The following is a 72,089-nucleotide window of genomic DNA, read 5'->3' as shown; positions in this document are numbered from 1 at the left end:
TTTCATCACAATGCTCCATGCCATTGTCATCAAAATACTCCACAAGCTTGTCAGCAGAATGCTCCATGACCCTTGTCATCACAATTCTCCATGCACTTGTCAGCACAATGTTCCCTGAACCTTGTCATCACAATGCTCCAAGCCATTGTCATCACAATGCTCCATTACCTTTGTCTTCAGAATCCTCCATGACACTTGGCATCACAATGCTCCATGCCATTGTCATCACAATGGGCCATTATATATGTCAGCACAATGCTCCCTGACAACTGTCTTCACAAATCTGCATCACAAGGTCTTCACAATGCTCCATGCCCTTGTCATCACAATGATCCATGCCCTTGTTATCACAATGCTCCATGACTCCTGTCATCACAATGCTCCGTGACTCAAGTCATCACAATGCTTCATGACCTTTGTCATCACAATGGTCCATGCCCTCATCATCAATAGTCTCTGTGACCTTTTTAACCACAATGCTCCATGAACTTTTCTTCACAATGCTCTTTATCCCCTGTCATCACAATGCTCTATGCCTTTCTCAGCACAATGCTCCATGACGTATATCATCAGAATGCTCCATGGCCTTCTCCTCACAGTGATCCTTGCCCTTGTCATCACAATGCTCCAAGACCCCTATAATCACAATGCTCCATGCCCCTTTTCATCAGAATGCTCCATGAGACTTGTCATCACAAGTCTCCATGGTCATCTCATCACAATGCTCCAGGACCTTGTCATCACAATGCTCTGTGACTCCAGTCATCACAGTGCTTCATAATATTTGTCATCACAATGGTCCATGCCCAAGTCATCACAAGGCTCTGTTACCATTGTATCCACAATGCTCCATGAACTTTTCATCACAATGTTCCGTGACCCTTGTCATCACAATGCTCCATGACTTTGTCATTAAAATGCTCCATGGCCATTGTCATCACAATGTGCCACGCGGTTTTCATCCCAACGGTCCAAAAATTTGTCATCACAATGCTCCATAAAAATTGTAATCACAATGCTGCATGCCCTTCTCATCACAATGCTCCATTACACCTGTCAAAACAATGCTCCATGACCCCTGCCATCACAATGTTCCACGGCCTTGTCATCACAAGGCTCCATGACACTTGTCATCACAATGCTCCAAGACCCCTTTAATCACAATGCTCCATGCCGTTGTCATCACAAAGCTCCATGACACATGTCATCAGAATGTTCCATGGCCGTCTCATCAAAATGCCACATGCCCTTGTCATCACAGTGCTCCAAAACCCCTGTAAACACAGTGCTCCATGCCCCTTTTCATCTCAATGCTCCATGAACCCTGTCATCACAACACTCCATGACACGTGACAACACAATGATCCGGGACTCTTGTCATCACAGTGCTCCAAGACCCCTGTAATCAAAATGCTCCATGACCCCTGTCATCAAAATACTCCATGAACATTTTCACCCCAATGCTCCATGACCCTTGTCATCACAATGATCCATGCACTTGTCATCCCAATGATCCATGACCTCTGTATTCAAAATGCTCCGTGACAATTGTGTCACAGTTCTCCATGACACCTGTCATCACAATGCTCCATGCCATTCTCAGGAAAATTCTACATGCCCTTGTCATTACAATGCTCTATGCGCTTGTCATCACAATGCTCCAAGACCCCTGTAATCACAATGCTACATGCCCCTTTTCATCTCAATGCTCCATGCCCACTCTCATCACAATAATCCATGAAAACATTCGGGCCAATGCTCAATGCACTTTTCATCACAATGCTCCATTACCTCTGTCATAAAAATGCTCCATGACCCCAGCCATCACAATGTTCCACGTCCTTGTCATCACAAGGCTCCCTGACCCTTGACATCACAATGCTCCAAGACCCCTGTAATCACAATGCTCCATGCCACTTTGCATCTCAATGCTCCATGAACGCTGTCATCACAATGCACCATGCCCATCATCATAATGCTTCAGGCTATTGTCATCACAATGAAATCAAAATTCTCCATGACCTCTGTCATCATAATGCTCCAAACCCTTGGATCACAATGTTCCATAACACTTATCATCACGAATCCCCATGACGCTCATCATCACAATTATCCATGGTATTCTCATCACAATGCTCCATGACCTTTGTCATCACAATGCTCAATACACTTGTCATCACAATGCTCCCTGACACTTGTCATCAGTATGCTCCTTGAAACTTGTCATGACAAGGCTCCATGCCTTTTTCATCACAATGATCCATGCCCTTTTCATCACAATGCTCCAAGATCACGGTCATCACAATTCTCCATGTGCTTGTCATCACAGAACTCCATGAAGCATGTCATCAGAATGCCCCATGGCCTTCTCATCACAATGCTCCATGCCCTAGTCATCACAATGCTCCAAGAACCCTGTAATCACAATGCTCCATGCCCCTTTTCATCAGAATGCTCCGTGAGAATTATCATCACAAGTCTCCATGGTCATCTCATCACAAAGATCCAGGACCTTGTCATCACCATTCTCAATTCCCATGTCATCACAATGCTCCATGACCCCTGTCATCACAATGATCCATTAACATATTCAGCCCAATGTTCCAAGACCTACACATCACAATAGTCCATGGCGAATATCATCAAAATACGCCATGACCACTGTCATCACAACACTCCATGACTCCTGACAACACAATGATCCGGGACTCTTGTCATCACAATGCTCCATTCCCTACACATCACTATGCTCCATGACCCCTGTCATCACAACACTCCATGAACATTTTCAGCCCAGTGCTCCATGACACTTGTCTGCACAATGATCCATGCCCTTGTCATCCCAATGCTCCATGACCCTTGTATTCACAATTTTCCATGACACTTGTCATCACAGTGCTCCATGACACATGTCATCACAATGCTCCATGCCTTTATCAGCAAAATGCTACATGACCTTGTCATTACAATGCTCTATGCGCTTGTCATCACAATACTCCATTTCCATTGTCATCACAATCCTCCATGAACCTTGGGATCACATTGCTTCATGCCCTTGTCAACACAATGCTCCATGCTCCTTGAAATCATTATGATCCATGACCTCTGTCATCACAATGCTCCAAACCCTTGTGATCACAATGTTCCATAACACTTGTCATCACAACGCTCCATGATGCCTGTCATCACAATACTCCATGCCCTTTTCATCACAATGCTCCATAACTTTTGTCATCACAATTCTCAATATACATGTAATCAAAATGCTCCCTGACATTGTCATCAGAATGCTCCTTGAAACCTGCCACGAAAAGGCTCCATGCCATTTTCTTCACAATGCCCCATGCCATTTTCATCACAATGCTCCATGCCATTGTCATCAAAATACTCCACAGGCTTGTCATCAGAATGCTCAATGACCCTTGTCATCACAATTCTCCATGCAATTGTCAGCACAATGCTCCCTGTCCCATGTCATCACAATGCTCCAAGCCATTGTCATCACAGTGTTCCATAATCTTTGTCATCAGAATCCTCCATGACACTTAGCATCACAATGCTCCATGCCATTGTCATCACAATGGGCCATTACATATGTCATCACAATGCTCCCTGACACCTCTCTTCACAATACTGCATGACCTGGTCATCACAATGCTCCATGCCCTTGTCATCACAGTGTGCCATTCGAACTGTCATCACAACAATCCATGGAACTTATTAGACTAATGTTCCATGCCCTTGTCATCACAGTGCTCCATGCCTTTGTTATCACAATGCTCCCTGACCCCTGTCATCACAATCCTCCGTGACTCCAGTCATCACAATGCTTCATGACATTTGTCATCACAATGGTCCATGCCCTCGTCATCAACAGTCTCTGTGACCATTTTAACCACAATGCCCCATGAACTTTTCATAACAATGCTCTTTGACCCTTGTCATCACAATGCTCTATGCCTATCTCAGCGCAATGCTGCATGACCCTTGTCATCACAATGATCCTTGCGCTTGTCAGCACAATGCTCCATGACACATGTCATCACAATGCACCATGCGCTTGTCATCACAGTGCTCTACAATCTTGTCATCACAATGCTCCATAAACATTGTCATCATAATCTTCCATGCACTTCTCATCAAAATGCTCTCTCACCACTGATATCACAATGCTACATCACTATTTGTCACAATACTCCCTCCCACCTGTCATCACAATGTTCCATGACTCCTGTCATCACAATGCTACATGCACTTATCATCACAATGTTCGATGACCCCTGACATCACAATGTTCCATAACACCTGTCATCAAAATGTTCCATGAAAATTTTCAACAAATTGCTCCATGAACCTCTCATCACAATTCTCCCTGCCCTTCTCATCACAATGCACAACGCCCTTGCCATCAAAATGCTCCATGGCCTTTGTCATCTCAAAGATCCCTGACCCTTGGCATCACAATGCTCCATGTCATTGTCATCACAATGCTCCATGAACGCTCTCATCACATTGCTCCATGCCCTTGTCTTCACAAATCTCCATGACACATGTCATCAGAATTCTACATGGCATTTTCATCACAATGCTCCATGCCGTTGCCATCACAATGCTCCATAACCCCTCTCATAACAATGCTCCATGACCCTGCCATCACGATATTCCATGGCCTTGTCATCACAAGGCTCCATGACCCTTCTCATCACAACACTCCAAGAACCCTGGAATCACAATGCTCCATGCCCTTTTTCATCTCAATGATCCATGAACCCTGTCATCACAATGCACCATGCCCATCATCATAATGCTTCATGCTATTGTCATCACAATGAAATCAAAATGCACCATGACCTCTGTCATAACAAAGCTCCAATCCCTTGTGATCACAATATTCCATAACACTTGTCATCACAATGCCCCTTGACGCTCGTCATCACAATTATCCTTGGTCTTCTAATCACAATGCTCCATGACCTTTGTCATCACAATGCTCAATACACTTGATATCAAAATGCTCCCTGACACTTGTTGTCTGTATGCTCCTTGAACTCTGTCATGACAAGGCTCCATGCCTTTTTCATCACAATGATCCATGCCCTTTTCATCACAATGCTCCAAGACCAATGTAATCACAATGCTCCATGCCCTTGTCATCACAAATCTCAATGACGCATGCCATCAGAATGCTCCTTGGTCTTCTCCTTACAATGTCCCATGCCCTTGTCTACACAATGTTCCATGTCCCCTGTAATCACAATGCTCCATGCCCCATTTCATCAGTATGCTCCATGAGATTTGTCATAACAAGTCTCTATGCATTTCTCATCACAATGCTCCAGGACATTGTCATCACAATGCTTCACGACCTTGTTCTGAAAATTCTCAATGACCCTTGTCATCATAATGCTCCAAGCCCTGGTCATCACAATGTTCCATTATATTTGTCATCACAATCCTCCATTACATTTGGCATCACAATGCACCATGCCATTGTCATTGCAATGGACCATGACATATGTCATCACAATGCTCCCTGACACCTGTCTTCACAATACTCCGTGACCTTCTCATCACAATGATTCATGCCCTTGTCATCACAATGCACCATGTCCACTCTCATCACAATAATCTATGAAACTTGTCAGACCAAAGCTCCATGCCCCTGTCACCACAGTTCTCCATGCCCTAGTCATCACAATGCTCCATGACCACTGTCATCACAATGCATCATGTCCATCATCATAATGCTTCCGGCTATTGTCAGCACAATGAAATCAAAATTCTCCATGACCTCTGTTATCACAATGCTCCATGACCCCTGTCATCACAATACACCATGAATATTTTCAGCCCAATTCTCCATGACCCTTGTCATCACAATCATCCATGCCCTTGTCATCCCAATGCTCCATGACCGCTGTATTCACAATGCTCCGTGACGCTTGTCATCACAGTGCTCCATGACACCTGTCATCACAATGCTCCATGATTTTGTCAGCAAAATGCTATATGACCTTGTCATTACAATGCTCTATGCGCTTGTCATCACAATACTCCATTTCCAATGTCATCACAATCCTCCATGAATCTTGGGATCACATTGCTTCATGCCCTTGTCATCACAATGCTCCATGTTCCTTGAAATCAAAATGATCCATGACCTCTCTCATCACAATGCTCCAAACCCTTGTGATCACAATGTCCCATAGCACTTGTCATCACAACGCTCCATGATGCCTGTCATCACAATACTCCATGCCCTTTTCTTCACAATGCTCCATGACCTTTTTCATCACAATTCTCAATACACTTGTCATCACAATGCTATCTGACACTGGTCATCAGAATGCTCCTTGAACCCTGTCACGAAAAGGCTCCATGCCTTTTTCATCACAATGCCCCATGCCGTTTTCATCACAATGCTCCAGGCCATTGTCATCAAAATACTCCACAAGCTTGTCATCAGAATGCTCCATAACCTTTTTTATCACAATTCTCCATGCACTTGTCAGCACAGTGCTCCGTGACCTTTGTCATAACAATGCTCCATACCATTGCCATCACAATGCTCCATGACCTTTGTCATCAGAATACTCCATGACACTTGGCATCACAGTGCTCCATGCCATTGTCATCAAAATGGGCCATTACATTTGTCATCAAATTGCTCCCTGACACCTGTGTTCAAAATACTGCATGACCTTGTCATCACAATGCTCCATGCCCTTGTTATCACATTGCTCCATGACCCCTGTCCTCACAATGCTCCGTTACTCCAGTTATCCCAATGCTTCATGACCTTTGTCATCACAATGGTCCATGCCCTCATCATCAACAGTCTCTGTGACCTTTTTAACCACAATGCTACATGAAATTTTCATCAAAATGCTCTTTGACCATTGTCATCATAATACTCCATGCACTTCTCATCAAAATGCTCTCTCACGACAGATATCACAATGGTACTTCACTATTTGTCACAAAACTCCCTCACCCCTGTCATCACAATGTTCCATGACTCCTGTCATCACATTGCTACATGCACTTATCATCACAATGTTCGATGACCCCTGGCATCACAATGTTCCATAACATCTGTCATCAAAATGTTCCATGACACTTTTCATCAAATTGCTCCATGACCCTGTCATCACAAAGATCCCTACCCTTCTCATCACAATGCACAATGCCCTTGTCATCAAAATGCTCCATGACCTTTGTCATCACAAAGATCCATGACCCTTGGCATCACAATGCTCCATGTCATTGTCATCACAATGCACCATGAAGGTTCTCATCACATTGCTCCATGTCCTTGTCATCACAAACCTCCATGACACATGTCATCAGAATGCTCCATGGCCTTCTCATCACAATGGTCCATGCCCTTGCCATCACAATGTTCCATTACCCCTGTCATAACAATGCTCCATGAACCCTGTAATCACGATGTTCCATGGCCTTCTCATCACAAGGCTCCATGACCCTTCTCATCACAATGCTCCAAGAACCCTGTAATCACAATGCTCCATGCCCGTTTTCATGTCAATGATCCATGAACCCTGTCATCACAATGCACCATGCCCATCATCATAATGATTCATGCTATTGTCATCACAATGAAATCAGAAGGCTCCATGACATCTGACATAACAATGCTCCAAACCCTTGTGATCACAATATTCCATAACACTTGTCATCACAATGCCCCATTGAGCTCATCAACACAATTATCCATGGTCTTCTCATCACAATGCTCCATGACATTTGTCATCACAATGATCAATACACTTGTCTTCAATACGCTCCCTGACCCTTGTTGTCTGTATGCTCCTTGAACCCTGTCATGACAAGGCTGCATGCCTTTTTTATCACAATGATCCATGCACTTTTCATCACAATGCTTCAAGACCCCTGTAATCACAAAGCTCCATGCCCTTGACATCACAAAGCTCAATGACGTATGTCTTCAGAATGCTCCTTGTCCTTCTCCTCACAATGCTCCATGCCCTTGTCATCACAATGCTCCATGACCCCTGTCATCACAATGCTCCGTGACTCCAGTCATCACAATGCTTCATGACCTTTGTCATCACAATGGTCCATGCCCTCATCATCAAGAGTCTCTGTGACCTTTTTAACCACAATGCTCCATGAACTTTTCTTCACAATGCTCTTTATCCCCTGTCATCACAATGCTCTATGCCTTTCTCAGCACAATGCTCCATGACGTATATCATCAGAATGCTCCATGGCCTTCTCCTCACAGTGCTCCTTGCCCTTGTCATCACAATGCTCCAAGACCCCTGTAATCACAATGCTCCATGCCCCTTTTCATCAGAATGCTCCATGAGACTTGTCATCACAAGTCTCCATGGTCATCTCATCACAATGCTCCAGGACCTTGTCATCACAATGCTCTGTGACTCCAGTCATCACAGTGCTTCATAATATTTGTCATCACAATGGTCCATGCCCAAGTCATCACAAGGCTCTGTTACCTTTGTATCCACAATGCTCCATGAACATTTCATCACAATGTTCCGTGACCCTTGTCATCACAATGCTCCATGCCTTTGTCATTAAAATGCTCCATGACCATTGTCATCACATATATCCATGACACTTGGCATCACAATGTTCCATGTCATTGTCATCACAATGCTCCATGAACGCTCTCATCACATTGCTCAATGCCCTTGACTTCACATAGCTCCATGACACATGTCATCAGAATGCTCCATGGCCTTCTCATCACAATGCTCCATGCCCTTGCCATCACAATTCTCCATTTCCCCTGTCATAACAATGCTCCATGACACCTGCTATCACGATGTTCCATGGCCTTGTCATCACAAGGCTCCATGACCCTTCTCATCACAATGCTCCAAGAACACTGTAATCACAATGCTCTATGCCCCTTTTCATCTCAATGATCCATGAAACCTGTCATCACAATGCACCATGCCCATCATCATAATGCTTCATGCTATTGTCATCACAATGAAATCAAAATGCTCCATGACCTCTGTCATAACAATGCTCCAAACCCATGTGATCACAATATTCCATAACACTTGACATCACAGTGCCCCATGACGCTTGTCATCACAATTATCCATGGTCTTCTCATCACAATGCTCCATGACCTTCGTCATCACAATGCTCAATACACTTGTTATCATACTGCTCCCTGACACTTGTTGTCTCTATGCTCCTTTTACCCTGTCATGACAAGGCTCCATGCCATTTTCATCACAATGATCCATGCCCTTTTCATCACAATGCTCCAAGACCCATGTAATCACGATGCTCCATGCCCTTGTCATCACAAAGTTCAATGATGCATGCCATCAGAATGCTCGTTGGACTTCTCCTCACAATGCTTCATGCCCTTGTCATCACAAAGTTCCAAGACCCCTGTAATCACAATGCTGCATGCCCTTTTTCATCAGTAAGCTCCATGAGACTTGTAATCACATGGCTCCATGGTTTTGTCATCATAATGCTCCCAGCCCTAGTCATCACAATGCTCCATTATATTTGACATCACAATCCTCCATTACATTTGGCATCACAATGCTCTCTGCCATTGTCATCTTAATGGCCCATGCCATATGTCATCCCAATGCTCCATGACCCCTGTATTCACAATGTTCCGAGACGCTTGTCATCACAGTGCTGCATGACACCTGTCATCACAATCCTCCATGACTTTTTCAGCAAAATGCTACATGACCTTGTCATTACAATGCTCTATGCGCTTTTCATCACAATACTCCATTACCATTGTCATCACTATCCTCCATGAACCTTGGGATCACATTGCTTCATGCCCTTTTCATCACAATGCTACATGCTCCTTGAAAACAAAATGATCCATGACGTCTGTCATCGCAATGCTCCAAACACTTGTGATCACAATGTTCCATAACACTTGTCATCACAATGCTCCATGATGCCTATCATCACAATACTCGATGCTCATTTCATCACAATGCTCCATGACCTTTGTCATCACAATTCTCAATACACTTGTCATCACAATGTTCCCTGACACTTGTCGTCAGAATGCTCCGTGAACCCTGTCACGAAAAGGTTCCATGCCTATTTCATCACAAAGCCCCATGCCGTTTTCATCACAATGCTCCATGCCATTGTCATCAAAATACTCCACAAGCTTGTCGTCAGAATGCTCCATGACACTTGTCATCACAATTCTCCATGCAATTGTCAGCACAATGCTCCCTGACCCTTGTCATCACTATGCTCCAAGCCATTGTCATCACAATGCTGCATTACCTTTGTCATCAGAATCCTCCATGACACTTGGCATCACAATGCTCCATGCCATTTTCATCACAATGGGCCAATACATATGTCATCACAATGCTCCCTGACACCACTTTTCACAATACTCCATTACCTGGTCAACACAATGCTCCTTGCCCTTATAATCACAATGCTCCATTACCTCTGTCATAAAAATGCTCCATGACCCCTGCCATCACAATGTTCCACGGCCTTGTCATGACAAGGCTCCATGACCCTTATCATCACAATGGTCCAAGACCCCTGTAATCACAATGCTTCATGACCTTTTTCATCAGAATGCTCCATGAGACTTGTCAACACAAGTCTCCATGGTCATCTCATCACAATGCTCCAGGACCTTGTCATCACCATGCTTCATTCCCTTGTCATCACAATGCTCCATGACCACTGTCATCACAATACTCCATGAACATTTTCAGCCCAATGCTCCATTACCTTCTCATCACAATACTCCATGACCAATATCATCACAATGCTCCATGACCACTGTCATCACAACACTCCATGACACCTGACAACATAATGATCCGGGACTCTTGTCATCACAATGCTCCATTCCCTAGTCATCACAATGCACCATGACCCCTGTCATCACAATACTCCATGAACATTTTCAGGCCAATGCTCCATGACTCTTGTCATCACAATGATCCATGCCCTTGTCATCCCAATGCTCCATGACCCCTGTATTCACAATGCTCTCTGTCGCTTTTCATCACACTGCTCCATGACACCTGTCATCACAATGCTCCATGCCTTTGTCAGCAAAATGCTACATGACCTTGTCATTACAATGCTCTATGCACTTGTCATCACAGTACTCCATTTCCATTGTCATCACCATGCTCCCTGAAACTTGGGATCACATTGCTTCATGCCCTTGTCATCACAATGCACCATGCTCCTTGAAATCAAAATGATCCATGACCTCTGTCATCGCAATGCTCCAAACACTTGTGATTCCAGTGTTCCATAACACTTGTCATCACAACGCTCCATGATGCCTGCCATCACAATACTCCATGCTCTTTTCATCACAATGCTCCATGACCTTTGTCATCACAATTCTCAATACACTTGTCATCACAATGCTCCATGACCCTTGTCATCACATTGGGCCATGCGCATTTCATCACCATAATACAGAACCTTGTCATTGCTATGCTCCATAAAGCTTGTAATCAAAATTCCCCATGCACTTCTCATCCAAATGCTCTCTCACATGAGATATCACAATGTCCCATCACTAGTCATCACAATCCTCCCTTTACCCTGTTATCACAATGTTCCATGACCCCTGTCATCACAAAGCTACATCCCCTTATCAGCACAATGCTCCATGACTACTGTCATCAAAATACTCCATGAACATTTTCAGCCCAATCCTCCATGACCCTTGTCATCACAATCATCCATGCCCTTGTCATCCCAATGCTCCATGACCCCTGTATTCACAATGTTCCGTGACGCTTGTCATCACACTGCTGCATGACACCTGTCATCACAATCCTCCAAGCCTTTGTCAGCAAAATGCTACATGACCTTGTGATTACAATGCTCTAGGTGCTTGTCATCACAATACTCCATTACCATTGTCATCACAATCCTCCATGAACCTTGGGATCACATTGCTTCATGACCTTGTCATCACATTGCTCCATGCTCTTTGAAATCAAAATGATCCATGACTTCTGTCATCACAATTCTCCAAACACTTGTGATCACAATGTTCCATAGCACTTGTCATCACAACGCTCCATGATGCCTGTCATCACAGTACTCCATGCCCTTTTCATCACAATGCTCCATGACCTTTGTCATCACAATTCTCAATACACTTGTCATCACAATGCTCCCTGACACTTGTCGTCAGCATGCTCCTTGAAACCTGTCACGAAAGGCTGCATGACTTTTTATCACAAAGTCCCATGCCATTTTCATCACAATGCTCCATGCCATTGTCATAAAAATACTCCACAAGCTTGTCATCAGAATGCTTCATGAACCTTGTCATCACAATTCTCCATGCACTTGTCAGCACAGTGTTCCCTGACCCTTCTCATCACAATGCTCCAAGCCATTGTCATCACAATGCTCCATTACATTTGTCATGAGAATTCTCCATGACACTTGGCATCACAATGCTCCATGCCATTGTCATCACAATGGGCCATTACATATGTCATCACAATGCTCCCTGACACCTAACTTCACAATACTTCATGCCCTTGTCATCACAATGCTCCATGCCCTTGTCATCACAATGCGCCATTCCAACTGTCATCGCAATAATCCATGAAATATATTAGACCAATGCTCCATGCCCTTGTCATCACAATGCTCCATGCCCTTGTCATCACAATGCTCAAGACCTCTGTAATCACAATGCTCCATGCCCCTTTTCATCTCAATGCTCCATGAACCCTGTCATCACAATGCATCATGCCAACCATAATAATGCTTCCAGCTATTGTCAGCACAATGAAATCAAAATTCTCAATGACATCTCTCATCCCAATGCTCCATGACCCCTGTATTCACAAACTTTGGTGACGCTTGTCATCACAGTGCTCCATGACACATGTCATCACAATGCTCCATGCCTTTGTCAGCAAAATGCTACATGACCTTGTCATTACAATGCTCTATGCACTTGTCATCACAATACTCCATTACCAGTGTCATCACTCTACTCCATGAACCTTGGGATCACATTGCTTCATGCCCTTGTCATCACAATGCTACATGCTCCTTGAAATCACAATGATCCATGACCTCTGTCATCACAATGCTCCAAAACCTTATGATCACAATGTTCCATTAAACTATTCATCACAATGCTCCATGATGCCTGTCATCACAATATTTCATGAACTTTTCATCACAATGCTCCATGACATTTGTCATCACAATTCTCAATACACTTGTCATCACAATGCTCCCTGACACTTGTCGTCAGAATGCTCCTTGAACCCTGTCATGAAAATTCTCCATGCCTTTTTCATCACAAAGCCCCATGCCGTTTTCATCACAATGCTCCATGCCATTGTCATCAAAATACTCCACAAGCTTGTCATCAGAATGCTCCATGACCCCTGTCATCACAATTCTCCATGCACTTATCAGCACAATGCTCCCTGAACATTGTCATCACTATGCTCCAAGCCATTGTCATCACAATGCTCCATTAACTTTGTCATCAGAATCCTCCATGACACTTGGCATCACAATGCTCCATGCCATTGTCATCACAATGGGCCAATACATATGTCATCACAATGTTCCGTGACACCCCTTTTTACAATACTGCATGACCTGGTCATCACAATGCTCCATGCCCTTCTCATCACAATGCTCCATTACCTCTGTCATAACAATGCTCCATGACCCCTGACATCACAGTGTTCCACGGCCTTGTCATCACAAGGCTCGACCCCTGTCATCACAATACTTCATGCCCTTTTCATCACAATGCTCCATGACGCATGTCATCAGAATGCTCCCTGGCCTTCTCCTCACAATGCTCCATGCCCTTGTCATCACAATGCTCCAAGACCCATGGAATCACAGTGCTCCATGCCCCTTTTCATCAGAATGCTCCATGAGATTTCTCATCACAAGTTTCCATGGTCTTATCATCACAATGCTACAGGACCTTCTCATCACCATGCTCCATTCCCTTGTCATCACAATGCTCCATGACCCCTGTCATCACAATATTCCATGAACATTTTCAGCCCAATGCTCCATGAATTTCTCATCACAATGCTCCATGACAAATATCATCAAAATGCTCCATGACCACTGTCATCACAACACTCCATCACACCTGACAACACAATGATCCGGGACTCTTTTCATCACAATGCTCCATTCCCTACTCATCACAATTTTCCATGACCCCTGTCATCACAATACTCCATGAATATTTTCAGCCCAATGCTCCATGACTCTTGTCATCACAATCATCCATGACTTTGTCATCCCAATGGTCCATGACCCCTGTATTCACAGTGCTCCATGACACCTGTCATAACAATGCTCCATGCCTTTGTCAGCAAAATACTACCTGACCTTGTCATTGCAATGCTCTATGCGCTTGTCATCACAATACTCCATTCCCATTGTCATCACAGTCCTCCATGAACTTTGGGATCACATTGCTTCATGCCCTTGTCATCACAATGCTCCATGCTCCTTGAAATCAAAATGATCCATGACCTCTGTCATCACAATGCTCCAAACCCTTGTGATCACAATGTTCCATAACACTTGTCATCACAACGCTCCATGATGCCTGCCATCACAATAATCCAGGCTCTTTTCATCACAATGCTCCATGACCTTTGTCATCACAATTCTCAATACACTTGTCATCACAAAGCTCCCTGACACTTGTCATCAGAATGCTCCTTGAACCCTGTTATGAAAAGGCTCCATGCATTTTTCATCACAAAGCCCAATGCCATTTTCATCACAATGCTCCATGCCATTGTCATCAAAATACTCCACAAGCTTGTCATCAGAATGCTCCATGACCCTTGTCATCACAATTCTCCATGCACTTGTCAGCACAATGCACCCTGACGTTTGTCATCACAATGCTCCATGCCCTTGTCATCACAATGCTCCATTACCTTTGTCATCAGAATCCTCTATGACACTTGGCATCACAATGCTCCATGCCATTGTCATCTCAATGGGCCATTACATATTTCATCACAATGCTCCCTGACAGCTCTCTTCACAATACTGCATGACCTGGTCACTACAATGCTCCATGCCCTTATCATCACAATGCGCCATTCCAACTTTCATCACAATAATCCATGAAACTTATTAGACCAATGCTGCATGCCCTTTTCATCACAATGCTCCATGCCCTAGTTATCACAATGTTCCAAAACCCCTGTAATCAGAATGTTCCATGCCCCTTTTCATCAGTATGCTCCATGAGATTTGTCATCACAAGGCTCCATGGTTTTCTCATCACAATGCTCCAGGACATTGTCATCACAATGCTTCACGACATTTTCGTGAAAATCTCAATGGCCCTTGTCATCATAATGCTCCTAGCCCTAGTCATCACAATGCTCCATTATATTTGACATCACAATCCTCCATTACATTTGGCATCACAATGCTCCATGCCAATGTCATCACAATGGACCATGACATATGTCATCACAATGCTCCCTGACACCTGTCATCACAATATTCCATGCCCTTCTCATCACAATGCTCCATGCCCTTTTCATCAAAATGCACCATGTCCACTGTCATCACAATAGTCTAGGAAACTTGTCAGACCAATGCTCCATGCCCCTGTCATCACAATGCTCCATGCCCTTGTCATCAAAATGCTCCATGACCCCTGTCATAACAAAGCTCCATGACCCCTGCCATCACAATATTCCACGGCCTTGTCATCACAAGTCTCCATGACGCTTGTCATCACAATGCTCCAAGACCCCTGTAATCACAATGCTCCATGCCCTTGTCATCACAGTGCTCCATGACACATGTCATCAGAATGATCCATGGCCTTCAAATCAAAAGGCTCCATGCCCTTGTCATCACAATGCACCATGTCCAATGTCATCACAATAATCTATGAAACTTGTCAGACCAATGCTCCATGCCCCTGTCATCACAATGCTCCATGCCCTTGTCATCACAATGCTCCCTGACCCCTGTCATCACAATGCTCCGTGACTCCAGTCATCACAATGCTTCATAACGTTTGTCATCACAACGGTCCATGCCCGCGTCATGACAAGGCTCTGTGACATTTGTAACCACAATGCTCCATGAACTTTTCTTAACAATGGTGTGTGACCCTTGCCATTACAATGTTCCATGCCTTTGTCAGAACAATGCTCCATGACCCTTGTCATCACAGTGTGCCATGCGCTTTTCATCACAATGATCCACAACCTTGTCATCGCTATGCTCCATAAACCTTGTAAGCACAATGCTCCATGCACTTCTCATCCAAATGCTCTCTCACATGAGATATCACAATGTTCCATCACTAGTCATCACAATCTTCCCTCACCCCTTTTATCACAATGTTCCATGAACACTGTCATCACAATGCTACATCCCCTTATCAGCACAATGTTCTATGATCCCTGACATCACAATGTTCCATAACCTCCTTCATCAAAATGCTCCATGACCGTTTTCATCCCAAAGATCCATGACCCCTGGCATCACAATGTTCTATAACCCCTGTCATCAAAATGTTCCATTACAATTTTCATCAAATTGCTGCATGACCCTGTCATCAAAATGCTCCCTGCCTTTCTCATCACAATGCACCACACCCTTGTCATCAAAATGCTCCATGACCTTTGTCATCACAAAGCTCCATGACCGTTGGCATCACAATGATCCATGCAATTGTCATCACAATGCTCCATGAACCTTCTCATCACATTGCTCCATGCCCTTGTCATCGCAAAGCTCCATGACACTTGTCATCACAATGCTCAATGCCCTTCTCATCACAGTAATCCATGAAATATTTCAGACCAATGCTCAATGCCCTTATCATCACAATGATCCATTACCTCTGTCATAACAATGCTCCATGACCCCTGCCATCACAATGTTCCATGGCCTTGTCATCACAAAGCTCCATGAAGCATGCCATCAGAATGTTCCATGGCCTTCTCATCACAGTGCTACATGCCCTTGTAATGACAGTGCTCTAAGACACCTGTAATCACAATGCTCCATGCCACTTTTCATCTCAATGCTCCATGAAGCCTGTCATCAAAATGCACCATGCCCATCATCATAATGCTTCAGGCTATTGTCATCACAAAGAAATCAAAATTATCCATGACCACTGTCATCATAATGCTCCAAACCCTTGTGATCACAAAGTGCCATAACACTTATCATCACAACACCCTATGACGCTCATCATCACAATTATCCATGGTCTTCTCATCACAATGCTCCATGACCATTGTCATCACAATTCTCAGTACACTTGTCATCACAATGTTCCCTGACACATGTCTTCAGTATGCTCCTTGAACCCTGTCATGACAAGGCTCCATGCCTTTTCATCACAATGATCCATGCCCTTTTCATCACAATGCTCCCAGACCCCTGTAATCACAGTGCTCCATGAACTTGTAATCACAGATCTCCATGACACATGTCATCAGAATGCTCCAAGACCCCTGTAATCACAATGCTCCGTGCCCCTTTTCATTAGAATGCTCCATGAGACTTGTCATCACAAATCTCCATGCTCTTATCATCACAGTGCTCCAGGACCTTGTCATCACCATGCTCCATTCCCTTGTCATCACAATGCTCCATGACCCCTGTCATCACAATACTCCATGAACATTTTCAGCCCAATGCTCCATGAAATTCTCATCACAGTGCTCCATGTCAAATATCATCAAAATGCTCCATGCCCACTGTCATCACAACACCCCATAACACCAGACAACACAATGATCTGGGACTCTTGTCATCACAATGCTCCATTCCCTAGTCATCAAAATGCTCCATGAACATTTTCAGCCCAATGCTCCATGACCCTTGTCATCACAATGATCTTTGCCTTGTCATCCCAATGCTACATGACCCCTGTATTCACAATGCTCCGTGACGCTGGTCATCACAATGCTCCATGACACCTGTCATCACAATGCTCCATGACTTTGTCAGCAAAATGCTACATGACCTTGTCATTACAATGCTCTATGCGCTTGTCATCACAGTACTCCATTACCACTCTCATCACAATCCTCCATGAACCTAGGATCACATTGCTTCATGCCCTTGTCATAACGAAGCTCCATGCTCCTTAAAATCAAAATAATCCATGACCTCTGTCATCACAATGCTACAAACACTTGTGATCACAATGTTCCATAACAGTTGTCATCACAACGCTCCATGATGTCTGTCATTACAATAATCCATGCCCTTTTCATCACAGTGCTTCATGACCTTTGTCATTACAATTCTCAATACACTTGTCATCACAATGTTCCCTGACACTTGTCGTCAGAATGCTCCTTGAAACCTGTCACAAAAAGGCTCTATGCCTTTTTCATCACAAAACCCCATGCCATTTTCATCAAAATGCTCCATGCCAATGTCATCAAAATACTCCACAAGCTTGTCGTCAGAATGCTCCATGACACTTGTCATCACAATTCTCCATGCAATTGTCAGCACAATGCTCCCTGACCCTTGTCATCACTATGCTCCAAGCCATTGTCATCACAATGCTGCATTACCTTTGTCATCAGAATCCTCCATGACACTTGGCATCACAATGCTCCATGCCATTTTCATCACAATGGGCCAATACATATGTCATCACAATGCTCCCTGACACCACTTTTCACAATACTCCATTACCTGGTCAACACAATGCTCCTTGCCCTTATAATCACAATGCTCCATTACCTCTGTCATAAAAATGCTCCATGACCCCTGCCATCACAATGTTCCACGGCCTTGTCATGACAAGGCTCCATGACCCTTATCATCACAATGGTCCAAGACCCCTGTAATCACAATGCTTCATGACCTTTTTCATCAGAATGCTCCATGAGACTTGTCAACACAAGTCTCCATGGTCATCTCATCACAATGCTCCAGGACCTTGTCATCACCATGCTTCATTCCCTTGTCATCACAATGCTCCATGACCACTGTCATCACAATACTCCATGAACATTTTCAGCCCAATGCTCCATTACCTTCTCATCACAATACTCCATGACCAATATCATCACAATGCTCCATGACCACTGTCATCACAACACTCCATGACACCTGACAACATAATGATCCGGGACTCTTGTCATCACAATGCTCCATTCCCTAGTCATCACAATGCACCATGACCCCTGTCATCACAATACTCCATGAACATTTTCAGGCCAATGCTCCATGACTCTTGTCATCACAATGATCCATGCCCTTGTCATCCCAATGCTCCATGACCCCTGTATTCACAATGCTCTCTGTCGCTTTTCATCACACTGCTCCATGACACCTGTCATCACAATGCTCCATGCCTTTGTCAGCAAAATGCTACATGACCTTGTCATTACAATGCTCTATGCACTTGTCATCACAGTACTCCATTTCCATTGTCATCACCATGCTCCCTGAAACTTGGGATCACATTGCTTCATGCCCTTGTCATCACAATGCACCATGCTCCTTGAAATCAAAATGATCCATGACCTCTGTCATCGCAATGCTCCAAACACTTGTGATTCCAGTGTTCCATAACACTTGTCATCACAACGCTCCATGATGCCTGCCATCACAATACTCCATGCTCTTTTCATCACAATGCTCCATGACCTTTGTCATCACAATTCTCAATACACTTGTCATCACAATGCTCCATGACCCTTGTCATCACATTGGGCCATGCGCATTTCATCACCATAATACAGAACCTTGTCATTGCTATGCTCCATAAAGCTTGTAATCAAAATTCCCCATGCACTTCTCATCCAAATGCTCTCTCACATGAGATATCACAATGTCCCATCACTAGTCATCACAATCCTCCCTTTACCCTGTTATCACAATGTTCCATGACCCCTGTCATCACAAAGCTACATCCCCTTATCAGCACAATGCTCCATGACTACTGTCATCAAAATACTCCATGAACATTTTCAGCCCAATCCTCCATGACCCTTGTCATCACAATCATCCATGCCCTTGTCATCCCAATGCTCCATGACCCCTGTATTCACAATGTTCCGTGACGCTTGTCATCACACTGCTGCATGACACCTGTCATCACAATCCTCCAAGCCTTTGTCAGCAAAATGCTACATGACCTTGTGATTACAATGCTCTAGGTGCTTGTCATCACAATACTCCATTACCATTGTCATCACAATCCTCCATGAACCTTGGGATCACATTGCTTCATGACCTTGTCATCACATTGCTCCATGCTCTTTGAAATCAAAATGATCCATGACTTCTGTCATCACAATTCTCCAAACACTTGTGATCACAATGTTCCATAGCACTTGTCATCACAACGCTCCATGATGCCTGTCATCACAGTACTCCATGCCCTTTTCATCACAATGCTCCATGACCTTTGTCATCACAATTCTCAATACACTTGTCATCACAATGCTCCCTGACACTTGTCGTCAGCATGCTCCTTGAAACCTGTCACGAAAGGCTGCATGACTTTTTATCACAAAGTCCCATGCCATTTTCATCACAATGCTCCATGCCATTGTCATAAAAATACTCCACAAGCTTGTCATCAGAATGCTTCATGAACCTTGTCATCACAATTCTCCATGCACTTGTCAGCACAGTGTTCCCTGACCCTTCTCATCACAATGCTCCAAGCCATTGTCATCACAATGCTCCATTACATTTGTCATGAGAATTCTCCATGACACTTGGCATCACAATGCTCCATGCCATTGTCATCACAATGGGCCATTACATATGTCATCACAATGCTCCCTGACACCTAACTTCACAATACTTCATGCCCTTGTCATCACAATGCTCCATGCCCTTGTCATCACAATGCGCCATTCCAACTGTCATCGCAATAATCCATGAAATATATTAGACCAATGCTCCATGCCCTTGTCATCACAATGCTCCATGCCCTTGTCATCACAATGCTCAAGACCTCTGTAATCACAATGCTCCATGCCCCTTTTCATCTCAATGCTCCATGAACCCTGTCATCACAATGCATCATGCCAACCATAATAATGCTTCCAGCTATTGTCAGCACAATGAAATCAAAATTCTCAATGACATCTCTCATCCCAATGCTCCATGACCCCTGTATTCACAAACTTTGGTGACGCTTGTCATCACAGTGCTCCATGACACATGTCATCACAATGCTCCATGCCTTTGTCAGCAAAATGCTACATGACCTTGTCATTACAATGCTCTATGCACTTGTCATCACAATACTCCATTACCAGTGTCATCACTCTACTCCATGAACCTTGGGATCACATTGCTTCATGCCCTTGTCATCACAATGCTACATGCTCCTTGAAATCACAATGATCCATGACCTCTGTCATCGCAATGCTCCAAAACCTTATGATCACAATGTTCCATTAAACTATTCATCACAATGCTCCATGATGCCTGTCATCACAATATTTCATGAACTTTTCATCACAATGCTCCATGACATTTGTCATCACAATTCTCAATACACTTGTCATCACAATGCTCCCTGACACTTGTCGTCAGAATGCTCCTTGAACCCTGTCATGAAAATTCTCCATGCCTTTTTCATCACAAAGCCCCATGCCGTTTTCATCACAATGCTCCATGCCATTGTCATCAAAATACTCCACAAGCTTGTCATCAGAATGCTCCATGACCCCTGTCATCACAATTCTCCATGCACTTATCAGCACAATGCTCCCTGAACATTGTCATCACTATGCTCCAAGCCATTGTCATCACAATGCTCCATTAACTTTGTCATCAGAATCCTCCATGACACTTGGCATCACAATGCTCCATGCCATTGTCATCACAATGGGCCAATACATATGTCATCACAATGTTCCGTGACACCCCTTTTTACAATACTGCATGACCTGGTCATCACAATGCTCCATGCCCTTCTCATCACAATGCTCCATTACCTCTGTCATAACAATGCTCCATGACCCCTGACATCACAGTGTTCCACGGCCTTGTCATCACAAGGCTCGACCCCTGTCATCACAATACTTCATGCCCTTTTCATCACAATGCTCCATGACACATGTCATCAGAATGCTCCCTGGCCTTCTCCTCACAATGCTCCATGCCCTTGTCATCACAATGCTCCAAGACCCATGGAATCACAGTGCTCCATGCCCCTTTTCATCAGAATGCTCCATGAGATTTCTCATCACAAGTTTCCATGGTCTTATCATCACAATGCTACAGGACCTTCTCATCACCATGCTCCATTCCCTTGTCATCACAATGCTCCATGACCCCTGTCATCACAATATTCCATGAACATTTTCAGCCCAATGCTCCATGAATTTCTCATCACAATGCTCCATGACAAATATCATCAAAATGCTCCATGACCACTGTCATCACAACACTCCATCACACCTGACAACACAATGATCCGGGACTCTTTTCATCACAATGCTCCATTCCCTACTCATCACAATTTTCCATGACCCCTGTCATCACAATACTCCATGAATATTTTCAGCCCAATGCTCCATGACTCTTGTCATCACAATCATCCATGACTTTGTCATCCCAATGGTCCATGACCCCTGTATTCACAGTGCTCCATGACACCTGTCATAACAATGCTCCATGCCTTTGTCAGCAAAATACTACCTGACCTTGTCATTGCAATGCTCTATGCGCTTGTCATCACAATACTCCATTCCCATTGTCATCACAGTCCTCCATGAACTTTGGGATCACATTGCTTCATGCCCTTGTCATCACAATGCTCCATGCTCCTTGAAATCAAAATGATCCATGACCTCTGTCATCACAATGCTCCAAACCCTTGTGATCACAATGTTCCATAACACTTGTCATCACAACGCTCCATGATGCCTGCCATCACAATAATCCAGGCTCTTTTCATCACAATGCTCCATGACCTTTGTCATCACAATTCTCAATACACTTGTCATCACAAAGCTCCCTGACACTTGTCATCAGAATGCTCCTTGAACCCTGTTATGAAAAGGCTCCATGCATTTTTCATCACAAAGCCCAATGCCATTTTCATCACAATGCTCCATGCCATTGTCATCAAAATACTCCACAAGCTTGTCATCAGAATGCTCCATGACCCTTGTCATCACAATTCTCCATGCACTTGTCAGCACAATGCACCCTGACGTTTGTCATCACAATGCTCCATGCCCTTGTCATCACAATGCTCCATTACCTTTGTCATCAGAATCCTCTATGACACTTGGCATCACAATGCTCCATGCCATTGTCATCTCAATGGGCCATTACATATTTCATCACAATGCTCCCTGACAGCTCTCTTCACAATACTGCATGACCTGGTCACTACAATGCTCCATGCCCTTATCATCACAATGCGCCATTCCAACTTTCATCACAATAATCCATGAAACTTATTAGACCAATGCTGCATGCCCTTTTCATCACAATGCTCCATGCCCTAGTTATCACAATGTTCCAAAACCCCTGTAATCAGAATGTTCCATGCCCCTTTTCATCAGTATGCTCCATGAGATTTGTCATCACAAGGCTCCATGGTTTTCTCATCACAATGCTCCAGGACATTGTCATCACAATGCTTCACGACATTTTCGTGAAAATCTCAATGGCCCTTGTCATCATAATGCTCCTAGCCCTAGTCATCACAATGCTCCATTATATTTGACATCACAATCCTCCATTACATTTGGCATCACAATGCTCCATGCCAATGTCATCACAATGGACCATGACATATGTCATCACAATGCTCCCTGACACCTGTCATCACAATATTCCATGCCCTTCTCATCACAATGCTCCATGCCCTTTTCATCAAAATGCACCATGTCCACTGTCATCACAATAGTCTAGGAAACTTGTCAGACCAATGCTCCATGCCCCTGTCATCACAATGCTCCATGCCCTTGTCATCAAAATGCTCCATGACCCCTGTCATAACAAAGCTCCATGACCCCTGCCATCACAATATTCCACGGCCTTGTCATCACAAGTCTCCATGACGCTTGTCATCACAATGCTCCAAGACCCCTGTAATCACAATGCTCCATGCCCTTGTCATCACAGTGCTCCATGACACATGTCATCAGAATGATCCATGGCCTTCAAATCAAAAGGCTCCATGCCCTTGTCATCACAATGCACCATGTCCAATGTCATCACAATAATCTATGAAACTTGTCAGACCAATGCTCCATGCCCCTGTCATCACAATGCTCCATGCCCTTGTCATCACAATGCTCCCTGACCCCTGTCATCACAATGCTCCGTGACTCCAGTCATCACAATGCTTCATAACGTTTGTCATCACAACGGTCCATGCCCGCGTCATGACAAGGCTCTGTGACATTTGTAACCACAATGCTCCATGAACTTTTCTTAACAATGGTGTGTGACCCTTGCCATTACAATGTTCCATGCCTTTGTCAGAACAATGCTCCATGACCCTTGTCATCACAGTGTGCCATGCGCTTTTCATCACAATGATCCACAACCTTGTCATCGCTATGCTCCATAAACCTTGTAAGCACAATGCTCCATGCACTTCTCATCCAAATGCTCTCTCACATGAGATATCACAATGTTCCATCACTAGTCATCACAATCTTCCCTCACCCCTTTTATCACAATGTTCCATGAACACTGTCATCACAATGCTACATCCCCTTATCAGCACAATGTTCTATGATCCCTGACATCACAATGTTCCATAACCTCCTTCATCAAAATGCTCCATGACCGTTTTCATCCCAAAGATCCATGACCCCTGGCATCACAATGTTCTATAACCCCTGTCATCAAAATGTTCCATTACAATTTTCATCAAATTGCTGCATGACCCTGTCATCAAAATGCTCCCTGCCTTTCTCATCACAATGCACCACACCCTTGTCATCAAAATGCTCCATGACCTTTGTCATCACAAAGCTCCATGACCGTTGGCATCACAATGATCCATGCAATTGTCATCACAATGCTCCATGAACCTTCTCATCACATTGCTCCATGCCCTTGTCATCGCAAAGCTCCATGACACTTGTCATCACAATGCTCAATGCCCTTCTCATCACAGTAATCCATGAAATATTTCAGACCAATGCTCAATGCCCTTATCATCACAATGATCCATTACCTCTGTCATAACAATGCTCCATGACCCCTGCCATCACAATGTTCCATGGCCTTGTCATCACAAAGCTCCATGAAGCATGCCATCAGAATGTTCCATGGCCTTCTCATCACAGTGCTACATGCCCTTGTAATGACAGTGCTCTAAGACACCTGTAATCACAATGCTCCATGCCACTTTTCATCTCAATGCTCCATGAAGCCTGTCATCAAAATGCACCATGCCCATCATCATAATGCTTCAGGCTATTGTCATCACAAAGAAATCAAAATTATCCATGACCACTGTCATCATAATGCTCCAAACCCTTGTGATCACAAAGTGCCATAACACTTATCATCACAACACCCTATGACGCTCATCATCACAATTATCCATGGTCTTCTCATCACAATGCTCCATGACCATTGTCATCACAATTCTCAGTACACTTGTCATCACAATGTTCCCTGACACATGTCTTCAGTATGCTCCTTGAACCCTGTCATGACAAGGCTCCATGCCTTTTCATCACAATGATCCATGCCCTTTTCATCAAAATGCTCCAAGACCCCTGTAATCACAGTGCTCCATGAACTTGTAATCACAGAGCTCCATGACACATGTCATCAGAATGCTCCAAGACCCCTGTAATCACAATGCTCCGTGCCCCTTTTCATTAGAATGCTCCATGAGACTTGTCATCACAAATCTCCATGCTCTTATCATCACAGTGCTCCAGGACCTTGTCATCACCATGCTCCATTCCCTTGTCATCACAATGCTCCATGACCCCTGTCATCACAATACTCCATGAACATTTTCAGCCCAATGCTCCATGAAATTCTCATCACAGTGCTCCATGTCAAATATCATCAAAATGCTCCATGCCCACTGTCATCACAACACCCCATAACACCTGACAACACAATGATCTGGGACTCTTGTCATCACAATGCTCCATTCCCTAGTCATCAAAATGCTCCATGAACATTTTCAGCCCAATGCTCCATGACCCTTGTCATCACAATGATCTTTGCCTTGTCATCCCAATGCTACATGACCCCTGTATTCACAATGCTCCGTGACGCTGGTCATCACAATGCTCCATGACACCTGTCATCACAATGCTCCATGACTTTGTCAGCAAAATGCTACATGACCTTGTCATTACAATGCTCTATGCGCTTGTCATCACAGTACTCCATTACCACTCTCATCACAATCCTCCATGAACCTAGGATCACATTGCTTCATGCCCTTGTCATAACGAAGCTCCATGCTCCTTAAAATCAAAATAATCCATGACCTCTGTCATCACAATGCTACAAACCCTTGTGATCACAATGTTCCATAACAGTTGTCATCACAACGCTCCATGATGTCTGTCATTACAATAATCCATGCCCTTTTCATCACAGTGCTTCATGACCTTTGTCATTACAATTCTCAATACACTTGTCATCACAATGTTCCCTGACACTTGTCGTCAGAATGCTCCTTGAAACCTGTCACAAAAAGGCTCTATGCCTTTTTCATCACAAAACCCCATGCCATTTTCATCAAAATGCTCCATGCCAATGTCATCAAAATACTCCACAGGCTTGTCATCAGAATGCTCCATGAACATTGTCATCACAATTCTCCATGCACTTGTCAGAACAATGCTTCCTGACCCTTGTCATCACAATGCTTCAAGCCATTTTCATCACAAAGCTCCATTACCTTTGTCATCAGAATCCTCCATAACACTTGGCATCACAATGCTCCATGACATTGTCATCACAATGAGCCATTACATATGTCATCACAATGCTCCATGACACCACTCTTCACAATAATGCATAACCTGGTCATCACAATGCTCCATGCCCTTGTCATCACAATGCGCCATTCCAACTGTCATCACAATAATCCATGAAAATTATTAGACCAATGGTCCATGCCCTTGTCATCACAATGCTCCATGCCCTAGTTATCATAATGTTCCAAAACGCCTGTAATCAGAATGCTCCATGCCCCTTTTCATCAGTATGCTCCATGAGATTTGTCATCACAAGGCTCCATGAATTTCTCATCACAGTGCTCCAGGAGCTTGTCATCACAATGCTTCCCGACATTTGCATGAAAATTCTCAATGGCCCTTTTCAACATAATGCTCCAAGCCCTAGTCATCACAGTGCTCCATTATATTTGTCATCACAATCCTCCATTACATTTGGCATCACAATGCTTCATGCCATTGTCATCGCAATGGACCCTGACATATGTCATCACAATGCTCCCTGACACCTGTCTTCACAATATTCCATGCCCTTGTCATCACAATGCTCCATGCCCTTGTCATCACAATGAACCATGTCCACTGTCATCACAATAATCTAGGAAACTTGTCAGACCAATGCTCAATGACCCTGTCATGACAATGCTCCATGCCCTTGTCATCACAATGCTCCATGACACATGTAATAACAATGCTCCATGAACCCTGCCATCACAATGTTCCACGGACTTGTCATCAGAAGGCTCCATGACGCTTGTCATCACAATGCTCCAAGACCCCTGTAATCACAATGCTCCATGCCCTTGTCATCACAATGCTCCACGACCCCTGTAATCACAATGCTCCATGCCCTTGTCATCACAAAGCTCCTTGACACATGTCATCAGAATGTTCCATGGCCTTCTCATCAAAATGCTCCATGCCCTTGTCATCACAATGCACCATGTGCAATGTCATCACAATAATCTATGAAAATTTTCAGACCAATGCTCCATGCCCCTGTCATCACAATGCTCCATGCCCTTGTCATCACAATGCTCCATGACCCCTGTCATCACAATGCTCCGTGACTCCAGTCATCACAATTCTTCATAACGATTGTCATCACAACGGTCCATGCGCGTGTCATCACAAGGCTCTATGACCTTTGTAAACTCAATGTTCCATGAACCTTTCATCACAATTCTTTGTGACCCTTGTCATCACAATGCTCCATGCCTTTGTTAGGACAATGCTCCATGACCGTTGTCATCACAAACTGTCATGCGCTTTTCATCACAATGATCCACAACCTTGTCATAGCTATGCTCCATAAACCTTGTAATCAGAATGCTCCATGCACTTCTCATCCAAATGCTCTCTCACATGACATATCACAATGTTCCATCACTAGTCATCAGAATCCTCACTCACCCCTGTTATCACAATGTTCCATGACCCCTGTCATCACAATGCTACATCCCCTTATCATCACAATGTTCCATGACCCCTCTCATCACAATGCTACATCCCCTTATCATCACAATGTTCCATGACCCATGACATCACAATGTTCCATAACCACTGTCATCAAAATGCTCCATGACCCTCTTCATCCCAAAGCTCCATGACCCCTGGCATCACCATGTTCTACAACCCCAGTCATCAAAATGTTCCATTACACATTTCATCAAATTGCTGCATGACCCTGTCATCAAAATGCTCCCTGCATTTTTCATCACAATGCACCACACCCTTTTCATCAAAATGCTCAATGATTTTGTCATCACAAAGCTCCATGACCCTTGGCATTACAGTGCTACCTGTCATTGTCATCACAATGCTCCATGAACCCTCTCATCACATTGCTCCATGCCCTTGTCATCACAAAACTCCATGACACTTGTCATCACAATGCTCGATGCCCTTCGCATCTCAATGCTCCATGCCCTTGTCATTACAATCTTCCATGACCCATGTATCACAGTGTTCCTTGCCCTTGTCATCACAGTGCTCCATGCCCCATCTCATCACAAATATCCATGAAACCTTTCAGACCAATGCTCAATGCCCTTCTCATCACAATGCTCCATTACCTCTGTCATAACAATGCTCCATGAGCCCTGCCCACACAATGGTCCACTGCCTTGTCTTCACAAGGCTCCATGACCCTTGTCATCACAATGCTCCAAGACCCCTGTAATCACAATGCTCCATGCCCTTGTCATCACAAAGCCCCATGACGCATGCCATCAGAATGTTCCATGGCCTTCTCATCACAATCTTCCATGCCCTTGTCATGACAATGCTCCAAGACCCCTGTATTCACAATGCTCCATGCTATTTTTCATCTCAATGCTCCATGAAGCCTCTCATCAGAATGCTCCATGCCCATCATCAAAATGCTTCAGGCTATTGTCATCACAATGAAATCAAAATTATCCATGACCACTGTCATCATAAAGCTCCAAACCCTTGTGATCACAATGTTCCATAACACTTAACATCACAACACCCTGTGACGCTCATCATCACAATTATCCATGGTCTTCTCATCACAATGCTCCATGACCTTTGTCATCACAATTCTCAATACACTTGTCATCACAATGCTCCCTGACACTTGTCGTCATTATGCTCCTTGAACCCTGTCATGACAAGGCTCCATGCCTTTTCATCACAATGATCCATGCCTTTTCATCACAATGTTCCAAGACACCTGTAATCACAGTGCTCCATGCCCTTGTCATCTCAAAGCTCAATGACACATGTCATTAGAATGCTCCATGGCCTTCTCCTCACAATGCTCCAGGCCCTTGTCATCACAATGCTCCAAGACCCCTGTAATCACAATGCTCCATGCCCCTTTTCATCAGAATGCTCCATGAGACTTCTCATCACAAGTCTCCATGCTTTTATCATCACAATTCTCCAGGAACTTGTCATCACCATGCTGCAATCCCTTGTCATCACAATGCTCCATGACCCCTGTCATCACAATACTCCATGAATATTTTCAGCCCAATGCTCCATGAAATTCTCATCACAATGCTCCATGACAAATATCATCAAAATGCTCCATGACCACTGTCATCACAACACTCCATGACACCTGACAACACAATGATCCGGGACTCTTGTCATAACAATGCTCCATTCCCTACTCATCACAATGCTCCATGACCACTGTCATCACAATACTCCATGAACATTTTCAGCCCAATGCTCCATGACACTTGTCATCACAATGCTCCATGTCATTGTCAGCAAAATGCTACATGACATTGTCATTACAATGCTCTATGCGCTTGTCATCACAATACTCCATTACCGTTGTCATCACAAACCTCCATGAACCTTGAGATCACATTGCTTCAAACCCTTGTCATCACAATGCTCCATGGACTTTGAAATCAAAATGATCCATGACCCCTCTCATCACCATGCTCCAAACACTTGGAATCACAATGTTCCATAACACTTGTCATCACGACGCTCCATGATGCCTGCCATCACAATACTCCATGCCCTTTTCATCACAATGCTCCATGACCTTTGTCATCACAATTCTCAATACACTTTTCATCACAATGCTCCCTAACACTTGTCGTCAGAATGCTCCTTGAACCCTGTCATGAAAAGGCTCCATGCATTTTTCATCACAAAGCCCAATGCCATTTTCATCACAATGCTCCATGCCATTGTCATCAAGCTACTCCACAAGCTTGTCATCAGAATGCTCCATGACCCTTGTCACCACAATTCTCCATGCACTTGTCAGCACAATGATCACAGACCCATGTCATCACAATTCTCCATTAACTTTATCATCAGAATCCTCCATGAATCTTGGAATCACAAAGCTGCAGGCCGTTGTTATCACAATGGGCCATTACGTATGTCATCACAGTGCTCCCTGACACCTCTCTTCTCAATACAGCAAGACCTGGTCATCACAATGCTCCATGCCCTTGTCATCACAATGCACCATTCCAACTGTCATCGCAATACTCCATGAAAATTTTTAGACCAATGCTCCATGCCATTGTCATCACAATGCTCCATGCCCTTGTTACCACAATGTTCCATGTCCCCTGTCATCACAATGCTCCATGCCCTTGTCACCATAAAGCTCCATGACACATGCCATCAGAATGTTTCATGTCCTTCTCATCAAAATGCTCCATGCCCTTTTCATCACAGTGCTCCAAGACCCCTGTAATCACAATGCTCCATGCCCCTTTTCATCTCAATGCTCCATGAACCCTGTCATCACAATGCACCATGCCCATCATCATAATGCTTCCGGCTATTGTCAGCACAATGAAATCAAAATTCTCCATGACCTCTGTCATCACAATGCTCCATGACCCCTGTCATCACAATACTCCATGAACATTTTCAGCCCAATGCTCCATGACCCTTGTCATCACAGTGATCCATGACCTTGTCATCCCATTACTCCATGATCCCTGTATTCACAATGCTCTGTGACGCTTGTCATCACAGTGCTCCATGACACCTGTCATCACAATGCTCCATGCCTTTGTCAGCAAAATGCTACATGAACTTGTCATTACAATGCTCTATGCGCTTGTCATCACAATACTCCATTACAATTGTCATCACAATCCTCCATGAAACTTGGGATCACATTGATTCATGCCCTTGTCATCACAATGCTCCATGCTCCTTGAAATCAAAGTGATCCATGATCTCTGTCCTCACAATGCTCCAAACCCTTGTGATCAAAATGTTCCATAACACTTGTCATCACAACGTTCCATGATGCCTGTCATCACAATACTCCATGCCCTATTCATCACAATGCTCCATGACCTTGTCATCACAATTCTCAATACACTTGTCATCACAATGCTCCCTGACACCTGTCATCAAAATGCTCCTTGAACCCTGTCACGAAAATGCTCCATGCCTTTTTCATCACAATGCCCCATGCCGTTTTCATCACAATGCTCCACGCCACTGTCATCAAAATACTCCACAAGCTTGTCATGAGAATGCTCCATGACCCTTGTCATCACAATTCTCCATGCATTTGTCAGCACAATGCTCCCTGACCCTTGTCATCTCAATGCTCCAAGCCATTGTCATTACAATGCACCAATGCCTTTGTCATCAGTATCCTCCATGACACTTGGCATCACAATGCTCCATGCCATTGTCATCACAATGGGTCATTACATTTGTCAACACAGTGCTCCCTGACACCAGTCTTCACAATACTGCATCACGTGGTCATCACAATGCTCCATGCCTTTGTCACCACAGTGCTCCATTCCAACAGTCATCGCAATAATCCATGAAACTTATTAGACCAATGCTCCATGCCCTTGTCATCACAATGCTCCATGACCCTTGTCATCACAATGCTCCATGAACTTTTCATCACAATGCACTTTGATCCTTGTCATCACAATTCTCTATGCCTTTCTCAGGAAAATGCTACATGACCCTTGTCATCACAATGCTGCATGTGCTTGTCAGCATGATTCTCCATGACACATGTCATCACAGTGAACCATGCGCTTGTCATCACAGTGCTCCACAGTCTTGTCATCACAATGCTCCATGCACTTCTCATCAAAATGCTCTCTCACCACAGATATCACAATTTTACATCACTATTCGTCACAATACTCCCTCACCCCTGTTATCATAGTTTTCCATGACTCCTGTCATCACAATGCTACATTCACTTATCATCACAATGTTCGATGACCCCTGACATCACAATGCTCCATAACCCCTGTCATCAAAAGGCTCCATGACCATTTTCATCAACATGCTCCATGACCCCTGACATCACAATGTTCCATAACCTCTCTCATCAGAATGTTCCATAACCCTTTTTATCAAATTGCTCCATGACCCTGTCATCACAATGCTCCCTGCCCTTCTCATATCATTGCACAATGGACTTGTCACCAAAATGCTCCATGACCTTTGTCATCACAAAGATCCATGACACTTGGCATCACAATGCTCCATGTCATTGTCATCACAATGCTCCATGAACTCTCTCATCACATTGCTCCATCCCCTTGTCATCACAAAGCTCCATGACAGAGGTCATCAGAATGCTTCATGGCCTTCTCATCACAATGCTCCATGTGCTTGCCATCACAATGCTCCATTACCCCTATCATAAAAATGCACCATGACCCCTGCCATCACGATGTTCCGTGGCCTTGTCATCACAAGGCTCCATGACCCTTCTCATCACAATGCTCCAAGACCCCTGTAATCACAATGCTCCATGCCCCTTTCCATCTCAATGATCCATGAACCCTGTCATCACAATGCACCATGCCCATCATCATAATGCTTCATGCTATTGTCATCACAATGAAATAAAATTGCTCCATGACCTCTGGCATAACAATGCTCCAAACCCTTGTGATCAAAATATTCCATAACACTTGTCATCACAGTGCCCCATGACACTCGTCATCACAATTATCCATGGTCTTCTCATCACAATGCTCCATGACCTTTGTCATCACAATGCTCAATACACTTGTCATCAAAATGCTCCCTGACACTTGTTGTCTGTATGCTCCTTGAACCCTGTCATGACAAGGCTCCATGCCATTTTCATCACAATGATCCATGCCCTTTTCATCACAATGCTCCAAGACCCCTTTAAACACAATGCTCCATGCCCTTGTCATCACAAAGCTCAAAGAAACATGTCTTCAGAATGCTCCTTGGCCTTCTCCTCACAATGCTCCATGCCCATGTAATCACAATGTTCCAAGACCCCTGTAATCACAATGGTCAAAGCCCCTTTTCATCAGTATGCTCCATGAGATTTATCATCACAAATCTCTATGGATTTCTCATCACAATGCTCCAGGACCTTGTCATCACAAAGCTCCATGACACATGCCATCAGAATGTTCCATGTCCTTCTCATCAAAATGCTCCATTCCCTTGTCATCACAGTGCTCCAAGACCCCAGTAATCACAATGCTCCATGCCACTTTTCATCTCAATTCTCCATGAAACCTGTTATCACAATGCACCATGCCCATCATCATAATGCTTCTGGCTATTGTCAGCACAATGAAATCAATATTCTCCATGACCTCTGTCATCACAATGCTCCATGACCCCTGTCATCACAATAATCCATGAACATTTTCAGCCCAATGCTCCATGACCCGTGTCATCAAAATGATCCATGCCCTTGTCATCCCAATGCTCCATGACCCCTGTATTCACAATGCTCCGTGACGCTTTTCATCACAGTGCTCCATGACACCTGTCATGACAATGTTCCATGCCTTTGTCAGCAAAATGCTACATGACTTTGTCATTACAATGCTCTATGCGCTTGTCATCACAATACTGCATTACCATTGTCATCACAATCCTCCGTGAATCTTGGGATCACATTGCTACATGCCCTTGTCATTACAATGCTCCATGCTCCTTGAAATCAAAATGATCCATGACCTCTGTCATCACAATGTTCCAAACCCTTGTGATCACAATGTTCCATAAATCTTGTCATCCCAACGCTCCATGATGCCTGTCATCACAATACTCCATGCACTTTTCATCACAATGCTCCATGACCTTTGTCATCACAATTCTCAATACACTTGTCATCACAATGCTCCCTGACACTTGTCGTTAGAATGCTCCTTGAACCCTGTCACAAAAAGGCTCCATGCCTTTTTCATCACAATGCCCCATGCCGTTTTCATCACAATGCTCCACGCCACTGTCAGCAAAAAACTACACAAGCTTATCATGAGAATGTTCCATGACCCTTGTCATCACAATTCTCCATGCACTTTTCAGCACAATGCTCCCTGACATTGTCATCTCAATGCTCCAAGCCACTGTAATCACAATGCACCATTACCTTTGTCATCAGAATCTTCCATGACACCTGGCATTACAATGCTCCATGCGATTGTCATCACAATGGGCCATTACATATGTTATCACAATGCTCCCTGACACCTCTCTTCACAATACTGCATGACTTGGTCATCACAATGCTCCATGCCCTTGTCACCACAATGCACCATTCCAACAGTCATCGCAATAATCCATGAAACTTATTAGACCAATGCTCCATGCCCTTGTCATCACAATGCTCCATGACCCTTGTAATCTCAATGCTCCATGAACTTTTCATCACAATGTTCTTTGTTCCTTGTCATCACAATGCTCTATGCCTTTCTCAGCGCAATGCTCCGTGACCCTTGTCATCACAATGCTCCATGCGCTTGTCAGCACGATGCTCCATGACACATGTCATCATAATGCACCATGCGCTTTTCATCACAGTGCTCCACAAGCTTGTCATCACAATGCTCCATAAACCTTGTCTTCACAATGCTCCATGCACTTCTCATCAAAATGCTCTCTCACCACAGATATCACAATGTTACATCATTATTCGTCACAATACTCACTCACCCCTTTTATCCCAATGTTCCATGACCCCTGTCATCACAATGCTACATGCACTTATCATCACAATGTTCGATGACCCCTGACATCACAATGCTCCATAACCCCTGTCATCAAAATGCTCCATGACCCTTTTCATCATAATGCTCCAAGACCTCTGACATCACAATGTTCCATAACCCCTGTCATCAAAATGTTCCATGACCCTTTTCATCAAATTGTTCCATGACACTGTCATCACAATGCTCCCTGCCCTTCTCATCACAATGCACAACGCCCTTGTCATCAAAATCCTCCATGACCTTTGTCATCACAAAGATCCATGACACTTGGCATCACAATGCTCCATGTCATTGTCATCGCAATCCTCCAAGAACACTCTCATCACATTGCTCCATGCCCTTGTCATCACAAAGCTCCATGACAGATGTCATCAGAATGCTCCATGGCCTTCTCATCACAATGCTCCATGCCCTTGCCGTCACAATGCTCCATTACCCCTGTCATAACAATGCTCCATGACCCCTGCCATCACGATGTTCCGTGGCCTTGTCAATACAGTGCTCCATGACACCTGTCATAACAATGCTCCATGACTTTGTCCGCAAAATGCTACATGAACTTGTCATTACAATGCTCTATGCGCTTGTCATCACAATACACCATTTCCATTTTCATCACAATCCTCCATGAACCTTGAGAGCACATTGCTTCATGCCCTTGTCATCACAATGCTCCATGCTCCTTGAAATCAAAATGATCCATGTCCTCTGTCATCACAATGCTCCAAACCCTTGTGATCCCAGTGTTCCATAACACTTGTCATCACAATGCTCCATGATGCCTGTCATCACAAAATTCCATGCCCTTTTCATCACAGTGCTCCATGACATTTGGCATCAAAATGCTCAGTACACTAGTCATCAGAATGCTCTTTGAACCCTGTCACGAAAAGGCTCCATGCCTTTTTCATCACAATGCCCCATTCCGTTTTCATCACAATGCTCCGTGACCATTGTCATCAAAATGCTCCATGACTTTGTCTGAAAAATGTTCCATGACCCTTGTCATCACAATGTGCCATTCGCTTTTCATCACAACGGTCCAGAAAATTTTCATTGCAATGCTCCATAAACCTTGTAATCACAATGCTCCATACACTTCTCATCAAAATGCTCTCTCACCAGAGATATCACAGTGTTCCAACACTAGTTGTCACAATACTCCCTCACCACTGTAATCACAATGTCCCATGACCCCTGTCATCACAGTGCTACATCCTTTTATCATCAAAATGTTCCATGACCCCTGACATCACAATATTCTATAACCCCTGTCATCAAAATGTTCCAATACACTTTCCATTATATTGCTGAATGACCCTGTCATCAAAATACTCCCTGCCCTTATCATCACAATGCACCATGCACTTGTCATCAAAATGCTCCATGACATTTGTCATCACAAAGCGCCATGACACTTGGCATCACAATGCTCCATGAACCCTCTCATCACATTGCTCCATGCCCTTGTCATCACAATGCTCCATGACACTTGTCATCAAAACGCTCGATGCCCTTCTCATCACAATGCCCCATGACCTTGTCATTACAATCCTTCATGACCCATGTATCACAGTGTTCCATGCCCTTATCATCACAATGCTCTATGCCCACTCTCATCACAATAATCCATGAAACTTATTAGACCAATGCTCCATTCCCTTGTCATCACAAGGCTCCATACCCTTGTTATCACAATGTTCCATGACCCCTGTCAACACAACGCTCCATGCCTCCATTCATCACAATGTTTCATGACCTTTGTCATCACAATGGTCCATGCCCTCGTCATCAGCAGTCTCTGTGATCTTTTTAACCACAATGCTCCATGAACTTTTCATCACAATGCTCTTTGACCCTTGTCATCACAATGCTCTATGCCATTCTCAGCACAATGCTCCATGACCCTCGTCATTACAATGCTCCTGGACCCATGTCATCACAATGCACCCTGCACTTTTCATCACAGTGCTCCACAATCTTGTCACCACAATGCTCCATAAAACTTGTCATCACAATTCTCCATGCACTTCTCATCAAAATGCTCTCTCAACCCTGATATCACAATGTTACATCACTATTCATCACAATACTCCATCACCCCTGTCATCACAATATTCCATGACTTCTGTCTTTGCAATGCTACATGCACATATCATCACAAAGTTCGATGACCCCTGACATCACAATGTTCCATAACCCCTGTCATCAAAATGCTCCATAACAATTTTCCTCAAAATGCTCAATGACCCCTGACATCACAATGTTCCATAACAACTGTCATCAAAATATTCCATGACACTTTTCATCAAATTGCTCTATAACCCTGTCATCACAATACTCCCTGCCCTTCTCATCACAATGTACCACACCCTTGTCATCAAAATGCTCCATGACCTTTGTCATCACAAGGATCCATGACCCTTGGCATCTCAATGCTCCATGCCATTGTCATCACAAAACTCCATGAACCCTCTAATCACAATGCTCCATGCACATTTGCATCTCAATGCTCCATGAACCCTGTCATCAAAATGCACCATGCCCATCATCATAATGCTTCAGGCTATTGTCATCACAATGAAATCAAAATATTTGATGATCTATCTCATCCAAATGCTCCAAATCCTTTTGATCACAATGTTCCATAACACTTATCATCAAAATGTCCCATGACGCTCATCATCACAATTATCCATGGTCTTCTCATCACAGTGCTCCATGACCTTTGTCATCACAGTGCTCTATACACTTGTCATCACAATGCTCCCTGACACTTGTCATCAGTATGCTCCTGGAACCCTGTCATGACAAGGCTCCATACCATTTTCATAACAATGATCCATGCCAATTTCATCACAATGCTACAAGACACCAGTAATCACAATGCTCCATGCCCTTTTCATCACAATGCCCCAAGACCCCTGTAATCACAATACTCCATGCCCCTTTTCATCAGAATGCTCCATGAGACATGTTATTACAAGGCTCCATGGTCTTCTCATCACAATTCTCCAGGAACTTTTCATCACAGTGCTCCATTCCCTTGTCATCACAATGCTCCATGACCCCTGTCCTCACAATACTTCCTGAACATTTTCAGTCCAATTCTCCAGGAACTTCTCATCACAATGCTTCATGATCCCTATCATCACAATGTTCCATGACCACTGTCATCACAACGCTCCATGACCCCTGACAACACAGAGATCCGGGACTCTTGTCATCACAGTGCTCCATTCCCTAGTCATCACAATGCTCCATGAACATTTTCAGCCCAATGCTCCATAACGGTTGTCATCACAATGATCCATGACCTTGTCATCCTAATGCTCCATGACCCCTGTAATCATAATGATCCGTGATGCTTCTCATCACAGTGCTCTATGATCCTTATCATCACAATGCTCCATGCCTGTGTCAGCAAAATGCTACATGACCTTGTCATCAAAATGCTGCATTTGCTTGTCATCACAATACTCCCTTACCATTGTCATCACAATCCTCCATGAATCTTGGGATCACATTGCTTCATGCCCTTGTCATCCCAATGCTCCATGCTCCTTGAAAACAAAATGATCCATGACTTCTATCATCACAATGCTCCAAACCCTTGTTATCACAAAGTTCCATAACACTTGTCATCACAACGCTCCATGATGCCTGTCATGACAATACTCCATGTCCTTTTCGTCAAAATCTCCATGATCTTTTTCATCACAATTCTCAATACACTTGTCATCACAATGTTCCCTGACACTTGTCGTCAGAATGCTCCTTGAAACCTGTCATGAAGTGGCTTCATGCCTTTTTCATCACAATGCTCCATGCCCTTTTCATCACAATGCTCCATGACCACTGTCATCACAATGCTCCATGAACCCTGACAACACAATGATCCGGGACACTTGTCATCAAAATGCTCCATGCCCTTGTCATCCCAATGCTCCATGAACCCTTTAATCACAATGATCCATGACGCTTGTCATCCCAGTGCTCCATGAACCTTGTCGTCACAATGCCTTTGACAGCAAAATGATACATAATCTTGTCATCACAATGCTCCATGTGCTTGTCATCACAATCCTCCATGACCCTTGGGATCATATTGCTTTATGCCCTTGTCATCTCTATCTTGCCTTTCTCGTTTTTACAGATTTTCGGATGCCCTTTTTGACCGGTGGGAAGCGACAATTCTTTGTAGTGTGGATTTGCGTTGTGTGCTTGCTTGATTGGCCAAAAAGGGCCTATGCCTTTTCTCCTGAATATATTCAGGAGAAAAGTCATACACTGTTTTTGGCCAAGTGCATCATTCTCGAAGTTGTGATGCCTTTCCTGTGCTTTAAAGGCGATTCCAATTTACCTCTTGAAATATGTTTTGTGCAATTCTGCGTCATTTTCAAGTCCGCTTTGTTGCCTTCCCTCAACAGATTTTTGGAAGAGAGTAGTCCTTTATAACTCTGCAGGTTTTTGATTTGCTTTGCCCCTGAGCTCCAATTTTCAAATCCCATTATTGGGAGCTGACCGCAAATCCACAATTTTGCTTCAGGACCTATACTGGTTCCAGGGGTGGCTGTACTGGTTCCCTGTTGGTGGCTGAGGCTTTGGTTAATTCTTCTTCCTGACGGGAATTTAGAGTGACATGTGTCCGTCCAAAGGCCTACATCTACTCTCTGATTGGTTCTCCCTATTCCCTTTCATCCTCTGCACAATTAGCAAACTGTGCGAACCAGGAGGTTATAGGGAATGACTCTCCTAAGTTGGGAGATTGATAGTAAAGTTGTTGGAATGCCAAACTGTAGCACAAGGAGAGGAAAAAGTAGGAGACTTTCAGAAACCTTTCGCCATCACAGGGTGTCCATTCTCTAGGTTTCCCATACATGTTATAACTGTAGTGATATTCCCTTCTACCTGGAAATTTGGGATCCATGGAATCGTGGCATGCATTACTACTTTAAAGGGTCTGCATTTTCTCTCCCAATCTCACCAGTCCTCTCAGTCCCAAGTGTCCAGCCTTATGTCTCATCCAGCTGTCTTTGCAGATAGGGTCATTCTAGGTTTCATCAGAACCCCTGAAGGAATTGTGTAAGAATTTCGCTGTTTTTTTGCTTTGTTTTTGAAATTCATTTTTATAATGGGGTTGAGCTGATTTTCCCTGACGTGTTTATGACGGTCTAGACACACTTGTTTCCCTTACAGAGTCATATCAATACATAGGTTTTAAGATTCTTACTAATCAGATATATTCCTCTGGGGGAATAGGGGTTTTGAGTCCCGTTCACTGAGGAAGGTGTAGGTCTTGTCTATTCTGTATTTGGTTTATGGAATGGTACCTGTGCTAATATCAAACTCTGGTTTTATGCATCACCCCACCTCTCCTTTCCCCTTAAGGAGGCATAAGAGTGTTTTCTAAATGTGAGACGCAGCTCTCTTTCCTAATTCAGTTCATGTGTTGTGATGTTGACATTCCCTCTGTAAGTGATATCTTATGATAAGATTCTTTTTCTGTGTGACTAATTTCCCTTAGAATCATCATACCTAAATCCTCTCATTATGCTGCTACTGGCCTTATGACATTGATTTCACGTCTGAGTGATATTCCGTTGTACAAAATTACCACAAATTCTTTATGCATTTCTCTATTTTCTGGGATACTTTAGGTGTACCGAAGTTGAGGTTCTTGTATGCAGAGCAGCCCTAAACTTTGTGGTGCCTGTGTCTTGTTGATATTTACTCTTCCCAAGTTATATGTCCATGAGTTGAAGTCCCCTTTGCTCGGAGGCTTTGTATTTTAGATGTTTTAGGAAACAGCATACACTTCTTCAGAGTAGCTCTTGGATATTTATACCCCACCCATCAGCGTGACTAGTCTCCCTGTTTTCCATGGCCTCTCCTGCATTTTTGATTTGTACACATTTTTTCGATGGCCTTTTTGAGCAGTGGAAATTGAGACTTCTTTATTGTGCGGATTTGCATTTCCCTCTTGCTTGGTTGGCCAAAAACTCTGTATGTGTTTTTTTCCTGAAGATATTCATGAAAAAAAGGGATACACCCTTTTGCCCAACTGCATCATTTTAGAAATTCTGCTGCTTTTCATATGCTTTAAATGTGAGTACAATCTACCTTTTGAAATCTGTTTCCTGCAATTCTGCCTCTCATTCAGAACCTCTTCGTTGCCTTACCTGAATATATTTTTGGACGTTGGTTATCATTTATATCTTTGCAGGTCTTTGAATTGTCTGCTCCTGAGCTCCATTTTGCAACTCGCTTTTTTTGTGAGCTGACCGCCAAACCATTGAATTGATTCCGGCCATATTCTGGTTCTGGGGAGGCAGGCTGAGCCTTTGGTTAATTCTTCTTCCTAATGGGAAATTAGAGTGACATGTGCCTGTCAAAACTACTACAGCTAATCTCTCATTGGTTCCTCCTCTTCACATTTATCCTCTGCAAAACTTGCAAACTGTGTGAAACAGGAGGTTAAAGGTGCTGATTCTCCAAGTCGGGAGATTGTTAGTAATGTGGCTGGAATGGCGAACCCCAGCACCAGGAGATCAAAAATGAGGTGCATTTTAGACACCTCTCCTGAGCACACGGTGTACATTCATCTCAGTTTCCCAGGCATGTTTTCACTGTCAGAAGATTCCCTTGAAAGTGCAGATTTGGGACTCATGGAACGGGTACGAGGCAGTATTAATTTAAAAGGTCTGCATTTCCTCGCCCAGCCTCTCTAACATCTCTTAGCGTGCATAGCTTCCAGCCTTATATATCATCCTGTTGTGGGTCTACATGTGTTCAATCCATGTTACATCGTAGCCCTTCAACAAAAGTTGTAAGAATTTTTGTCTGTCTCACCGTTTTTATAAATATTTTTAAATTTATTTTTATATTGGTTACAGCTGATTTTCAAAGCTCTGTTTTTTGCTGCTGTACATCCACTTGATTCATGTACTGTGAGACAACAATAAATTCTTTCTCAGATGCTTATGAGTCATATGTATTATTTTCCAGTGACTTGAGTGGACTAAGTGCCGTTCTTTGAGGTACCGTGTAGGCCTTGTCAGTTATTCAGTTTGGTACTTGGAATGGTATCTTTGCTAATTTCAACCTCCTGGATAATACCTCACCATTCCCCACCTTTCCCATTTAGCAGCCTTATGTCTATTTTGTACATATTTGACTATGTTTCTGTTTTGTAGTTTATTTCATGTGTAGCCATTTTTGATTCCACCTTTAAGTGACATCTTATGATATGTGTCTTTTTCTTTCTGACATGTGTCACTTAGAATGATCGTATGTAACTCCTCCAGAGTTGTTACAACTGGCCTTATTTCATTGATTTCTGGATGAGTAATATTCCACTCTATATAAGTACCCCATCTCTTTTATCCATTTTATCCTTCCAGGGACATTTAGGTTATATCCAAGTGGAGGCCTTTTTAACAGAGAGGTGGTAAACGTTGGGGTGCCTGTTTTCTGTCATTTTTTGTTTTTCCCAAGGTATACGCCCATGAGTGCAAGTGCCCTATGCTCTGTAGCTCAGTTTTCAGATGTTTTAGCAAACACAATACACTTCTCCAGAGTGGCCGTTGGCAAATTACATTTCCACTATCAGCCTCACAGGGCTCCCTTTTCTCCTCACCCTGTCCTGCATTTCTGGTGTTTACACTTTATGTGGATGGCCCTTCTGACTGATGTGAAGTGATACATTTTGTAGTATTGATTTCCAGTGCCCACCTGTTTGGTTGGATAAAAAGTGTGAATGGCCTTTACTTGAATATATTCAGAAAAAATGCATACGCCCTTTTGGGCCAACTGCATCATTGGCAATTTTCAGCCCCTTTTCTTGTGCTTTAATGGGGAGACCTTTCTACCTCTTCAAATCTGATTCATGCCACTCTCCCTTGCTTATAAGTCCTTTTCTGTGACTTACCTCAAGACATTTTTCAACAATAGATATTTTCAACTCTGCAGTTTCATGAATTTTAGTGCCCCTGAGTTCCATTTTTCAACTTGTGTTTTTGGAAACTCGACACAAAACAGCAGGATTTCCTCTAGCCCTATTCTCTTTCTGTGGGCAATTCTCGCCTTTGATGAATTTGTCTTCCGGATTGGAAATTAGAGTGGCATGTGCCTGTCCGAACACCTAAGACTTGTCTCTAAATTTTTCTCATCCTTCCGCTTCATCCTCTGGACAGATTCCAAACTGTGTGCAACAGGATGTTGACGGTGCTGATATCCCCAAGTGAGGAGATTGTTAGGAAAGATGCTGGAGGGGTGAACCCGAGCACCAGGCGATGAGGAGATGAGGTGCCTTTTCCAAACTCTTTCCGATCAAACGGTGTACCTCCTGTAGGTGTGACAGGCATGTTTTAGCTGTAGGAAGGGTCCCGTGCATGGAAGGAGAACACCAGGGATTTTTCCAAATCAGTGCCTCCCCGAACCCCAAACTGGGGAATTTTTAAGCTACGGCTACATATATGTCCATTAAGCGCCTTGGGAAATAGGCAGAGCCCAAACTTTAGATGATTGAAATCTTCAGGTTCAGAAGCGCTCACCATCGGCCTTGCTTAGGTTACATTTTATCTGTCATTGATAGATGATGTCAATAAAAATATCGATTCTTTTTCAGATTATTTCCCCTTATAGGTTATTGCAAAATATTCAGTGTAGTTCCCTGTGCTATACATTAGTTCCTTGTTGATGATCTATTTTATACATAGCAGTGTGTATGTGTTAATCCCAAACTGTTAATTTATCCCTTCTCCTACCTTTCCCCTTTGGTAATAATAAATTATAAGATTTTATACTTCTCAGAAATGGGGGAGCTGAAAGAGAGGTATCCTTTTCAATGGAAAAACATTCAAAACAAGATTGAAGCTTCAGCCAAGAGTATTCGATGTACATCCATGGAAATAAATCTCTTCATTTCTCTAATGTTGACCTGACAAATAAGACAGATGTCTTCACTGAACTTGCTTATAGTAAAGTGATGGAAATATCAAATGTAAGTCTTAGAAAAATCTTATTTTACCCGAGCATTATACACTGCTCTATTTTAACTACAGTTTGGCTCACACATCTGTTCAATGAAGTTACAAAGTTCTCAATTTCTGTTACTGATCATCCAGAGGGGACCCCAACAGGAGTCCCCGAGCCCAGTTTCATTGGAGCCAACAGATCAAGACTGAGTTTGGTTCAGAAGCAAAGGAAACATTATTTTGAAAACCGAATGGAGAGGTGAGAGTGTGCACTCCCCCACGGGCTGTGGGCTGGGATGCTGAGTAGGGATCCCGGCAGCATCAGTGGGAGTTAGGGGATGGAGGTCTCGAGGGCTGGGTTGGCTGCAGCTCAGGCTCTATGCCGTGCAGTCTGCATGGGACTCCGCAAGCTGAGGTGTCCACCCAGCCATTCTGCACTAGGAAGTCGGGTCTGAAGTGCCGGGTGTGGGACCTCTGCATGTGGAACCCTAGGAGCATGTGAAATTAGACAAAGCACAAAGGAAAAACAGGTTAGACTTTATTTTATTGCCCAGATTCTCTTTTTATCTCCCAGGAATTTTTAATGAACGTTGCCAGAGACGAACACCTCCTCTGCTTTTTGTTCCATTCCTCATTCTTGGTGTGTTGAGGGTGAAGACCCCTCTTTTGTAACTGCTTCATGCTGTGGTGGGAGCCCTGATACATAGGGGGAGGGGCAAAACGTCTCCCCACCAGCCTCCAGGTGATGTTGATTTTCCCAAAGCCTCCTGCCTCACTTCTCGTCCGCCTGAGCACCAGCATTGGAAGTGTTATAGATTCTAATGACCTTTAAGGGTCCAGGAAAGAGATGCACAGAGATGTTGTGGTGGCAGGTTTCACACCACCCCACATTTGTTCAGTGACATTAGGCTGACTTTTTTGCCAGCATAGATGCTCTGACCAGTAGTCTGTGCTTTCTTTAATTAGGTCCCTGAATTAATGTACAAACAGCACCATGTGTCAGAGCCCTGCCCGTGCAACTCCCAGACAGTCCAGAGTCAGTGGTGATCCAGGACCATGACGCCCACTGAGTCAACGGCCTTTAGAAGTAGCCAGCAGTCCAGCCGGTCATATTGGCCACCATCACTGCGGTGTCTGTAGGGTTTTCTATGGTGAAAGCGTGATATACGTTTCCCCCGCCAAGCTTATTAGCTCCCCTCTGGGTGCAGTAAGTCCTGCAAGCAGTAGTCTGCTCTTTCGGGGCACAGTCTTGTTGTTTTCTGAGAGAAACTCCAGGTCAAGTGATGGTCACACGAGTCATCTTGCGGGCCCGTTGCCCCCATATGTCTCTCTGGAGGTTGGAGTTGGAGGGCCTCCTCACTCGAGGTCAGTGTGTCCACAGAGAGACCCCTGCAACTTCAGGACATGATGGGTGGTTAGGATCACCACGTGGGGTCCTATTCCCTTAGGAGGGAGCTGGCCTTGTGGGCTGCTGATTTCCAGCTTTTTAGATACCCCAGTATCCTGGCCTGATGAGTCAGTGGGCAAAGCCCTTGGTAACCATAGTTTATCATACCTGAAGGGCATTCTTGTGTTGCTCCATTTCAATTGGTCCCTGTTTTGGCACTAAGTCTCCAAGGGCGATTAACCTTTGACCGGGTATGCAAAGGTCAAAGGGTTTAGCTAAATTAGCGAGTTCCTGGGCAAGGATCTGAATTGACTGCTCTTTCCATTCTTGAAAGGCTGCTTCTGGATTCTATTCAAAAGAATCATCATCTTTTCGTGTCAGTGTTTCAGGTAGAGGCCCAGCTATTAGACTGTAGTTAGGGATCCAGATGCAGAAAACCTTGGCCTCCCCAGGAACCCCTAAGCTGTCTTCTAGTTTTAGAAGAGGTAAGGCTGCAAATGGCTTCTTCCCTATCCTGGGATGCGTTTCTCCAAATATCTGTGAGAATGAAGCCCAGGCAAGTCACCTGAGCCTGGGATATTTGAGCCTTTTTCTTGGACACCTTCTATCCTTTCTTGGCTAGGTAGTTCCGAGGCATCTTTAGTAGGCCTGGCAATCAGAATGTCATCTGCATATTGACGGAGGGTTCCCTTTTACAGAGGTAGAACGTTTAGGTCTTTAGAGGACATTTCCCCAATGATGGTGTGGGGATTTTTGAACCATTGGGGCAGGACGGCCCAGCATTATTGGTTTTGTTGCATGTTGTGTCCTGCCACTCACAAGCCAAAAATTCTTGTGACTCTGAGATGAATGGAATACAGAAGAAGGCATCATTGAAGTCTAATACAGAATGCCATGGCATGGTGGATGGTAGAATGAGCAGCACGGTGTAGGAAATAGGATCTACTAGATGTAGATCCTCGGTGGCTTCACTAACTGTCCTGATATCCTTTACCAGGTCTCCAGCAGCCCATGGGGCTCTCGTGGTCAGGCCAATCCCAGGATATGGAGCTCACCTGGGCTGCATCCCGCACCCCACAGCCAACAGGGCTCTCGTGTTCAAGTCCCTCCCAGGGTATGGAGCTCACCTGTGCAGCTACCCAGCAGCCCATGGGGCTCTCATAGTCAGGCCCTTCCCAGGATACGGAACTCCCCTGGGCAGGTACCCCAGCAGGGCTGGACACACAGGAACTGTGCACATAGCCCACCTTGCAGAGAACCCCCAGCTCACCTGTCGCTCACAGCTGACACAGAACACCTCAGAGCAGGACTTGAACTAACAAACAGTAACTCTGATAGGTCTGTGACCCTGGCTATCACTCTGTGCAGCCTCTCTCTGCCTGGTCTTCCAGACACTTCCACTGCAGCCAGGGCACCAGGCCTCTGTCTCCACCCACCATCACTCCTCTCCCTGACTCCTGGGTTCCTCTCATTAGGATAGGGTCTTCTTGAAGTTGTTTTCCACTCATGGACCAGATAAAATGATAAGAAAACAAGCCGCAGCTGCAGCCCCTTGTCTATCCTGACTCTCAAGGCCCACACCTGTTCCTTGGGACTGACCCGTTTAGCAAGGTTCATTTTCTGCAACTGTGAGCACCTGAGGGGTGAGGTTTGGCTGATTTGGGCAGCCTGACACTGCCTGCCAGCCCCAACCCCACAGGTGTGCCTGGGTTGAGGTCAATATAAACACCTCTCCAGTCAGCAAGAGCCCCTGTAGCTGTGCCTGACGCCATATTCTCTGCCCCGTCAGCAGGTTCGGGGCTGGGGTGGTGGGAGGGAGTGAGGGGCCGTGGCTTTGTCGGTGGCCCAGTGTGAGTGGGGCTCTGCTGGACTTTCTGCAGGATTTGCCAGGCTGCCACCTGCTAAAGAAGAGGATGTGTCACCCATACCTGCCACTGGTATTTCTCCCCAGGCAGAGGTGAGGAAGTAAAAAAGCAGTGGGGGCTGTGGCAGGAGGGGTATCTCAGGCAGGGAAATGGAAAGCTTCCAGAAGAGCATCTGGGGCCAGGACCATCCTGGCTGGCCTGCAGGCACCAAGTCGGCCTGCGTGCTCTCGCTAGTGTGGCTCCACAGCCCTTCCTCTAGGCTTGCAAGTGCTTGTACATATTCAGGTGTTTTACCTGGAAAGGGTGGGAAGAGTTCAGCTGCAGCAGGACTGGGGCTCAGCTCACATTTACTCACAGACGCCTCGACACAGTCCCCCAGCTTTGCAATGAGGATGCTCCTTGTGGGGGGGAGCGCTGCTGACGGCATGGGAGACGATTTCCCACCTCTGACCAACTTAAGAATTTTTTACCACTGGAGCAAGTGGCCTGATACAATTTTACTCTGTATCACTGGTGGGTTCTGTTTTATTTATTTTTTCTTTTTTTCTTTTTGGTTCAAGGTAGATTTTATTTATTCCTCTTTTTTTTTAATTTTGGAGATATAAACATGGAAATAATGCATTAATATAAAGACGTCTATGTGAAGGGAAATACTTTTTTTCTGTTTTATTTTATTAAATGTTATTCATTTATTTTTAATTTTTTTAAATTTATTTCTTTTATACAGCAGGTTCTTATTGGATATGTATTTTATACATATAAGTGTGCACATGTGAATCCCAGTCTCCCAATTCATTCCACCACCACCCTCACATGGCGTTCCCTCCTTGGTGTCCATATGTTTGTTCTCTACATCTGTCTCTATCTCTGCCCTGCAAACTGGTTCATCTGTACCATTTTTCTAGGTTCCACATATATGCATTAATATACAATATTTGTTTTTCTCTTTCTGACTTACTTCACTCTGTATGACAGTCTCTAGATCCATCGAGGTCTCTACAAATGACCCAATTTCATTCCTATGTATGACTGAGTAATATTCCGTTGTATATATGTACCACGTCTTTATCCATTCGTCTGTCTGTGGGCACTTAGGTTGCTTTCATTACCTGTCTATTGTAAATAGTGCTGCCGTGAACATTGTGGTGAATGTGTCTTTTTGATTTATGGTTTTCTCTGGGTATATGCCCAGTAGTGGGATAGCTGGATTATATGGTAATTCTATTTTTAGTTTTTTAAGGAACCTCCATACTGTTCTCCATAGAGACTGTATCAATTTACATTCCCAAAAATAGTGGAAGAAGGTTCCTTTTCTCCACACCCTCTCCAGCATTTGTTGTTTGTAGATTTTCTGATGATGCCCATTCTAACAGGTGTGACGTGATACATCATTGTAGTTTCGATTTCCATTTCTCTAATAATTAGTGATGTTGAGCAGATTTTCATGTGCGTACTGGCCATCTCTATGTCTTCTTGGAAGAAATGTCTATTTAGATCTTCCATTTTGTATTGGGTTGTTTGTTTTATTAATATTGAGCTGCATGAGCTGTTTATATATATTGGAGATTAATCATTTGTCCATTGATTCGTTTGCAAATATATTCTTCCATTCTGAAGGTTGTCTTTTCGTCTTGTTTGTAGTTTCCTTTGCTTTGCAAAAGCTTTTAAGTTTCATTAGTCCCATCTGTTTAGTTTTCTTTTTTATTTCATTACTATAGGAGGTGGATCAAAAAAGATCTTGCTGTGATTTACGTCAGAGTATCCTTCGTAAGTTTTCCTCTCAGAGTTTTATACTGTCTGGTCTTACATTAAGGTCTCTAATTCATTTTGAATATATTTTTATGTATGGTGTTGGGGAGTGTTCTAATTTCATTCTTTTACATGTAGCTCTCCATATTTCCCAGCACCAATGATTGAAGAGAATGTCTTATCTCCTTTGTATAGTCTTGCCTCCTTTGTCATAGATTAGTTGACCATAAGTGTGTAGGTTTATCCTTGGGCTTTGTTTTTTTTTTTTTTTTTCCTTTTACACGTTTATTGGAGTATAACTGCTTTACAATGGAGTGTTCGTTTCTGCTGTATAACAAAGTGAATCAGCTATACATATACAAATATCACCAGATCCCCTCCCTCTTGCATCTCCCTCCCACACTCCATATCCCACCCCTTTATGTGGTCACAAATCACCGAGCTGATCTCCCTCTTCTATGTGGATGATTCTCAGTAGCTATCGGTGTTACATTTCGTAATGTATTTATGTCCATGCCACTCTCTCACTTCGTCCGAGCTTACCCATCCCCCTTCCCATGCCCTCAAGTCCTTTCTCTATGTCTGTGTCCTTAATCCTGTCCTGCCACTAGGTTCTTCAAAATCTTTTTTTTTCTTCATTAGATTCCATATATCTCTGTTAACATACAGTATTTGTTTTTCCCTTTCTGACTTACTTCACTGTGTAGGACAGATTCTAAGTCCATCCACTTCAGTACAAATAACTCAGTTTTGCTTCTTTTTATGGTTGAGTAATATTTGATTGTATATATGTGCCAGATCTTCTTTATCCATTTATCTGTCGATGGACACTTAGGTTACTTCCATGTCCTGGCTAATGCAAATACAGCTGCAATGAACATTTTTGTACATAACTCTTTTTGAATTATGGTTTTCGCAAGGCAAATGCCCAGTACTTGGATTGTTGTGTCGTATGGTACTTCTATTGTTAGTTATTTAAAGGAACCTCCGTACTGTTCTCCCTAGTGCCCATATCAATTTACATTCCCAACCACAGTGCAAGTGTGTTCCATTTTCTCCAATAAAGGCCTCTCCAGCATTTATTGTTTTGTAGATTTTTTTGATGATTGCCACTCTGACTGCTGTGAGGTGATACCTCAGGGTAGTTTTGATTTGCATTTCTCTAATGATTAGTGATGTTCAGCATCCTTTCATGTGTTTCTTGGTAATCTGTATATCTTCTTTGGAGAAATGTCTATTTAGGTGTTCTGCCCGTTTTTGGATTAGGGTTGTTTGTTTTTGTGATATTGAGCTACATGCGGTGCTTGTAAAGTTAGGAGATTAATCCTTTGTCAATTGCTTCATTTGAAAATATTTTCTCCCATTCTGAGGGTTGTTTTTGCATCTTGTTTATGTTTGCCTGTACTGTGTAAAAGCTTTTAAGTTTCATTAGGTCCCATTTGTTGATTTCTGTTTTTATTTCCATTTCTCTAGGAGGTGGGTCCAAAAGGATCTTGCTGTGATTTATGTCATAGAGTGTTCTGCCTATGGTTTCCTCTAAGTGTTTTATAGTGTCTGGTCTTATATTTAGATCTCTAATCAATTTAGAGTTTATTTTTGTGTATGGTGTTATGGAGTGTTCTAATTTCATTCTTTTATGTGTAGGGGTCCAGTTTTTCCAGCACCAATTACTGAAGAGACTGTCTTTTCTCCATTGTATATCCTTAGCTCCTTTGTCATAGATGAGATAGCCATAGGTATGTAGGTTTATCTCTGGGCTTTCTGTCCTGTTCCATTGATCTGTGTTTATGCCAATCTACATACACTTGATTCCATTATGGAGACATATAAATACATAGGTTTCAAGGTTATTACCATTCAGATATATTCCTCTTCAGTGAATAGGGTGTTTTGTGTCCAGTTCATTGAGAAAGGAGTAGGTCTTGTCTATTAACTATTTGGTATATGGAATAGGATCTGTGCTAATTTCAAACTCTGCTTTTACACATCACCCCACGTCACCTTTCCCCTTAAGGAGTCATAAGTGTGTTTTCTAAATGTGTAACTCTGTTCTCTTTTGAAATTCAGTTCATGTGTAGCCATGTTTACATTTCCTCTATAAGTGATATATTACAATAATTTCTTTTTCTTTGTGGCTCATTTCACTTAGCATCATCGTACCTAAAGCCACTCATTAAGCTGCTATTGGCCTTATGACATTGATTTTATGTCTGAGTGACATTCCATTGTATATAAGTACCACAACATCTATATCCATTTTTTTTTCCTTTCCTGGGATATATAAAGTGTACCGAAGTCGAGGTTCTTGTAAACAGAGCAGCCCTAAACTTTGGGCTGGCTGTGTGTTGTGGATTTTTAGTTTTCCCAAAATACACGCCCATGAGTGGAAGTGTGCTATGCTCTGTAGCTCTGTTTTAGAAAACAACATACAGTTCTCCAGAGAGGCTGTTGGCAATTTACATCCTGTCCATCGGCGTAACCAGGCTCCCTTTTCTCCATGGCCTGTCCTGCATTTGTGGCTTTTACACTATTTGTGGATGGCCCTTTTGACTGGAGTTAAGGGACACTTCTCTGTAGTGTGGATTTGCAATGCCTGATGGCTTGCTTAGCCAAAAAGGGCATATGCATTTTTCCCGAATATATTCAAAAAAATACACATAATCCCTTTTCAGCCAAGGGCAACATTGTCGAAATTCTGTCGCTTTTCATGTGCTTTAAAGACGACTCCAATCTACCTCTTGAAATCTGTTTCCTTCAATTCTGCCTTGCATTCAAATCCTCTTCACTGCCTTTCCTCAATATATTTCTGGATGATAGTTGTCCTTTATAATTCTGCAAGTTTGTGAATTGCTGTGCCCCTGATTTCCATTTTTCAACTCGCCTCTTTGTGAGCTGGCTGCAATACCGCAGGATGGCTTTAGGCCCTAGTCCTGTTCCGGGGCTTCAGGCTGAGCCTTTGGTTAATTATTCTTCCTGATGGGAAACTAGAGTGACATGTGCCCATCCAAACACCTACAGCTAATCTCTCATTTATTTCCCCTCTTCCTGTTCATCCTCTGCACAGTTTGCAAACTGTGCATAACGGGAGGGTAAAGGCGCTGACACTCCAAGTGGGGAGATTTTGAGTAATGCAGATGGAATGGCGAAGCCGAGCACGAAAAAAGGAAAAATGAGGTACCTTTTAGAAAACTTTCCCAATTACACAGTGTACCATCCACTGGGTTTCCCATGCATGTTTTAACTGGAAGAAGATTCCCTTAAACCTGGAGAGTTGGGACCACTAGAATGGGTAGCACACAGTATTGCTCTAAGTGGTGTTCTTTTGTTCACACAACCTCAGCAATCTTGTCAGCCCCAAGTGTCCAGTCTTATGTCTCATCCAGCTGTGGGTGTAAAGGTGGTCAATCTAGCTTGCATCACAGGCCCTGAACGTAATTTTTAAGACTTTCTATCAGTTTTTGCATTTTGCTTTTGAAATTAATTTTTATAAGTGGGTTTAACTGAATTTAAATGCTGTGTTCATGCCGTTATACACACACATGATTCCTTTATGGAGACATGAGAATACATATGTTTTAAAATACTTAGAGTCAGACATATTCCTCTGCAATGAATAGGGGGTGTTGAGTCCAGTTCATTGTGCCGGAAGTAGGTGTTGTCTATTACATACATGGTTTATATAATGGTATCTGTGCTAATTTAAAACTGTGGTTTTATGCATCACCCCACCTCGGCTTTCCCATTAAGCAGGCAGAAGATGTTTTCTAAATGTGTGACTCTGTTGTGTTTGTCATTCAGTTCATGTGTAGTCATGTGTACATTCCCGCTATGAGTGATAACTTATGATAATATTAGTTACTCTGTAATCTTTCCTAACTCAGTTCATGTGTAGCCATGTTTGCAGGACCTTCATAAGTGATATCTTATGATAAGTTTCTTTTTCTGTGTGACTTATTTCACTTAGAATCATCGTACCTGAATCCACTCTTTTTGCTGCTACTGGCCTTATGACATTGATTTCATGGCTGAGGGATATTCCATTGTACGTAAGTACCACAATATCTTGAACCATTTTTGTCTTTCCTGGGATACTTAAGGTGTACCCAAGTTGAGGTTCTTGTAAGCAGTGCAGCGCTAAATTTTAGGGTGGCTCTCTCTTATTGATTTTCAGTTTTCCCAAGGTATATTCCCTAGACTGGAACTGCCCTTGGCTGTGTAGCTCTGCTGTTTACTTGTTTTAGGGAACACAATGGACTCCTCCAGAGAGGCATTTGGCAACTTACATCCCGCCCATCAGCATAACAAGCCTCCCTGATCTCCAGGGCCTGTCTTGCCTTTCTGGTTTTTACACATTTTGTGGATGTCCCTTTTGACCGGTGGGAAGGGATACTTCTTTGTAGTGCATATTTGCATTGCCCACTTGCTTGCTTGGCCAACAATGGCGTATGCATTTTCTCCTGAATATACTCAGGAGAAAACGCATATGCCCTTTTTGGCCAAGTGCATCATTTTCGAAGTTGTGCCCCTCTTCCTGTGCTTGAAAGTTGATTGCAATGTACCTCTTGAAATCTGTTTCGTGCTATTCTGCCTCGTTTTAAAGTCTGCCTCTCTGCCTTCCCTCAAAAGATTTTTGGACGATAGTTTTCCTCTATTACTCTGACAGTTTGTAAATTGCTGTGCCCCTGAGCTCCATTTTTCAACTCTTTTTTGTGAGCTAACAGCAAATACAAAATTATGGTTCAAAACCTATACTGGTTCCCGGCGGGTGGCTGAGACATTTGTTAATTCTACTTCCTGCCGGGCAATTAAAGTGACATGTACCTGTCCAAATGCCTAACAGCTACTCTCTCATTTGTTCTCCCTCTTCCCTTTCATCCTCTGCCAAATTGGCAACCTGTGCAAACCAGGAGGTTTTACGGGCTATCGCTCCAAGTTGGGAGATTGATAGTAAAGCCGTTGGAAGTTCAAACTGGAGCACAAGGAGAGGGACTATATGTTGAGTTTTAGAAACATTTCGTATTCACAGAGTGTCCATTCTCTAGGTTTCCCGTAAATGTTATGGCTGTAGTAATATTCCCTTACACATGGAGAGTTGGGACACATGGAATGGGTGCCACATATTATTGCTTTAAAGGGTCTGAATTTGCTCACCCAGTCTCACCAAACCTCTCAGTCTCAAGTGTCCAGCTTTATGCCACATCCAGCTCTCGTTGTAGGTAGGGTCATTCCAGGTTTCATCAGAGCCCCTGAAGGAATTGTAAAGATTTTCCCTGTTTTTTTTTTTTTCGTTTGTATTTGAAATTTCTTTTTTTTACTGCGTTTGAGCTGATTCTCACTGTCATGTTTATGCCAGTTTAGACACACTTGATTCCCTTACGGTGACATATCAATACATAGGTTTTAAGATTCTTACTAGTCAGATATAGACCTCTGCGCAGAATATTGGGTTTTGCGTCCCTTTCACTGATGAAGGTGTAGGTCTTGTCTATTCCGTATTTTGATTTTGGAATGGTACTTGTACTAGTATCAAACTCTGGTTCTATGCATCGCCCCACCTCTCCTTCCTCCTTAAGCAGGCATAAGTGTGTTTTCTAAATGTGAGACGCTGATCCCTTTCCTAACTGAGTTCATGTGTAGCCATGTTACAGAAAATTCATAAGTGCTATCTTATGATAAGTTTATTTTTCTGTGTGACTTATTTCACTTAGAATCATCGTACCTGAATCCATTCATTTTCCTGTTACTGGCATTATGAAATTGATTTCATGGCTGAGGGATTATCTATCGTACATATGTACCACAATTTTTTGAATCATTTTTATCTATCCTGGGATATTTAGAGAGTACTCAATTTGAGATTCTTGTAAGTAGTGCAGGCCTAAATTTTGGGGTGGCTCTATCTTATTGATTTTCAGTTTTCCCAAGGTATATTCCCTAGAAAGGAAGTGCCCTTGGCTCTGTAGCTCTGTTGTTTACTTGTTTTAGGGAACACAATGCACTCCTCCAGAGAGGCAGTTGGCAATTTACATCCCGCCCATCAGCATAACAAGGCTCCATGTTCTCCAGGGCCTCTCTAGGATTTCTGGTTTTTACACATTTTGTGGATGTCCCTTTTGACAGGTGGGAAGTGATACTATTTTGCTGTGCAGATTTGCATTTCCCGATTGCTTGCTTGGCCAAAAAGGGCGTATGCGTTTTCTCCTGAATATATTCAGGGGAAAACGCATACGCCCTTTTTGGCCAAGTGCATCATTTTCGAAGTTGTGCCCCTCTTCCTGTGCTTTACAGGTGATTCCAACGAACCACTTGAAATCTGTTTCCTGCTATTCTGCCTCACTTTGAAGGTCGCCTCGTTGCCTTCCCTTAACAGACTTTTTGGACGATAGTTGTCCTTTATTACTGTGCCAGTTTGTGAATTGCTGTGCCTTTGAGCTCCATTTCCTAACTCGTTTTTTGTGAGGTGACCAAAAGTCCAAAATTTTGGTTCAGGACCTATACTTGTTCATGGCGGGTGGCTGAGACTTTGGTTAATTCTTCTTTCTGCCGGGTATTTAGAGTGACATGTGCCCGTCCAAATGCCTAACAGCTACTCTTTCATTGGTTCCCCCTTTTCCCTTTAATCCTCTTCCAAATTGGCAACCTGAGCAAACCAGGAGGTTAAAGGGGCTGTCTCTCCAAGTTGGGAGATTGATAGTTAAGCAGTTGGAAAGTCAAACCGGAGCACCAGGAGAGGGACAGTTAGTTGGGTTTTAGAAACATCTCGTATTCACTGTGTGTCCATTCTCTTGGTTTCCTGTACATGTTATAGCTGTAGTAATATTCCCTTCAACATGGAGAGTTGGGAACCATGGAATGGGTGCCACACATTATTGCTTTGAAGGGTCTGCATTTGCTAACCCAAATTCACCAATCCTCTCAGTCCCAAGTGTCCAGCCTTATGCCACATCCAGCTGTCGTTGTACACAGGGTCATTCAAGGTTTCATCAGAGACCCTGAAGGAATTGTAAAGAATTTCCCTGTTTTGTTGTTTTGTTTTTGAAATTCCTTTTTATAGTGGGTTTGAGCTGATTGTCCCTGCCGTGTTTATGCCAGTCTAGAAACACTTGTTTCCCTTACGGAGATATATCAATACATAGGTTTTAAGATCCTTACTAGTCAGATATATTCCTCTGTGTGAAGTATGGGGTCTTGATAACCTTTCAGTGAGGAAGGTGTAGATCTTGTCTATTCTGTATTTGGTTTCTGGAATGGTGCCTGTACTTATATCAAACTCTGTTTTATGCAACACCCTACATCTCCTTCCCCCTTAAATAGGCGTAAGAGTGTTTTCTAAATGTGAGACTCTGTCCTCTTTCCTAACTCCGTTCATGTGTAGCCATGTTTATAGGATTTTCATAAGTGATATCTTATGATAAGATTCTTTTTCTGTGTGACTTATTTCACTTAGAATCATCATACCTGAATCCATTCATTTTGTTGCTACTGGTCTTATGACATTGATTTCATGGCTGAGGGATATTCCATCATAACGTAAGTACCACAATTTTTTGAACCATTTTTATCTTTCACGGAATATTTAAGGTGTACCCAAGTTGAGGTTCTTGTCAGCAGTGCAGCCGTAAATTTTGGGGTGGCTCTGTCTTATTGATTTTCAGTTTTCCCAAGGTATATTCCCTAGACTTGAAGTGCCCTTGGCTCTGTAGCTCTGTTGTTTACTTGTTTTAGGGAACACAATGCACTCCTCCAGAGAGGCAGTTGGCAATTTACATGCCTTCCTTCAGCATAACAAGGCTCCCTGTTCTCCAGGGCCTGTCTTGCCTTTCTGGTTTTTACACATTTTTCCGATGTCCCGTTTGAACCGTGGGAAGTGATACTACTTTGTAGTGCAGATTTGCATTGCCCGCTTGCTTGCTTGGCCAAAAAGGGCGTATACGTTTTCTCCTGAATATATTCAGGAGAAATCACATACGCCCTTTTTGGCCAAGTGCATCATTGTCGAAGTTGTGACACTCTTCCTGTGCTTTAAAGGCGATTCCAACGTATATCTTGAAATTGTTTCCTGCTATTCTGCCTCGCTTTCAAGTCCACCTAGGTGCCTTCCCTCAATGCTTTTTTGGACGATAGTTGCCCGTTTTTACTCTGCCTGTTTCTGAATTGCTGTGCCCCTGAGCTCCATATTTTAACTCGTTTTTTCTGAGCTGAACGCAAGTCCAATATTTTGGTTCAGGACCTCTTCTGGTTCACGTTGGGTGGCTGAGACTTTAGTTAATTCTTCTTCCTCCAGGGAAATAAGAGTGACATATGCCCGTCCAAATACCTAACAGCTACTCTCTCACTCGTTCTCCCTCTTCCCATTCATCCTCTGCAAAATTGGCAACATGTGCGAAACAGGAGGTTAAAGGTGCTGTCTCTCCAGGTTCAGAGATTGATAGTAATGCAGTTGGAAAGTCAAACCGGAACGCCAGGAGAGGGAATATTCGTTGAGATTTAGAGACCTTTCATATTCACAGTGTGTCCATTCTCTAGGTTTCCCATATATGTTATAGCTGTAGTAATATTCCCTTCAACCTGGAGAGTTGTGACACATGGAATGGTTGCCATGCATTATTGTTTTAAAGGGTCTGCCTTTGCTCACCCAATCTCACCAATCCTCTCAGTCCCATGTGTCCATCCCTATGCCACATCCAGCTGTCGTTGTACATAGGGTCATTCCAGGTTTCATCAGAGACCCTGAAGGAATTGTAAAGAATTTCCCTGTTTTTTTGTTTTTGTTTATGAAATTCCTTTTTATAGTTGGTTTGAGTTGATTCTCTCTGCCATGTTTATGCCAGTCTAAAACATTTGATTCCCTTATGGACACATATCAATACATAGGTATTAAGATTCTTACTAGTCAGATATATTCCTCTGCGGGAAATATGGGGTTTTGAGTCCCTTTCACTGAAGAAGGTGTAGGTCTTATCTATTCCATAGTTGGTTTATGAAACGGTACATGTGCTTATATCAAACTCTGGTTTTATGCATCACCCCACCTCTCCTTCCCCCTTAAGCAGGCATAAGAGTGTTTTCTAAATGTGAGACTCTCTTCTCTTTCCTAACTCAGTTCATGTGTAGCGATGTTTACAGGATCTTCATAAGTGATATCTTATGATAAGTTTCTTTTTCTGTGTGACTTATTTCACTTAGAATCATCGTACCAGAATACACTCATTTTGCTGCTACTGGTCTTATGACATTGATTTCATGGCTGAGGGATATTCCATCGTACGTAAGTACCACAATTTTTTGAACCATTTTTATATTTCCTGGGATATTTAAGGTGTACCCAAGTTGAGGTTCTTGTAAGCAGTGCAGCCCTAAATTTGAGGGTGGACCTGTCTTACTGATTTTCAGTTTTCCCAAGGTATATTCCCTAGACTGGAAGTGTCCTTGGCTCTGTAGCTCTGTTGTTTACTTGTTTTAGGGAACACAATGCACTCCTCCAGAGAGGCAGTTGGCAATTTACATCCCGCCCATCAGCATAAAAAGGCTCCCTCTTCTCCAGGGCCTGTCTTGCTTTCTGGTTTTTAACTTTTATGTGTATGTCCCTTGTGACAAGTGGGAAGTGATACTTCTTTGTAGTGCAGATTTGCATTGCCTGCTTGCTTGCTTGGCCAAAAATGGCATATGCGTTTTCTCCTGCATATATTCAGGAGAAAATGCATAAGCCGTTTTTGGCCCAGTGCATCATTGTCGATGTTGTGCCCCTCTTCCTGTGCTTTACAGACGATTCCAACGTACCTCTTGAAATCTGTTTCCTGCTATTCGGTCTCACTTTCAAGTCCGCTTCGTTGCCTTCCCTCAACAAATTACTTGACGATAGTTGGCTTTTATTATTATGCCAGATTGTGAATTGCTCTGCCACTGAGCTCAATTTTTCAATTCGTTTTTTGTGAGCTGAATGCAAGTACAAAATTTTGTTTCAGGAACTATACTGGTTCCCAGTGGGTGTTTGAGACTTTGGTTAATTGTTTTTCCTGCCGGGAAATTAGAGTGACATATACCCTTCCAAATTCCTAACAGCTACTCCATCATTGGTTCTCCCTATTCCCTTTCATCCTCTGCCAAATTGGCAAACTGTGAGATCCAGGAGGTTAAAGGGGTAGTCTCTCCTAGTTGGGAGATTGATAGTAAAGCAGTTGGAAAGTCAAACCGGAGAACCAGGAGAGGGACTATTCGTTGTGTTTTAGAGACCATTCGTATTCACAGTGTGTCCATTCTCTAGGTTTCCCGTACATGTTATAGCTGTAGTAATATTCCCTTCAACCTGGAGAGTTGGGACCCATGGAATGGGTGCCATGCATTATTGCTTTAAAGGGTCTGCATTTGCTTACCCAATCTCACCAATCCTCTCAGTCCCAAGTGTCCAGCCTTATGCCACATCGAGCTGTCATTGTAGACAGGGACTTTCCAGGTTTCATCAGAGACCCTGAAGGAATTGGAAAGAATGTCCCTGTTTATTTATTTTGTTTTTGAAATTCCTTTTTATAGTGGGTTTGAGCTGATTCTCGCTGCCATGTTTATGCCAGTCTAGACACACTTGATTTCGTTATGGAGACATATCAATACATAGGTTTTAAGATTCTTACTAGTCAGATATATTCCTCTGCGGGAAATATGGGGATTTGAGTCCCTTTCACTGAGGAAGGTATAGGTTGGTCTTGTCTATTCCATAGTTGGTTTTTAGAACGGTACCTGTGCTTATATCAATCTCTGGTTTTATGCATCACCCCACCTCTCCTTCCCCCTTAAGCAGGCATAAGAGTGTTTTCTAAATGTGAGACTCTGTTCTCTTTCCTAACTCAGTTCATGTGTAGCCATGTTTACAGGATCTTCATAAGTTATATCTTATGATATGCTTCTTTTTCTGTGTGACTTATTTCACTTAGAATCATCGTACCTGAATCCACTCATTTTGCTGCTACTGGTCTTATTACATTGATTTCATTGCTGAGGGATATTCCATCGTACGAAAGTACCACAATTTTTTGAACAATTCTTATCTTTCCTTGGATATTTAAGGTGTTCCCAAGTTGAGGTTCTTGTAAGCAGTGCAGCCCTAAATTTGGGGGTGGCTGTGTCTTATTGATTTTCAATTTTCCCAAGGTATATTCCCTAGACTGGAAGTGCCCTTGGCTCAGTAGCTCTGTTGTTTACTTGTTTTGGGGAACACAATGCACTCCTCCAGTGAGGCAGTTCGCAATTTACATCCCTCCCATCAGTATAACAAGGCTCCCTGTTCTCCAGGGCCTGTGTTGCCTTTCTGGTATTTACACATTTTGTGGATGTCCCTTTTGAGCGGTGGGGAGTGATACTTCTTTGTAGTGCAGATTTGCATTGCTCGCGTGCTTGCTTGGCCAAATAGGGCATATGAGTTTTCTCCTGCATATATTCAGGAGAAAATGCATACGCCCATTTTGGCCAAGTGCATCATTGTCGAAGTTGTGCCCCTCTTCCTGTGCTTTACAGGTGATTCCAACGTACCTCTTGAAATCTGTTTCCTGCTATTCTGCCTCGCATTTAAGTCCGCCTCGTTGCCTTCCCTCAACAGACTTTTGGATGATAGTTGTCCTTTAATACTCTGCCAGTTTGTGAATTGCTGTGCCCTTGAGCTCCATTTTTCAACTCGTTTTTTGTGAGCTGAACGCATGTCTAAAATTTTGGTACAGGGCCTATACTGGTTCCCGGTGTGTGGCTACAACTTTGGTTAATTCTTCTTCCTCCCGGGAAATTAGAGTGACATATGACCGTCCAAATGCATAACAGCTACTCTCTCATTGGTTCTCCCTCCTCCCTTTCATCCTCTGCCAAATGGGCAAACTGTGAACACCAGGAGGTTAAAGGGGCTGTCTCTCCAAGTTGGGAGATTGATAGTAAATGAGTTGGAAAGTCAAACTGGAGCACCAGGAGAGGGAATATTCGTTGAGTTTTAGAAACCTTTCGTATTCACAGTGTGTCCATTCTCTAGGTTTCCCGTACATGTTATAGCTGTAGTAATATTCCCTTCAACCTGGAGAGTTCTGACCCATGGAATGGGTGCCATGCATTATTGCTTTAAAGGGTCTGCATTTGCTCACCCAAACTCACCAATCCTCTCAGTCCCAAGTTTCCAGCCTTATGCCACATCGAGCTGTCACTGTAGACATGGATATTCCAGGTTTCATCAGAGACCCTGAAGGAATTGTAAAGAATATCCCTGTTTTTGTTTTGTTTTTGAAATTCCTTTTTATAGTGGGTTTGAGCTGATTCTTGCTGCCATGTTTATGCCAGTATAGACACACTTGATTCCCTTATGGAGACATATCAATACATAGGTTTTAAGAAACTTACTACTCAGATATATTCCTCTGCGGGAAATATGGGGTTTTGAGTCCCTTTCACTGAGGAAAGTATAGGTAGGTCTTGTCTATTCCATAGTTGGTTTTTGGAACGTTACCTGTGCTTATATCAAACTCTGGTTTTATGCATCACCCCACCTCTCCTTCCCCCTTACGCAGGCATAAGAGTGTGTTCTAAATGTGAGACTCTGTTCTCCTTCCTAACTCAGTTCAAGTGTAGCCATGTTTACAGGATCTTCATAAGTGATATCTTATGATAAACTTCTTTTTCTGTGTGACTTATTTCACTTAGAATCATCGTACCTGAATCCACTCCTTTTGCTGCTACTGGTCTTATGACATTGATTTCATGGCTGAGGGATATTCCATCGTACGTAAGTTCCACAATTTTTTGAACCATCTTTATATTTCCTGGGATACTTCTGGTGTACCCAAGTTGAGGTTCTTGTAAGCAGTGCAGCCCTAAATTTGGGGGTGGCTCTGTCTTATTGATTTTCAATTTTCCCAAGGTATATTCACTAGACTGGAAGTGCCCTTGCCTCTGTAGCTCTGTTGTTTACTTGTTTTAGGGAACACAATGCACTCCTCCAGTGACGCAGTTGGCAATTTACATCCCGCCCATCAGCATAGCATGGCTCCCTGTTCTCCAGGGCCTATCTTGCCTTTCTAGTTTTTACACATTTTGTGGATGTCCCTTTGACCGGTGGGAAGTGATACTTCTTTGTAGTGCCGATTTGCATTGCCCGCTTGCTTGCTTGGCCAAAAAGGGTGTATGCGTTTTATCCTGCATATATTCAGGAGAAAAAGCATACGCCCTTTTTGGCCAAGTGCATCATTGTCGAAGTTTTACCCCTCTTCCTGTGCTTTACAGGTGATTCCAACGTACCTCTTTTAATCTGTTTCCTGCTATTCTGCCTCGCTTTCAAGTCCGCCTGGTTGCCTTCCCTCAACACATTTTTGGATGATAGTTGCCCTTTATTACTCTGCCAGTTTTTGAATTGCTGCGCCCCTGAGCTCCATTTTTATCTCGTTTTTTTGTGAGCTGAACGCAAGTCCAATATTTTGGTTCCGAAACTACACTGGTTTTCGGGGGGTGGCTGAGACTTTGGTTAATTCTTCTTCCTCCCGGGAAATAAGAGTGACGTGTGTCCGTCCAAATGCCTAACAGCTACTCTCTCATTGGTTCTCCCTCTTCCTTTTCATCCTCTGCCAAATTGGCAACATGTGCCAACCAGGAGGTTAAAGGGGCTGTCTCTCCAAGTTGGGAGAATGATAGTAAAGCAGTTGGAAAGTCAAACTGGCGCACAAGGAGAGGGACTATTCGTTGAGTTTTAGAGACCTTTCATATTCACAGTGTGTCCATTCTCTAGGTTTCCCGTACATGTTACAGCTGTAGTAATATTCCCTTCAACCTGGAGAGTTAGGACCCATGGAATGGGTGCCATGCATTATTGCTTTAAAGGGTCTGCATTTGCTCACCCCATCTCACCAATCCTCTCAGTCCCAAGTGTCCAGCCTTATGCCACATCCAGCTGTCATTGTAGACAGGGTCATTCCACGTTTAATCAGAGACCCTGAAGGAGTTGTAAAGAAATTCCCTGTTTTTTGTTTTGGTTTTGAAATTCATTTTTATAGTGGGTTTGAGCTGATTCTCGCTGCCATGTTTATGCCAGTCTAGACACACTTGATTCCCTTATGGAGACATATCAATACATAGGTTTTAAGATTCTTACTAGTCAGATATATTCCTCTGCAGGAAATATGGTGTTTTGACTCCCTTTCACTGAGGAAGGTATAGGTAGGTCTTGTCTATTCCATAGTTGGTTTTCAGAACAGTACCTGTGCTTATATCAAACTCTGGTTATATGCATCACCCCACCTCTCAATCCCCCTTAAGCAGGCATAAGAGTGTTTTCTAAATGTGAGACTCTGTTCTCTTTCCTAACTCAGTTCATGTGTAGCCATGTTTACAGGATCTTCATAAGTGATAGATTATGATAAGTTTCTTTTTCTGTGTGACTTATTTCACTTAGAATCATCGTACCTGAATCCACTCATTTTGCTACTACTGGTCTTATGACATTGATTTCATGGCTGAGGGATATTCCATCGTACATAAGTACCACAATTTTTTGAGCCATATTTATCTTTCCTGGGATACTTAAGGTGAACCCAAGTTGATGTTCTTGTAAGCAGTGAAGCCGTAAATTTGGGGTGGCTCTGTCTTATTGATTTTCAGTTTTCCCAAGGTATATTCCCTAGACTGGAAGTGCTCTTGGCTCTGTAGCTTTGTTGTTTACTTGTTTTAGGGAACACAATGCACTCCTCCAGAGAGGCAGTTGGCAATGTACATGCCACCCCTCAGAATAAAAAGTCTCCCTGTTCTCCAGGGCCTGTCTTGCCTTTCTGATTTTTGCCCAATTTGTGGATGTCCCTTTTGACCGGTGGGAAGTGATACTTCTTTGTAGTGCAGATTTTCATTGCCTACTTGCTTGCTTGGCTAAAAACGGCGTATGCGTTTTCTCCTGAATATATTCAGGGGAAAACGCATACACCCTTTTTGGCCAAGTGCATCATTGTCAAAGTTGTGGCCCTCTTCCTGTGCTTTAAAGGCGATTCCAACGTACCTCTTGAAATCTGTTTCCTGCTATTCTGACTCGCTTTCAAGTCCGCCTCGTTGCCTTCCCTCAACAGATTTTTGGACAATAGTTGTCCTTTATTACTCTGCCTGTTTGTGAATTGCTGTGCCCCTGAGCTCCATTATTTAACTCGTTTTTTGTGAGCTGAACGCATGTCCAATATTTTGGTTCAGGAACTATACTGGTTCCCGGTGGGTGGCTGAGACTTTGGTTAATTCTTCTTCCTCCCGGGATATAAGAGTGACATGTGCCCGTCCAAATGCCTAAGAGCTACTCTTTCATTGGTTCTCCCTCTTCACTTTCACCCACTGCCAATTTGGCAACCTGTGCGAACCAGGAGTTTAAAGGAGCTGTGTCTCCAAGCTGGGAGATTGATAATAAAGCAGTTGGAAAGTCAAACTGGAGCACCAGCAGAGGGACTATTCATTGAGTTTTAGAGACCTTTGATATTCACAGTGTGTCCATTCTCTAGGTTTCCTGTACATGTTATAGCTGTAGTAATATTCCCTTCAACCTGGAGACATTGGCTCCATGGAATGGGTGCCATTCATTATTGCTTTAAAGGGTCTGCATTTGCTCACCCAATCTCAACAATCCTCTCAGTCCCAGGTGTCCAGCCTTATGCCACATCCAGCTGTCATTGTAGATAGGGTCATTCCAGGTTTCATCAGAGACACTGAAGGAATTGTAAAGAATTTCCCTGTTTTTTTTGTTTTTTTTTTTTGAAAGTCCTTTTTATAGTGGGTTTGAGCTGATTCTCACTGCCATGTTTATGCCAGTCTAGACAGACTTGATTCCCTTATGGAGACATATCAATACATAGGTTTTAAGATTCTTACTAGTCAGATATACTCGTCTGCGGGGAATACGGTTTGATGAGTCCCTTTCACTGAGGAAGTTGTAGGTCTTGTCCATTCCGTATTTGGTTTTTGGAACGTTACCTGTACGAATATCAATCTCTGGTTTTATGCATCACCCCACCTCACCTTCCCTCTTAAGCCGGCAACGGAGAGTTTTCTAAATGTGAGTATCTGTTCTCTTTCCTAACTCAGTTCATGTGTAGCCATGTTTACAGGATCTTCATAAGTGATATCTTATGATTATTTTCTTTTTCAGTGTGACTTATTTCACTTAGAATCATCGTACATGAATCCACTCATTTTGCTGCTAATGGCCTTATGACATTGATTACATGGCGGAGGGATATTCCTTGTACATAAGTACCCCAATTTCTTGAAACATTTTTGTCTTTCCTGGGAAATTTAAGGTGTACCCAAGTTGATGTTCTTGAAATAAGTGCAGCCCTAAATTTATGGGTGACTCTGACTTACTGATTTCCAGTTTTCTAAAGGTATATTCCCTAGACTGGAAGTGCCCTTGGCTCTGTAGCTCTGTTGTTTATTTGTTTTATGGAACACAATGCACTCCTCCAGAGAGGCATTTGTCAACTTATTCCCGCCAATCAGCATAACAAGGCACCCTGTTCTCCATGGCCTGTCTTGCCTTTCTGGTTTTTACATATTTTGCGGATGCCCCTTTTGACTGGTGGGAAGTGATACTTCTTTGTAGTGCAGATTTGCATTGCCCGCTTGCTTGCATGGCCAAAAAGGGCTTATGTGTTTTCGCCTGAATATATTCAGGAGAAAACTTATACGCCCTTTTTGGCCAAGTGCATCATTGTCGAAGTTGTGCCCCTCTTCCTGTGCTTTAAAGGTACTTCGTACGTACCTCTTGAAATCTGTTTCTGGCTATTCTGCCTCGCTTTGAAGTCCGCCTCGGTGCCTTCCTTCAACAGATTTTTGCACGATAGTGGTCTTTTACTCCTTTGCCAGTTTGAGAATTGCTGTGTCCCTGAGCTCCATTTTTTAACTCGTCATTTGGGAGCTGACAGCAAGTCCAAAATTTTGGTTGAAGACCTATACTGGTTCCAAGCGGGTGGCTGAGACTTTGGTTAATTCTTCTTCCTCTCGGGAAATTAGAGTGACATGTACCTGTCCAAATGCCTAACAGCTACTCTCTCATTGGTTCTTCCTCTTCCCTTTCATACTCTGCCAAATTGGCAACCTGTGTGAACCAGGAGGATAAAGGGGCTGTCTGTCCAAGTTGGGAGATTGATAGTAAAGCAGTTGGAAAATCAAAACAGAGCACCAGGAGAGGGACTATTAGTTGACTTATAGAAACCTTTCGTATTCACAGTGTGTCCATTCTCTAAGTTTCCTGTACATGTTATAGCTGTAGTAATACTCCCTTCAACATGGAGAGTTGGACCCATGGATTGGGTGCTACACATTATTGCTTTAAAGGGGCTGCATTTGCTCATCCAGTCTCACCAATCCTGTCAGTCCCAACTGTCCAGCCTTATGCCACATCCAGCTGTCGTTGTAGATAGGGTCATTACAGGTATCATCAGAGACCCTGAAGGAATTGTAAAGATTTTCCCTATATTTTTGTTTTGTTTTTGATATTCCATTTTATATTGAGTTTGAGCTGACTCTCACTGCCATGTTTATGCCAGTTTAGATATACGTGATTCCCTTAATGAGATATATCAATACATAGGTTTTAAGATTCTTAATAGTATGATAAAATCCTCTGCGGGGAATATGGGTTGTTGAGTGTGACTTATTTGTTGTTCTGTGTGACTTATTTCACTTAGAATCATCATACCTGAATCCACTCATTTTGCTGCTACTTGTCTTATGACATTGATTTCATGGCTGAGGGACATTCCATCTTACGTAAGTACCACAATTTCTTGAACCATTTTTGTCTTTCCTGGGGTATTTAAGGTGTACCAAAGTTGAGGTTTTTGTAAGCAGTGCAGCCCTAAATTTTGGGGTGGCTCTGTCTTATTGATTTTCAGTTTTCCCAAGGTATATTCCCTAGACTGGAAGTGCCCTTGGCTCTGTAGCTCTGTTGTTTACTTGTTTTAGGGAAAACGATGCACTCCTCCAAAGAGGCAGTTGGCAATTTACATCCCGCCCATCAGCATAACAAGGCTCCCTGTTCTCCAGGGCCTGTCTTGCCTGTCTGGTTTTTACCCATTTTTTGGATATCCCTTTTGACCGGTGGGAAGTGATACTTCTTTGTAGTGCCGATTTGCATTGCCCGTTTGCTTGCTTGTCCAAAAAGGGCATATGCGTTTTCCCCTGAATATATTCACGTGAAATCCCATATGCCCTTTATGGCCATTTCCATAATTTTCAAAGTTGTAATGCTTTTCCTGTGTTTAAAGGCGATTCCAATGTACCTCTTGAAATCGGTTTCATGCCATTCTGCCTCATTTTCCCTTACCCCTCGTGGCTTTCCCTCAACAGATTTTTCGAAGAGAGTAGTCCTTTATAACTCTGCAGGTTAGTGAATTGCTGTGGCCCTGAGTTCCATTTTTCAACTCGCGTTTTTGTGAGATGACTGCAAATCAACCGTTTTGCTTCTGGACTTATACTGGTTCTGGGGGGCAGGCTGAGACTTTGGTTAATTCCTCTTTGTGAGGGGAATTTAGAGAGACATGTGGCCGTCCAAATGCCTACAGCTACTCTCTCATTGGTTCTCTCTCTTCCCTTATATCCTCTGCACAATTTGCCAACTGTGCGAACCAGGAGGTTATAGGGGCTGACTTTCCAAGTTGGGTGATTGATAGTAAAGCAGTTGGAATGTCAAACTGGATCACAAGGAGAGAAAAATGTAGTAGAGTTTTAGAAACCTTTCACCATCAGCTGGTTTCCATTCTCTAGGTTCCCATACACGTTATAACTGTAGTGATATTCCCTTCTACCTGGAGAGTTGGGAACCATGGAATGGGTGGCAGGCATTATTGTTTTAAATGGTCTGCATTTTTTCAACCAATCTCACCAATCCTCTCAGTCCCAAGTGACCAGCCTTATGCCACATCCAGCTGTCATTGTAGATAGGGTCATTCCAGGTTTCATCAGAACCCCTGAAGGTATTGTGTAAGAATTTTACTGTTTTTAGGTTTTGTTTTGAAATTCATTTTTATAGTGGGTTTCAGCTGATTCTCACTGCCATGTTTATACCGTTCTAGACACACTTGGTTCCCTTACAGAGACATATCAATACATAGGTTTTAAAATTCTTACTAGTCAGTTATATTTCTCTGAGGGGAATAGGGATGTTGAGTTCCATTCACTGAGGAAGGAGTAGGGCTTGTTTCTTCTGTTTTGGATTATAGAACGGTACCTGTGCTAATATCAATCTTATGTATTGTGCATCTCCCCACCTCTATTTCCCCTTATGCAAGCGTTAGATTGTTTTCTAAATCTGAGACTCTGTTTTCTTCCCTAAATCAGTTCATAAGTAGCCATGTTTACATTCCCTTCATAAGTGATATCTTATGTCAGAATGCACCATGGCCGTTCTCATAATAATGCTCCATGACCCATGTCATAACAATGCACCATGCCCTGGTTATCACAATGCTCCATGTCCCTTGTCATCACAATTCTCCACGTCCTTGTAGTCACAAGGCTACATGACACTTCTCATCAAAATGTTACATGCTCTTGTCATCACAATTCTCCATCCACTGGACATTGCAATGCTCCATGCACTTGTCATCACAATGCTCCATGCACATATCATCACAAAGCTCCATGCCCTTGTCATCACAATGCTCCATGACCCCTGTCATCACAATACTCCGTGACACCTGTCATCACAATGCTTCATGCCCCTTGTCATTTCAGTGCTCCATGATGCTCGACATCACAATTAACCAAGGTCTTCTCATCACAATGCTCATTGTCCAATATCATCACAATGCTCCATGACCACTGTCATCACAACAATCCATGACACCTGACAACACAATGATTCGGGACTCTTGTCATCACAATGTTCCATTCCCTAGTCATCACAATGCTCCATGACACCTGTCATCACAATACTCCATGAACATTTTCAGCCCAATGTTCCATGACCCTTGTCATCACAATGATCCATGTCCTTGTCATCCGTATGCTCCATGACCACTGTTTTCACAATGCTCCGTGACGCTTGTCATCACAGTGCTCCATGACACCTGTCATCACAATGCTCCATGCCTTTGTCAGCAAAATGCTACATGGCCTTGTCATTAAAATCCTCTATGCGCTTGTCATCAAAATACTCCATTACCATTGTCATCATAATCCTCCATGAACATTGGGATCATATTGCTTCATGCCCTTGTCATCACAATGCTCCATGCTCCTTCAAAGCAAAATGATCCATGACCTCTGTCATCACAATGCTCCAATCCCTTGTGATCACAATGTTCCAAAACACTTGTCATCAAAATGCTCCATGACACCTGACATCACAATGTTCCATAACCCCTGTCATCAATATACTCCATGAACCTTTTCATCCAAAGCTCAAAGACCCCTGACATCACAATGTTCTATAACCCCTGCCATCAAAATATTCCATTACAGTTTTCATCAAATTGCTGCCTGACCCGGTCATCAAAATGCTCCCTGCCCTTCTCATCACAATGCATCATGCCCTTGTCATCAAAATGCTCCATTACTTGTCATCACAATGCTCCCTGATACTTGGCATCACAATGCACCATGTCATTGTCATCACAATGCTCCATGAAAACTCTCATCACATTACTCAATGCCCTTGTCATCAGAAGGCTCCATGACACTTGTCATCATAATGCTCGATGCCCTTCTTATCACAATGCTCCATGCACTTGTCATTACAATCCTGCTTGACCCATGTATCATAGTGTTCTGTGCCCTTATCCTCACAATTCTTCATGCCCACTCTCTTCACAATAATCCATGAAACATTCCAGACCAATGTTCCATGCCCTTCTCATCAAAATGCTCCATTACACCTGTCATAACAATGCACCATGACCCCTGCCATCACAATGTTCCACGGCCTAGTCATCACAAGGTTCCATGACACTTGTCATCACAATGCTCAATACCACTGAAATCACAATGCTCCATGCCCTTGTCATCACAATGCTCCAAGACCCTTGTAATCACAATGTTCCATGCCCCTTTTCATTTCAATGCTCCTTGAACCCTGCCATCACAGTGAACCATGCCCATCATCATAATGCTTCAGGCTATTGTCATCACAATGAAATCAATATTCTCCATGACCTCTGTCATCAAAATGCTCCAAACCCTTGTGATCACAATGTTCCATAACACTTATCATCACAACACCCCATGACGCTCATCATCACAATTATCCATGGTCTCCTCATCACAATACTCCATGATCTTTGTCATCACAATGCTCAAAACACTTGTCATCACAATGCTCACTGACACTTGTCGTCAGTATGCTCCTTGAACCCTGTTATGACAAGGCTCCATGCTTTTTTCATCACAATGATCCATGCCCTTTTCATCACAATGCTCCAAGATCCCTGTAATAACAATGCTCCTTGCCCTTGTCATCAAAAAACTCCATGACGCATGTCATCAGATTGCTCCATGGAATTCTCATCACAATGCTTCATGCCCTAGTCATCACAATGCTCCAAGACCCCTGTAATCACAATGCTCCATGCCCCTTTTCATCAGAATGCTCCATAACACTTGTCATCACAAGTCTCCATGCTCTTCTCATCACAATGCTCCAGGACCTTGTCATCACCATGCTCCATTCCCTTGTCATCACAATGTTCCATGACCGCAGTCATCACAATAATCCATGAACATTTTCAGCCCAGTGCTCCACGACCTACTCATAACAATGCTCCATGGCCAATATCATCACAATTCTCCTTGACCACTGTCATCACAACACTCCATAGCAACTGGCAACACAATGATCCGGGACTCTTGTCATCACATTGCTCCATTCCCTAGTCATCACAATGCTCCATGACCCATGTCATCACAACACTCCATGAACATTGTCAGCCCAGTGCTCCATGACACTTGTCATCAAAATGATCCATGCCCTTGTCATTCCAATGCTCCATGACCCCTGTATTCACAATGTTCCGTGACGCTTGTCATCAGAGTGCTCCATGACACCTGTCATCACAATGCTCCATGACTTTGTCAGCAAAATGCTACATGACCTTGTCATTACAATGCTCTATGCTCTTGTCATCACAATACTCCATTTCCATTGTCAACACAATCCTCCATGAACCTTGGGATCACATTGCTTCATGCCCTTTTCATCACAATGCTCCATGCTCCTAGAAATCAAAATGATCCATGACCTCTGTCATCACAATGCTCCAAACACTTGTGATCACAGTGTTCCATAACACTTGTCATCACAACGCTCCATGATGCCTGTCATCACAATACTCCATGCCCTTTTCATCACAATGCTCCATGACCTTTCTCATCACAATTCTCAATACACTTGTCATCACAATGCTCCCTGACACTTGTCATCAGAATGCTCCTTGAAACCTGTCACGAAAAGGCTCCAAGCCTTTTTCATCACAATGCCCCATGCCGTTTTCATCACAATGCTCCATGCCATTGTCATCAAAATACTCCACAAGCTTGTCTTCAGAATGCTCCATGACCCTTGTCATCAAAATTCTCCATGCACTTGTCAGCACAATGCTCCCTGACCCTTGTCATCACAATGCTCCAAGCCATTGTCATCACAATGCTCCATTACC

The sequence above is a fragment of the Mesoplodon mirus genome (genome assembly GCF_964341445.2).
Source record: "Mesoplodon mirus genome assembly, contig: HAP1_SCAFFOLD_196, whole genome shotgun sequence".
NCBI lineage: Eukaryota > Metazoa > Chordata > Mammalia > Artiodactyla > Ziphiidae > Mesoplodon > Mesoplodon mirus.
The sequence above is the reverse complement of the archived record's forward strand: the minus strand, read 5'-3'. Positions refer to the sequence as shown.